Genomic DNA, 72,089 nt, shown 5'->3' with positions numbered 1-72,089 from the left:
GTGCTACAAGCTGCATTACTTTTCATATTGAGAAGCTAAGATGAAAGTGACAGGGTTCGTGTTTTTTCATTTACAGCATGAATGGATTCTCGGCATGATCGGGAAATTTGTGCCATATCAGTGCGTCATCTCCACGAAGCCAGACAGAAACCAAATAGCGTCGAAAGTTTTACACAGCAACTATCGAGTTTTCATGGCATTGGGAATTACGCAAGTTGACAGAGTGTCACCATTTTCCTATTGTTGCTGAGCGCTACACCGCGACAGTATTATATCTAATTTGCAGGGACTTGGCATGTGAATTATTTGTGTTCAAGAGCGAGTTTCGATCGTCAAAATTAGTAACAGGTTTGACACGCCTACTGAAAGCGATTAATGCTATTGCAATAGGTTCGACAAAAGACAGGTCAAAGCCATCTCTGATTTCAACGCCGACTAAAAATCGCATTTTGAATACGCGACTGGTCAAAGGCCGCTTCGCTGCGGTAGGAGCCTTTCTTATTGTCAGTCAACAAACACATAACATAACAGCCATTCACACAAAGGTGGTGTCGTGAATTACATCTTTTATACCGAAAATGCAGGCGATTTTTGAATAACTGTGCTCCTGAACATGAATTTATAAATACCCAAGAAATGGCAGTATCACGTCGACACCGAAATATTGACAGCAGAAAGAGGCCGACAGTATTTTCGTAAATGTACTCATCACCTTGTTTTACTTACACTTATTTATCATTTTGCATGAAGCGGTCATCTAACAAAAATAAAAATGAAAAATCCAGTTTCCTTACAAAGCGTTTCAGGTAAATACATTACTGGGGTTTTTTGAATATGCCGACAGAAATATTTCGTGGCATTCAAATTACTATTTCAGCGAATAGTATCATACATCTTTTAAACAGTTTCGTCAGTAGCTACCGACGCTCACTGAGAATATGGCTAGATCTGACTATCAGATTTTCATGCAGTAGGCCGTTTGACTTACGTCCGCCATTTCAATTAACGCCGACATAGTCAATATAGTTTGGTCGGGTTTATTATTTGTTCGAGTTCGTACCCTAGCTTTAGGCAAGACAGCAAGCAATAATGAAGACAGAGCAACACTTATACATATGTTAGCCGACAGCTATATAATAGTAATCAGGTGTTACCATCCATTGATACCATGTTAACATAGGGGGGCAGATGGTGGTGACCAAAAAGTTAGCCTCGCATGAAGAAACTACATGGTATACAATAACTAAAATATTGAGGTCAAAACGCGGTCAATGAAATTGTGAACTTTTAAGATCAAGTGTCTAAAACTGAACTCAGACTTAATATAACTCCAACTGGAGCTGCAAGTATGCAACTAGTCTGGAATTATACTATAATGAAGAATATAGACACATCTCTAAGGTAAAAGATCTCTGTTCAAGAGTGTGAAGGCTGTGTTGAGGGAGCTCACAGGCACCAGACACTGCAAGAATGTGTCCGATAAAACTTTAAAGGCTGGGATTAATCTTTGGCCTCTGAAAATGACTCGAAGGACTCATGAACTGCACCACAAATCATGTGGCATTGAGAACATCAGAGATGCCCAATGGGCAAATATCACAAACATGTAGGAATTTATGGTGGGAGGCGGACAGAACATTTGTACAACACTCATGCTTGAACAGAGAACAGTGCAAACCTCTCTGCTCATACAGATCCGCTCTCGACTACCTTCAGCAGATCTTCACAGAAGTTCAATGCAGGTGTTAAGTGGAATTTCCAACCTGCAGCCAGAAGGAATGATTCACCCAGTAGCCTTTTTGTCTTTTCTGTAGTTTGGCTTAGGAAGCAATGCTTTCATTCATTAGTAACTTTAGTAATACTTTGACACATGTATGAGCAGAGGTTTGCACTGTTCTCTGTCTGCCAGAGTAAAGTTGTGCAAGTATTTCCTGTCCGCCCCACTATAAATTCCTACATGTTTGTGATACAGACAGGCGTTTCCTGATGTTCCTAATGCCAAGTATGATTGTGGTGCAGCTCATGAGTCATGTGTCATTTCAGAGGAGCTGAATTAATCTTGACCTTTAAGAAGTTTCACGGATACATTCTCGTGTCTGGTGCTGTGACTCAGTAACTGGCCCTTCACCCTTGTGAACGGAGATCTTTGTAGAGATGTGTCTGTATTCTTTGATATAGATGTAATCAGACTAGCTGCTTATACTTCTTTGACTCCCCAGCTAAGTATATTAGAAAGTTCCGATTCAGTTTAGACACTTGATCTTAAAAAGTCTACAATTTACTGTTCGTTTGATTTTTGACCTTCAATATTTTAGTTATTATTATACCATGTATATAGTTTCTTCAGTGAAGATCTACACTGGTCTCCCTACATCTGCTTGCTGCAACTTTATGAGTGTATCAATGGATGGTATTCTAACACCTGGTAGGATTATAGCCCTTATAGCTGTCAGCCAATGTTGGATTTGCAGCATGCATGTATAAAATTGTTTGCTCTGTCTTTGCTGCTGTTTTTATGCTGTCTTGGTTTGAAGCTAGAGATTATGCACAGGCTCAGATAGAGATAATAAACCGACAACTATATTAATATGTCAACGTTCTGAATTAGAAACTGTTTGATATGGATAAACAGCCTACTTTTCATGAAAATGTAATGGTCCAAGATCTAGCTATATTCTCTCAAAGTAAACTGGCAGTTTTTAATGACAGGAAATATTTAGTAGATGTATGATGAATTCCTGAAATAAGTTGTTTGGATGCTACAGAGTCTTTCTAAGTCAATACATTCCAAAAAGTCTTGCAGGTGAATGTATAATGACACACAAGAACTTTTACTAAGGAAACTATTTTCCTATGCTGCATTTATTTTGTTGATGACCGCCTATACAAAATGATCGCATAAAATTGTAAGTAGCCAAAGATTCGATGGAGCACATTTTACAAGAAAACATTTCAGCCTTTCTACGCACAATTTCAGTTTTTAAATCAACGTACATATTTGCCATTTCTTTGGAATTATTTATAAAATTATGTTCAAGTTTTTTGAGTTATTTGAAACGTACACCATGTTTTTTTCAGTATAAAAAGGAGTCTCTGAGATTACACCCTGACACCTGCTGGTGTGACAGAAGCATTATGGAACCTAGGGCAGCCATGGGATGATTTATTTATGTGTTTATGACTGACAATAAGAGGTCCTACCTATAATGAAGCAGAGCATTGGTCATGTGGATTATTCAAAATGATTTTTATTAGTCTGTTGCCTACATGCCAAGTCAGGATGAAAGCTGACTGAATTTCTTGTCAGACCTATTTATAATGCATTAATCAGCCCTATGGGAGCCAGTCTGGGCCTGATTACTAGTTTTGATTGGGTCAGGGCTCATCTTAGTTTCCAAATAGTCTACATGCCAAGTCCTGCAAATTAGATGTCGAAGCAACATTAAGCACTTAATCACAGCCATAAGCGCTGTAAACATGTGGGAAATGAACTGACACTCTGGTCAACACTGCACTCCCAAATGCCATATGCCAATTTGGTGATTGCTGTGTAAAACTCGACTATATTTAGTTTCTATCTGTATTTGTGTGGTTTATGATATGGTACAAGAGATTTCCCAGTCATGCTAAGGAATCCTGTCCATAGTATAAATGAAAAAAAACACTTGTTCCTGCTCACTCATGCGCTCCAAGCATGAAAAGTAGTACACTTTACTGTAGCATACTTTTAAAGAAGTATTTATTAAGGAAATACATTATTTTTAAGAATATACTTAAATGCAGATAAATGTATATTTTTAAATGTATATAAAAAAATGCAATTATTAAATAATAACTTATGAGCAGACCTTAAATATTTGTACATATATCTCTGATATATGCTAAAAAGTAATACTACAAATGCTAAAACTTTAAATTATATAGAATAACCCTTTAGTTAAAATAATACCTCAAGTGTTTTATATGTTAGTCAAACATCACACAAGATTTTTATATGATTAATCATTCAGTTATTTAAAAGCTTTTTATTTACATGTACTTGAAAAGTTACTATTTAATAAGGTGTTGTTATCAGCTATACCTTTTTCGCTATGTTTTTAAGATTTGTACTCTTTTCTACAAGGGTACGCTCTAATTACACTCTCTATCTTATTTTGCCATTCTGCCAATCATTCCTCACAAATGCTAAATGAAACTGCCAGTCTTAGGTCATATTTACCAAACAGGGCAAATTAGCAAGGAGCGCAGTTCCAGAACAGGACTATATATTACCTGCAGGAAATACACAAAGTTACATACCACACTTCCTACCACACACTCTCATTCAACAGTAAAAGCTTAAAAACGTTTAAGAATTACAGTATAAGCTCTTAGGCAATATGCACCATTGATAAGTAAACGTCTTTAGTAAATCCTGGTCAGCAATTATTTTAATGCCAAAAGATGGCCTGCGCCTGGCATTGCTTGCAAACCTGGGCCCCAGTGATCAAAGCAAACGCTGAGGGAGAGCCGAGAGACTGTGATGCAATATCACAGAATAACTCCATCATCATCCAGGAACAAACTGATCTCTGTCTCAAAGAGGCCAGCAAGTGGTTTCACTTGGTTTCATCTGTGCCAGTGAGCTGATATTTATATCCAAGCAGTGGAGCCCGTTCTCCCTTCCTCGCCCTGTGTCCTGTCTCGACCCTCAGCCTCCGCCTTCCACTAATTGCAGCACACCGGGGGCAGCTCTGACATATTCAAACAGCAGGCAAGGCCAGTCAAAAATAAGAAGGGCACTGTGGCCACTCAAACAAACCCAGACTTCTTTCTTCTCGATTATGCCTCACTCTTCTCTCGCCTTTGCTGTTCCTCAACTTCATGAAGATCATATACTGTGGTGGTCAAAGAGTCAAGAGTTTTATTGACTTTTAATATATGTTTGCTTGTTGGTGGAGGCATGGAGGGAAAGCTCTCAGTGCTACATACAAAATGCTATTGCGCAATAGACTTCTGGTTATCTGCAGAGTCGCAGTTTTAGCTTGCTATTTTTGTGGATGTGGCTTCATCACCTGAGTGAGGCATGTCCGCAGAACGCGTGGGCGGGTAGAAAACGTACAGAGTTGGGATTAAGGAAATTTTCAAATTAAAATGCGGAATGTGAGGTGTCCCACGGCGCTATTTTGAGGGCTGTAAAAACGCCCACCTGGAGCCTAGCTCGGCAGGCTTCTCTGCGCCATTAATAGGAGCTGCACTAAAATTCATAAAGTTGCTTTGGTTTCAAAACACGTTGAATCTCATTGTGTATTCAAATTCCATTAAGAAATTGATTATTCAGTCATATGTTTGGTCTTGTCAGTATGGCTGACTTCTTTGTAAAGACAAGGCAGAAATGTGTGAACTTACTGCAGCTGTCAAACACATTTTATTATTATTTTTTAATTAAGTGCAAGTCAAAATTTCTTGGTCTGTACAATCAACAGCATGTGTAATTTTATTAGTATTAAATAGTTAATTTAGCATTTACTAACATTTTAATTCGTTTTTATTTGATGTATTTTCTACCTTTTAATTTTAGTTTTATTTTCTATTTTATGTAGCTCTATATTTTTGATTCCGCTTAAATTCAGTTTTTCTGTACTTAAAATATGAACACTGTTTTAAGTTTAGTTGTTTTACTTTCCATTTATAGTTGAATATTTTTATCTAAATGGAATTTATTTTTATTTCACTTTAGTGCTTATAATATTTTTATCTGCCAAGTCAACCTTTTTTATTTTAAATTAAGTATTTTAGTTTTCGCCTGATATTTATTTAAAATGTATTTTACTTCAGCCGCGTTTGCGCCAGCATGTTTTTGATCGTTTTAGTTTTAATAATATACGTAGAACAGATGCTATCACAGAACTGGTGTCAACATCATTTACAAACTCAGCGGGTACTACAGCATCGCGATCCTGCTTCGTGCGCTTGAGGGCTGAAAATAATAACTACGAGTGATACCACCACGCTGCAGAGACAAAGTAAATTAAATTAACACGCTTGATGTTAAGCATTTCATTCTGATAGTCCATGAGCTGCAAGTACTTGTTGAACATATCAACCAATTTCCATTGGCAGTCCTTGTCCCAGTGACTAGCAATACCTAAGTTAGGGTTAGGTAGAATTAGTTTGACACACCTGCAAAGTGCATACACTTACTTTTGCCTTTAGGTGCAACATTACTTTCTTAGATTAATGAAATGCTTTAACTAGTTTGTCTCAAAAGAGACTAGGTGTTCCTCTGTTCTGGTGACTCAACGGTTCCTGCAACCCTGGAGCATGCTGAAATGTTCAAACACGCTTTGTCTAACTATATTGAAAACCTGATCGAGATTATAGTGGAGGAAGCAGAGCGTGACTGAAAGCACAATCGATGATAGTGTACTGATAGGATCTCTGCTGGCCCTATGCTCGCTGTTTTCGCCGCCCGGCCCACCTGCTCCTCCTCTTCGTTGCTAAAGATGTTGTCACGCCCGATCTCGTCTGGGTGTTTTGAGGAAACAATTATAATGGAAGGTCAGGAGGCTCTACTGGGCAGCAGCGAGTTGTTCTTTATGTTCGTTTCTGCTCCTGAGGAGGCTAGTCTCCCTTCTCTCGCACCCTGGTGTGACTTTGTGGGCAGGAGACAACCCTTTGTTTGTACAGAGCGAGATAGAAAGGGGGAGGCTGGCGGGAGGGTTCATTCTGCTTTTGCCAAGTTGCACAAGTTTATCATATGGATAGTATCTGTCTAAGACTAGAAGCATCACCAAATACCTTCAACATTCAGCCTATTCGGTATAGTAAATATGACAAGAACTCAGAGCAACGCCAGAAACTTTCATCCTTCGATAATGTTTGATAACTTGAACTTAAAAGAAGTAAAATGATCTTGTAAAAGCTGTTAAAAGTAAATGTATTCGGCAAAGTTCTGTTGTTTTGCTTACTACAAATGCATCTTAAGTTAAGGATCTTCTGATGCTGGTCAGCTGACCGAGATGTGGAGATCTTCTCAGCAGGGTTTTTCATGAGGCCTGTCTCGATCACAGATGCCCTTCAGTCCTCCTCCGCCATTGTTTGTTTGACTCTCAAACCTCCATTACAGGACGCGAGATCTTATTACAGATGATTGCCAGGTTAAATAGACGGCAGATGCACCCTCTTCCTGTGGGCTGTGGGTTTTGTAAGAGGAGTATCGATGGTGCCATGACTCTCTGTCTATCTTACATGCAAGAGTATGGACCCAAATCTTCTTCCACCCTTTAAACTGGAACTCAAAGAACGCATCATAGGTGTACCCAACCCTTAACCCTTTAATAACGTATGTAGACCAGATCTGTTATGCAAGGGCTGACAAATGTCTATAATAATAATAAAATGGAATAAATGAAAATGATACACATGCTAATAATCTGGCATTTATTCATGTTTTTTAAATGATTTACTGTGCCATTGGCTTATATTAGCGTTAGTATTAGTAATTAGTAAGATTACTAACATTAGTAATACTTGCTAATTTCACACTGATTATGGTAGCCATAATTTATTTATTCATGGAATAACCCTATTAAGACACGTAATTATACACAAATGTGTGAAACTTATTCATTCATTCTGTATAATATATTATTACCATTCCATTTGGTACTAATAATGTAAGTTAATGGTACAAAAATAAACGTGTTGCATAAAAATAACAATAAATATACATTTATTAATTGGATTTTAAACTCAATAAGAGTGACATCTACATTACTAAGTATATTAAGTTTCAGGACAAATATTATTGTATATAGTATATAATAAGTTTGCAGGATAAATTATGAATAATTATTAGCTTATCAGCGCTGTTTGATTAGGTTTTGACTCTGACTATAGTATTAAAGTGTATCTGTAGTCTACCTATCAGATAATAACAATTAAAGCCTCGTATTGTTCTGATGTGAACATCAGAATTAGACTTTGAATGGCAAATATATGAAATTGAATAATAAAATGGACGTCCAGAGGTTTGAGTTTTTCCACGTGTGCATTGGGACAAAAGCACTTGGAGCTGAAGTACACTAGAATGTGTTCCTGCTATGGTGATCCTTCCCACAGTATGCTACATAGCCCTTGATCTCCTTACACTACTTGCAATGTGAAACTAGAGGTAGTTCTCTGCCTCCGGGATCCTGTATGATGCTGGATGTGTGTTTTCTTCAGGAGCAGAAGGGCATGGTAAGATGTGTGTTGGATCAGCCTCTGAGTTAGTAAAGAGCTGCCGCTGCCTTGAGCATGCTGGTGTGCTTTATGACCAAAGGGATGTTTTCTGGGGCTTGAGCTCTCTCGGCTGTTATTTAACCATCCGCTCGTAATGAGTGTTTATTATATACTGTGTACATCTTTAGTTCTGGTCTCTAAACAATTACTTCTACTTGTTTCTTATTAAAATGCATTCTCTATAAGGAATGCCAGTGAAATCACTGCTTCTGCAGGAATAAAAAGTTTGTGAATTTATTATAAATATGGAACTTAGAATTAAAAGATGGAAGTTTAGAGTTTTTTTCAATCTGCACTTATAATTTATTTATATGTTGGAATTGAGTTGTGAGATCTAATCCTAACATTGCATTCTTGAGAATTGCTAAATTTGAATTGTAAAGTTGTAATTTCCTTTTATTTTTATACCTCATCAAGGAATTATGGAAAGTTCAGGCCCTCTAGTGTCTTTATTAGGTTGGTGGATTTATTCATTACTAAACTACTAGTGATTGTAATAATAAACTTTGGTATTGGGCAAGAAATGTATTATAAACAATGGTCTGTGTGCCATGAAGCCATGTCCAGGTTATTATTAACAAAAAAAAAAAAAAAAAAAAAAAAATATATATAATCAGCTGGCATGTCTCAGATGTTTTGCGCTGTAACAGTCAGATGGAAATATTTCTAGACACAGCAGAGAAAGACTGGAGCTGCACAGTCAGATGTGTTGTGTCGGTGAGCTGATACAGACAGCTTTTCTAAGAATACTGGATCCGCCACTCACCAAGAGACTATCTACATCATCGCCTGTTATGTGGCAATGTCTGGGCTGCTCAATTGGTCCTAACTTGATGCTGAAAACTATAAATCACTTAGAAATCACTTTACTTTGGCAGTCTGGTGCCAGTGTGTTAAGTAAATAGGCATTCTGAATAACATGCAATTTATACTTATTTCAGTTCTTGCGTAGTTATCCTACATGTTCATGGCCTGATTCATACAATACATTTGAAAGTATTATGCCAGGCTTTTAATTATTATAATAATTTTATTTCATTAGGGGCAACTGCACTTTACTGAATGAATGCTGGCGTCTCACTTACTTCACTATGCAAAACTAACTGCAAAATGAATTTATGTTGAGTCATGACACAGTGCAGCATGCTACTGTTTTAATCCCCACCCACCCAATTCAATCAGAGGATTCATAACCTCAGCTTTCAAAGACTATGACAATCTGATGTCAGCAAGATGATTGATCCACACACAGTTTCTAGTCGGCCATTCCTTAATCTTTCTTCATAGTTAGGTGGATACACGGCATTTCAAAAGAGTTATTTATAGCAAATACATAATGCAATGTGACATTTCTCTCTAGCGTTGTAAGGTTTTACGCATCTGTTAAATGTCCACTTATAACTTCTACTAAGATGGAGCAGCATGGAAATACATAAACGAATGCATTCCTTCACTTACTGGAAGTTAATGTAGAAATGGATCACTCCGCATTATTCTCATCCCCTCTTTTACAGTTGCGCCATCGCTATTTAATAACATATGCAACTGAAAGCCGTGATCTACGCTGAAAGGCCTACGCTTATATGTTTATCTATTACTTCATGAGTAGTTTTTGATTGCTGATGTGATCGGGAGGCCTCAGGATTTATGGGGCTACTTCAGCTCAGCCCCTTCCTTTGAATGGACTTGTGTTCAGGGGATCTATATATACAGAGATGAGTAAGAGGTGTTCTTCCCATCGCTGCCATGGCTACTGTGTTTGGACAACTCAGATGTCCACACCTGCGCCAGTCTCAGATGGAGGCACTTTGTATTATGTCACTAAGGCAATGCAGTCGAGCAGAAGCGCTACCGCGTTCTCTGCTGATCTCATCAAGCAACGCGCACCGTGCTCCATCTTTAGATGATGCCTCAGCTGTTCAGACACCTCAGCTATTGCGAAATTACCACACTTTATGATTATGTCCTACCCATTAGCTGTGAGGAGATAAATTGTTCATCAACAACTAACACCTAGCACTTTATTGTATTAATAATGCACAAATATAGTTTAAAGATGGAAGTTTAGTTAATCCATGGAACTAAGCAATTGATCAATAATATATATAGAACAGATGATATTTTTAAAGCTGAGGCTGCAAGCAAACTCTAATGGAGATATTTAATCATTTTGCATGCACCAATCTAGCAAGTGTAGAAATATTTAATGTGGACACTAAAATATTTTGAGTATGTACTACATTTTTTAGATTATCTAATGCTTGCTTAATGATTACATGCACGTTTTGCAGGTCATTAACAGTTAGTTTGCAGACTTATCTGAAGAAATGATGATTCACTGAAACATGTTTGACTTTTACAATCAGATTGGTTTCTAGTGGAAGAATGAAGTGTTTTAGAGCAAGCTTTTTATGATTAAAGATGACTGTAATGGAGAGACTTAGAGGCTGTTAGAATCTGCAAAAGTAGCTTTGGCTAGGTTGAGACAATGATCGTACTGGCTGTGAATAAAGATAGCAACCCAAGGTATCTCCGAGACACCGCCGTTGCTGTTAGGAATCTCCTGGACTGAAGTCCGGCCCTGACTGCCCAGAAGCGCAACATATAGATGAGTTACAGATCACTGTATTAATCCTCCTAGCTTCCTGAAAGCCATAGCACCGCGGTTTCCAGGTGGCCAAGTACGCGGCGGGAGAGGTGCTGGTAGGACAGTGCCAGGTGGATCAAAGCAGACGCAACCTCCACGCCTCTCCTACACGCAGAGGGAAAGTCGGGATCGAGGCGCTTTCAAGCAGCAGTCGGTTACGCTAACCCGGGAATGTGAGGAGTTATTGTTCTTCAAACAATTGGGTCTCATTATCTTTGAAGACAAGCTTCAGTCTGATCTGTCACACCCTTTTCCTCATCTTTGCCTGTGCTGCGGTGAGAATGTCTCTGTAATTGGATAGTTTCAGAGCACTCTCAGCTCCTGCACTGGGCGTCTCTCTCCTCTCTGTTGCCGATTTTTACTTGACTTTGATATCGCCACAGATTCTGACAACACTTAATGACCAAAGCAGCTGGGCCTGTACTTGTCTATCTAGGAAAACCCAGTGAGCCATTATATGAGCTTCATCCCCAATCATCATTGGATTGTACCTGCATGAGTAGGTTTTGATCAATCTGGCATTTAAATATCATCCTCCAAGTCCTATTAGTGAGATAAAGTCATAAAGAGTCATAAAAGCCTGATGCATTTTTTGTGTTTTTTGCATTTTATCTAAAGATTCCATATTGTTCTATTTCAAAGGATTTTATGTATTTGCTGTTTGCTCTGGCCAGGCTTACAGTGGTTCATCATCACCCATGCCAATAGTTCATTCATCCATTTCTCATCTGACTCAGATCAAGAGCATTTTTTGCATGTGGTCTAGAGAGATCAGTGTACCCATGGGAGGTTAATCAAGATAAATAATTTGATATTGATTCAAGTGCCGCCCATCACGCGCTTCACTCTGCGCGTGTGGAGGATCGCGTCGACGGTCTTGTGCATGACTCTGACTGACTGCCGGAACCGGCCTGGTCCATATCGCGAATATTCTGCCGAGAACCGGCGCATTCTTTGTTAAATGTCACTTACGGCAAGTTCATCTAAATATATGTGTGCTGCATGATATCATGTTTTGATATCACGTGTCTCAAACAAAGCCTTGGAATATCTTCAAAGGCTGTATTTACAATGCTGTGTGTCTTGTGAGCTCATGTTCATTATTGATCCAGCCAATCAAGTTACAAAGTGCATCAGCTGGTCTGTGAATGATGTTATGTCGTATGGAAACATCTGATGACTTCTGTGAGCAAAACACATTAAAAGAGCATCACATCAATGTATTTTTGCAATCAGCAGAAAACTCCAAACGTTTATCACATATATGATTCACAATTTTAATAAATTTTTAAGTGATAATTATATGTGAATGAGAAAACTGCGCTTCAAGCAATAATGATCTAATTATTAGAAGTTAATTATTTGAAGTTAATGAGCACTATAACAAACAAGGATGACTAAAGATATGAGGTTGTTATAAAAAGTAGCTGTCAGTATTATAAGGTAATGGGGAAATGTTATTACAATTTAAAATAGCTGTATATCTTGTAAAAATGTCATTTATTCTGCGATCGCTTGAGTTTCTACCATTACTCCATTCTTTCAGTGTCACGATCCTTCAGAAATTTCCAGCTCGTGAGAAACATCTCTATTATCATCATGTTAAAAAGAAAGGTAAGGTTTAACATGTCTGAGGAACAGGAGTATTTTGTTTTTCAGGAATCTTTTGATGAATAGAAGATCTAAAGGAACAGCATTTAACTGAAAAGAAGGTTTTTACTGTCCTTTGATTCATTTAAAACCATAAAATATAACATACACAAATCATTCTTCAAATTTCTGTATGATTACTTAAAATTATATAGGTAGGCAGGGATTTGAACAGAAAAATAAATGCTGTAAATGCCATTACAGGTGCTGCAGTTTTAGTGTGCCATCTTCTGATGCACTCCAAAATTAACAGACATTTAGACGCCTATAAAATAAAGGGTGTCAGCTCTACATCTGTTGGTGAGCATCGTAAAGCATTGCAAACACTGTCAAGTTCAGGCTGTTATAGTTCCTCAAGCAGGCCTGAACAGGTTACCAAAAGAGCATTTAGCGCGGGTCTGTTCAGATGAGGAGCCCATGGCGAAGGCCTCATCCTCATCTTCTGCTCTAGGTTAACGCCTGCATGACATGAGCAACATTTGTCTGGTCTCTGATTGGATTTGGATGAATAAATCCAACACCTTGCAGAATGATTCCTTTAAATTCTCTTAACTTATTACTTCCAGTGTATCTACTAGTTTGACCCATACCTGGATTTTGTATCGATGCTTCTTGCTAATATCTATACTTTGGTATGTCGAAAGCAATTATTAATGAATTGTGAACTTTGTTTCTGTTTGCCATGCTGGTGTTGAAGGGGTTGAAATGTTGAGGAAAAAGATTGTAGACATATTCATCAGCAAAGGCGATGGAGTTTGTTGAGCATGACCACACATTAGACTCATAATGCTAATATGATGAGTCTCATGAAGAATATTCTCGGTGTTTGTGGCTGTTGATTCTGCAGCCTCTGTTGTATTTCTGGGGTTGGTCTGACTGCAGCAGACCTGGAGCGGCCCATCCCAGGGAGTTCCACTCCCTGCCTCACTGGCAGAGCATTCTCAGTTAGTCATACTTCTGCCCCAACCGCCAGGTAAAAGGCTACTGCACTGGCAGAGCATGCATATGTGTGTGTTTATGGGCATGAGCGACAGTAACCATCTTCCCCTGTGAATGGTTCTGCACTCGTTGTACAAACTCTCAGCCGCTGTTTAACGCTCTTCCTGCTGGGAGCCCGCGATGGTTTAGGTGTGGCGTGTGTGTTTGGAGAGGGTGACTAGACAAGTACGCTGGTGACACCTTCCCACCCACTCTCTCTGATTCCACCCCTCTCTCTTTCTTCCTGGGTCTTGGCCCACCAACATGCTGACAATTTGAGGCCAGGCGGAGCCCAGCGCCCCTGCATGCCTCCAACCTCCATGTCTCTGCAGCAGCCAGAGCAAGAGCAGGCCCACAACCTAGGTTCTCGTGGCACGCCTAGAGGAGCTAGGACATGGATTTGAGCTGAGCAGAAAGAAAAGATAACAGGAAATATCGCCGTAATTTCCATCTGACAAGCTAAGATAAGGGAGCTGAGGTTTGTGGGACTCTGTGTTAAAGTGACTTAGAGGAGATGAGCACTGCAGAGACGGAGGGAATACCCACCGACAGCCTGGGAGAGGAAGCAGGATCCTCTAGATGACTTCTAATTATCAGGCTGAAAGCCTTGAAGGTGTGGCGCGTACTTAGAGAGCTGTCTGATGCACCTGCTCGATGCAAAGAGAAAAAGTCTTCACAGAAGCCAGATCGCGAAATAATGCCGATGAACTCTACAAATGCACATTGAAACTTCATCTTAATTTTGCCAGTGCTTTTGCTTTGTTACTTGCTTTAACGCTTATTTAGATGTCTATTCTACTTCAAGAACTATGAATAACACTAAAATGTAACTTAATGGGAGTTCACTGGACATGTAGTCGAAAGGAGCAGAATTTAAAGTGAACCATCAGTAAAGTGTAACACTGCTCATAAAATAAGATTTAATTGAGTCGTGAAACTGTAAGAGATTGAAGATTTCACAAAAATACAGAAACTTTCATTCAAGAGTTTTCATTATGGCCTCTGAGAAACAGAAAATGCCATGGCGTAGATTTGCTCAACGATCTATTTTACTGGAAAAAACATTGTTTATTATTATTTTGTGTAGTAGTATGAGTATTAGTATTATTGTTTATATGTATATGGCTTAGGTTTCTTCTTTAACGTTAGTCCAGATCTAGGATTTTACTGTTATGATATTACATGCACATAATCATAGTTCCTGCATTAATGAGAAAACTATGAGAATAATATTTGCTGTATTCTAATGCAATCTTGTAAGAAAACAGGATTATTTTAGAAGATTATACTGACATCGAGCATTCCATGCATAAGAACCGCATGTAAGCTGTGGTTTTGGTAGGAGTTTATTTTATGGTCTCTTAAATAGTTATTGCATTTATATTACTAGAATATTATCCATTTGTTACATAGTAATTAACAAACACATTAGAATGCATTATTCTACATCCCTAATCCCACCCAACACCTAAATTTAATAACTGCCACACTAACTAATAATAAGCAGCAAATTGTGTTCTATTGTATTAAAGAGCCAGTGTTACAGTGAATAAGTGTTCCAGTTCTAAAGTGCTACTTACTTTAAATTAAGTTTTTAGCAAAGTTAAACAACCACCCAGGTGCTTTAAACTGCCGCCTTAAAAAGGTCTCACACAAAGTTGCCCACCTGACCACCATTTAAATAGATGACATATATTTACCAGTGTATGTCGTGAGTTATGGGCGCTCATCACGCCCACTTGATTGGCTCATTCATTAGCAAAAAAGTGTGTTGATACTCTAAAGTGTACAGTAACAAGATAAAATAATTTAGATAAAAATGAATGTTTTAGGCGCCCACCTACCTCAGAGAGCAGAGCAGCTCTGAATCATACATGGTTGAAACATTAGCGTCAGACTCTATACATGTGAGAGGATAGAGAGCATAGGTAAAATGGTGTCAGTTGACGCACTTCTGCAAAGCTCTCGCAGGACTTTTCAAACACTAAAGCAAGTTCACAATGACAGGTCAAGGTTTACTGGCTCACTCAAGATAGTCACCATAGCGCACATTTCGCAATCATCTCGCTCACACTCACCCATGCAGCTTGGGTAAGCTGGCCTTCCACACCATAATCACAAGGCCCTGTACTTTCAGCTGTATATTCTGTTATGCATTTGATCCTCAGAAGCAGGAATGAAGTGATTGAGGTGCTGGGATCGATTGGACGAGCCACCTGGTTGGGCTTTTGCTCTGTTTTGCCTCTTTTGCAGTTCTTTGAGATTGGATTGCATGGTGGTTTTAAATGCCAGCCATTAAGGCAAAATGTGGCATCGTTGATTGTCTCCTGATGCAAAACAAATTTGTCTGAGATATCATCTGCTTTTAGCAGTTTACTTCTGTACTGGCTGCCAGAAAGTGGTGTATTGAAATCTCTATCATTGATTATTTCATGTTGCCAGATATTGGTTTTGTGTATTTTATACACAAATGATCTATTTTCTACACTTCACAATATATTAGGTGGCTCCAACTACTATAAATAGCATTCGATAAACTGCAAGATAAATGAGTTTCATGTAAATCTGCATGTTGTTCTTGAAAATTGACGATTTTCTGCTAATGAGCTTAGCTACAAGCAGTTTGGGAGCAAAGTTTTAAGTAAGGTTGAGCAGAAAGGGATAAAGATCAGTGGTAATGACACGCTACTAAGCACAAGTATCAGATGTAAATTGCAATGCACCATGCACGTATTTATGGTTCAAAACAGTTCATAATACCATCCCACGAAACCAGCGCCGTTGATGGAAAGTTGATTCATTCAGGTTTCAGATGACGATAACTTAATTTGAGAAAATCGTGGTCATTTAACCCCGTCGTGGCTAATGCGATTACTTCCGTGCTTTAAAAGTTCAGTTGATGAGAGATGGCGGTAATTTTAGGTTTGTCGCCGCTGCAACATGATTCTGCAGGCTGTGGGTGGGTTCGTGGAAGAAGATCATATACAGACGCAGCTCACTGAATTTTCCAGCCGAGGCCTCCCACACTGCGCGGCGTTTTCTTCTTCCGAACTTGCCTGCCTTACTTGACGGGCGGAGCTGTCTAGACACCCTGCACACATTTCCGCACTCTGGTGTCCCACTCAAGTTTGGGTAATGGAGTGTGCAAAAAGAGCTGATTTAAGAAATCCTTCCGGGAGCCACGTGTTGTACTTCAAAATGCATTTTGTGTTTCTTTATTAAAACAGTCTAAGTCAAATTACACACATGGCACACAATAGTGCTGCACTGGTTCCCATGGGAGCACTATTAAATCAACAGACAATGATTCAGTAAAACACAGAGATATCACGTATGTTTTTTAATTGAAAATGAATAAACCTTGAATTGTTTATTAACATTACTATTTAGCATTTAAATATCAAAGCAATTATTTTAATAATCAGTTATATTTAATACCCAGGCATTTACTCTGAAACATATAAAGAATTTTCTTTTTTTTTTTCTTTGTTTTCGCAGATGAACGGAGCAGAGTGCAAAGAAGAAGACTTCAAAATGGGTGAAATAAACACTTAATAAAGTGGTACTTGGCACTTCATACTTACTATGTAATCTTTTCAGCACTGTATCATAGGTTATATGTTGTTGTCATGAATAGCCTAATAAACGGTTAAATCTAAGACCATCAAAAGAACTGTGTGCTTACATTCAAAAGTGTGTATTTAGTATCATACTATTTTTTTAAAACCACTATTTCAAAAGTTTATTTCTACTTAATTTCTACAATGTGTGCTGGGTACACATGATTTTTTAACAGTTTTTAAATATGTCTATTTGTCTGTGTGCATTGTAGCTCTTACTACATCAATATGAGAGGACAAAAGCTAAAAACACCATTTCAGGCTACTTTTTTCCATTTAGTTTTAGTTTCAGTCAGCTTATAATAACTAGAGTCAGGAACGGTGTGTGTGCGTGATCACCAGCCCTCGTGCCTCACCCTTCGAGTGACAAACTGGCTTACAGCACAACGCATGACTTTTAGTTACAGTGAGTACTGCAATGTCACACAGATAAACTTTCCAGTTTACTGCATTCCCAGTGAGTTGTCACACATACCGGGCTACTAATAAAGAAAAATGTTTTTAATTTTCTCTGTCACACACACCCGGTTTAGGAAACTAGTACTCATCTTAAAGCCTTTCCATTTGGGGAGACAACAGCTGTTGGGGTGAAGATTTATTTCTGTTTGTATCCATCTTGGGATTCTTAGTTAAGGATAGATATTTCAGAGAGTTGGATCATATCCTGTCCACATGTTATACATGTGCACAGCCTGTTTATCATCATCCAAAGGAAGGGTCCAGTATTTAGCAGAAAAGGTGTGCTAGAAGATGCAAAACAAAAGATAATGACTGGACACTCAAGGCTTAGCATTCGTACAATCCACCAAGCCTGTCTATTCACGGAGAGGAGGAAACAGACCTTGAACAAAAGAGTTGATATAAGACAAACTCGCATGCCAGAATATCTGGATTCATTTTACATTTTATGCCAAGTTCAGGTATAAACACTTCGGTTCAAAGCCACAGTAGCACATGTGCCGTAGATGCTCTGATGGTTATCTGCTCGCCTTAACCCTTCCAGCAGTACTAGATAATATAGAGATCTGGTCTGATTTAAAGCCTTATCTGTCATTAAACAAAAATACACTTTTTCCAAGCAGCTTTAATAAAAATTACAGAACTAATGAATATTGTTTTAAATGTAATCTTTTGAATGTTTTGGCTCTTTTTCACATTAGGGTCCATGTATACTTAGGAAGTAGAGCATTATTATTATTTTATATATTGTACGATAAATTAATTAAAATGCACTTAATACATATATACCTCTTTTTTGCTAAAGTAATTTTAATATGTGTATCCAGAGCATATATACTTATAATTGTACTTGGCAGCGACACAAATACTGAGTAGTATTTTCACTTTATACTATCAAATGCCCTTATTTTATAATAATCACACCTATACAACTATGTTTGGCTGGGATCAATGTTTGAGTATGACCTTGACGCAATAATTTAGAGATCATATAAAACAGTTTGCGCCATGGTTTAACCTTGTTACCGATGTTATCTAGGGCTTTATTAGATGCTGCTGCTATTGCTTTGTGCCATAATGGAGCGGAGAAGGGAAACATGGCTCATGGTCTAATAGGGATGAAGATAGACTGCACAGATTGCTTGGGTCTGATGGGTGTTTCTACAGTGTGTGACTGGAACACATGTTCATTACATTCTCACAAAGAGTCATTGGTTGGGGACAGTTCATTACAATCATAAAATTAATGCATCGCCAACAGATAATCTTCTAGCGGCCTCAACATGAGCTCTGTGGTTTTCACTTCACTCTGACTTTCAGTTAGATGAATAGATGTTCCTGTGAAAGAGAAGAGGCTGGAGGTTTCATTCGTTTGATTTTATTGTGCAGAGCTTCAGAAGTAATGCCAGTTTGGCTCATCTTTAGACTTCAGTAGCTTCTGTCTATTATTCTTTCATTGTCTTCTGCTACAGCAGGCGTTTATGCAACTTACAAATGCTTTGTATTAAGACTTTTAAAAGGCATGAATATAATTGCATTTATATTACACTTTATTCCCAGAGAAAGGGCCATTCTGAATATTTGCTATGTGATATTTGTAACAAAAAATCTGAAAATGATTTTCAGTGATGTATAAAAACATTTAACCAAATAAGATATCACGTTTACAGGATGGGACTTGCTCTCATATCATTACAAAACCGCTTTGATTTTCTCTTTCCATGAAAGTCAAAATTAGTTATTTGGTAGAACATCCAGGCTGCTTTTTCCATACAAATCAAGTGCAAGCCATAACCAAAAATTATCATCACTTCGTTGCATATGAAGTGCTTTTTTAATCTGAAGCCTTCATGTATTCATTTCCGACTGTGGGAAAACGTAAATGGCAGTGAGGTTTGAACATAGCAATACAACTGATTTCATTAAATCTCATTTCACTTCTTCCTTCCATTTCTGACCGATGTAACTCCATTCATCTCTGTGCTCTCGTCTCGTCTCGTCCAGCACCAGAGAGCTGAGGTAGGTCCATCTGTCAGCGTGTCCCAACAGGCTCTGCTCTCTCACCACGCATGCTCAGGAGGAATGCAGAAACACGCTCGCAGCTTGAGCTTTAAAACGACCCATTGGCAGCGTTAGCTCATTCACTGCAGCACAAAGAGGAAAAGAAATGCAGCAAAAGCACTGCCTCAGCACACTCACATGCTGTATGTACAGTGACAGCTTTGTCGTTATCACGTGGATTATTATGGGAAGCGATGCCAGTAAATGTATAAATTGTGAAAAGGTGTGTTGCACTATTAGTTAAAAGTAATTGATCATATCCTGTCATCATACTCACCTGTCATGTTCTTCCAAACCCATATGCTGTTTTATTTATTCATTTATGCATTTATTTTATACGTCCTGAAACTTGACAGAATTGATTGTCATTATAGTAGAAAAATAAAGATTTGTTCGGAAACAGGGTTATATAGTTAAACTTAAAAAAGAGTACAAAACAAGCAAAAAATATATATTTCAGCTACATTTCTCAACAGTTCTCATTTCAGTTTGGTACTAAAAATAGCTGATAACTAAACAAATAAACATTAAACTTAATAAAAAAATAAAACCACAAAATGACTAAAAATCTAATAGATAACTCAAAATAATTAACAAATTACGAATCCTGCAATATTGATCAATGATGATGAAATATCACAGGCTGGAATGTGTTTGCAACAACATGAGGATGAATAAATGATCACAGAACTATCGCTGTACTTTAAGGATTTTAACGCTTTGCATGTTGATCAGTGTGTCAATGATAAATACTGTACCTGAGGAAGTAGAAAATCTGTGTAGCTGCTGAGATCTGACTCAAAAGGAACAGCTGTTCAGTGACTGAGTGGCTGATTTCCAAATGACAGTAAATCAATCGGGAGCATTCTGCCTGCAAATGTCCTTTCGCCGAGCAGAAACACACAAATAAATACTTCAGTTTTTCATTTCTGCACAGGTCTTTGTAGAGTTCAGTTTTTCTAACTGTTTCAGTGGTGATAAGTTGTTCTGAATTTAACACAAAATTAGACTTTTAGGCAACAGTGTCTTGTATAAGGCTAAAGGCATTTTGACAGGTCAATCAGCATTTGGAAATGTCTTTCTGTATATAGCATGTCTTTTATAGCTTTCTATCTGAGTAAAGTGGCTTGAGGCTGGCATTTAGCGCATGTGTGGAGAGTATTCACTCAGTATCTCATTTTTTACCAAGATGGCTTTTAGAGTTGTAACTTCTTAAATGTAAAAACTCTTTTTGCCCAATATCTGGTGTTTCATGCGAGGGGAAAAACATACACGAGGAGGGATAAATTATGACAAAATGACCAAAAGTGATTTTGTCCTCCAAACTAATTGATGTTTTTTTTTATGTGTTACTCTCATAAACTCATCTTTGCTTTTTTTCCTCCCTCAGACTCAGCGCCATGTGAATGACCTGTATGAAGACCTCCGAGATGGGCATAACCTGATCTCTCTTCTGGAGGTCCTCTCTGAGAGACACTGGTGAGTGTAACCGAGCTTCTTCCTCCACTAAAGCAGCTCCTCAGCCGGCAAGAGAAGACTCATCTCTAACCCCAGTCTACCTCTCCCACCTCCAAACTTACCCTCAGCCTTCACACAAATGCAAAGTCCTCATCCGGCGTCTCTAAATTAAAATACGTTTTGTTGAATCGCACCCAAAACACTGGGTTCAGATATTCCAGGCAAATTCTTGACATCTTCCCATCAAACGGCTTGGTTTCTTGGCTGTAGCTCGGACATTAACGTCACTCTTTGGCTTTTCTTTTGAATCTGTGTGGCTCCTCTTTGACTCTTTCTCTGCCTTTCATCCCACCTTCCTTTGACCCTGACCCATCTCTTTGCTGACTTCTGTCTGCTCTCTTTGCACTTCTCCTGCTGGTCAAGCCGAGGAAGCGGGGCGTTGTGCGGAGCGTGCGGTTGGTGAGTGATGCAGATGCTTCATTGGCATGGGTCACTCACTGTGGCTGGCCTGCGCATGATGTCACGTCCGCCAGACTTGCTGTAGTCTTGCTTTCATTTGTTATTTGAGTTACTTCAATGCTACTGTGTGTCTCACGGTTAAAACAGGCTAGGTATTTCAGCTGATTAAAGTGCCTCTATTATGGGTTCCCCAGCAACAGGTTGTCATTCATGTAAGGTCAAAAAAAAATGCATTTATTTGTACCTTATTTGCTCAACAGCTCCCAAACGACTCATTTTCATCTCATCACGCCTGTAAGTGTTGCTTTGTGTACAGCGCTACCGGAGAAATTGCTACTCCAAAAGCGAAGAATGAATCTGCATTTTCATTCAGACCAACGCGGAAAGACCAAAGAGTAGGCAGCAATATGCTAGGTTTCATGTTGACATTAAAAAATGTCTAAAAAAAGACTAATTCCAATGATTCTGAGTCAAACCTCTCTTTTGAGAGACAATAATTTTATACATGGTGCATTTTCAGATTTTAAACTTGCAGGATGTTTTCATTCACTTCACACTACGTGAAAGTTCATTTAAAAACAATCCCTACTAGGGGCACTTTAAAATAAAGATTACAAGATAATTGTTAAGTAGGTTGGTGTCTAAATGTTGAAAGGCTTATGAAGAATTCTAAATGTAAAAAATAAAAATTTTAAGATAAGCAAAAAACATTGCTTTTCTAATTTTATTTTGGAGGTTCACTATTAGGAAGCAGTACAGTAGCAGTTTCATTCACTCTTCATACAGTAATACAACAATATTGGAAGATGTTTTTTAAAGTTTTAAGATAATAAAACAACATATCTGTCTTAATAAAGCATGTTTTTGCTTCTAATTTGGGACTTTTATTCTGGAATTTGACTATTATGAATAATATTGTAGTAGCCTGGGGTTTAGCTACGCGCATGACTGATGCTGTTTCTCTTTATGACGTCATCTATCTGAACCTCGTCACAGTTTGGGTGTGTGACCGATATATACTTGAATTAGTGATATCTTTCATTTGAAGCAAAATATTACTGATTCTAAGTTTGTGCAAGACATGCTTTTTTAAGTTAAAATTGTTTGGGTCACAAAATGATATCTGCGAACTCTTGAAGTGTGTTTGGGAGTCCCAAATGTTTTGGGTTGTTTCAATAATACAGAATGGTTTTTGTGTGTGTTTTTAGCATTCAGTCGTTATTTAGCATTCATTCCCAATATTATACCACGTTACATCCCTAAAGCCACAAGACCATCACTTCTGCCAAATAAGCTTAAAGACCCCATGAAGTGAATCGATATGCATTTTATTTGTTTGTTTGTTTGTTCTTTGCATTTTTTGTGTTAATGCATTGAAACAGGAAGCTGGGGCATGGCCTGTCATGCAGGTTTTATTTACGTAGAGAACATACTCATTCTTGCGTATAGATTATTGGGCAAAAATCTGTATGCGCTCCTGATCACAACGTGAATCAGATTATTAAAATGTATATTTTAAATTGACATTTAGCTTTTCTGTCACCTAGCATACAGATATAGACTAAACATTTTGATTTCGTGGGGTCTTTAATGTCTTTTCTTTGCATTATTAGTGTTCATAAAAATTGCACTGTAGCCTCACTACAAGGTCCCAATTGTTCTTCATTCTTCCAAAGAAGTTTCTCTGGACTCTCAAGGACACGTCTCAGTCTGGTCTCTTCTTTAAACAGTCTTGTGTGTCTTGTCTGTCTCCACAGCCTCGTGAGAGAGGACGCATGCGATTCCACAAACTGCAGAATGTGCAGATAGCGCTGGATTTCCTCAGACACCGGCAGGTACGAGAACAGCTCAGCTTACAAACTAGAGTTTGTCCAACAATTATAGTTGTCCTTACGGTCCTCATTCAACCTTGTTGTTTTACAAACCTGTGTATTTTCATTCATCTGTGGATTATCAAAGGAGACATTTAGCAGAATGTCCAAGCTGCTCCCTTACATGAAGCTTTAGTTAATTGAAAGCGCTGTCTGGCCACGGCAAAACTGACCATCAGAGCATTACAAAAAGTCATCTAGACAATTTGCACATCTTCAGTCATCGTAGTGAGGAAAAGAGCAGCATAGACGTTTTGCTTTAAGTGCCTCCTTGAGTATTTTCATTGAAAAAGTAATTGTTCTTCTCTGTAAATCACAGGTCAAGCTGGTGAATATCAGGAACGATGACATTGCAGACGGAAACCCAAAGCTGACGCTGGGTCTAATATGGACCATTATCCTGCACTTCCAGGTCTCCTATTCTGTCAGTGTTGAGTTCCCATACCATTTACCTCCTCCTCCTCCTGGGCTCAAGATCGGTCTGATCAATCACTTCGGTCTGGGTCAATCACTGGTTAATTTAATTCTTTGGGTGTCTTGGGTCGATTTTACGCTTTCCAATCAAACATCAACGAGGTCAATCGTTTTTGCTTCAAACCAGTATCTGCCTCATGCTAAATCATGCATTTTAAAAAATGATCAGTAATATTCATTAAGTTGCAGAATGTAAAAATGAAGCAGTCTGTTTGATTCTCTACACAAATCTATTCAGTGCCTCGCCATGAGGCATCTAATCTAATTTCATAATCTAATATCCAGGCTGTTTGGTAGATCTAAATTATGTGAATCTGTTCTTCAAGGTGTTTAATTACAACCACTCACTGATTTAGTCCACCTCAAACAATTAAACTCAGTCACATTACAGCAGCCAGGAGACTGGCACACGTTGTAATGCTTGAATATGTCCTTCCAGTGTTTGAGGAATTTGATTTCCTTGGATTGATCGAATACATTGGCAGGACTTTTTGTTCATCCAACAGTGACATAGAGATTTATGCAGAGATGTGGCGTATGGGCTTCTACCCACCTCCACGAGAAATAAAAGAGCTTTTTCTTTCTAGAGGTAGCCTGACCGAAAATAGAGTCTCATGACCAGGTTTTAGAAAGTGCCAAACTTCTGCTTGATATGTACTGAGGTTTCAGAAAAGCTTTATTAAATAACTTTGTAGGTAGAAAAGGTGGACTGTTTTCAATGGCATGTGGTATTGTACATGAACAATTACAATACTGAAAAGCAATATTCAAACACACTCTATGACTTTATTGCCTGGAAGCCTGACTTTCATTTAGGTAAGCTGTTTGTTTGTTTTATAATAGATTTATTAAAGCCAGATGTTTCTCAGATGTGAGTCTGATTCAGTTTTACCAAAAGTATAGCTTTTTTTTGGCAGATGCTGTAATTTAGCAGCTTAGAGCTTGGCAAGCTACAGTTTAAGTATACAACTTACCCAACCAATTCAGAGGGGTTTTAGGAGGTCAATGGTATTCAGTGGGGCTGAGTTTGTTTGTAGTGCATGACTGAAATTTGTGTGCGAAATCAACCACTTTGATTGATTTGCATATGATAAACATGTGGCTACTGCTGCCACATGTCATTAATTCCATGAAACTCATTTTTGTGGGTCGGTAGATTTCAGATATACAGGTGAGCGGGTCAGTCAGATGATATGTCAGCGAAGGAGAAGCTGCTCCTCTGGTCTCAGCGTATGGTGGAGGGTTATCCTGGGATCGCTGCGATAACTTCACCACTAGCTGGAGGGACGGAAAGCTCTTCAACGCTGTTATACACAAACACGAGTAAGTGCCTCTGTACTACATCTCAAGATTGCGGGTTGGCTTGTGAAAGTAGTAGTCACCATATTTTGTTTGGCGTTTAATGAAATGTTTAGTCTGATAGTTAGCCTAGCAATAGCAATGTTGAAAAATCTATAAATGTGTAACCTGACTCAAGTTTGAGCTTTACTCTTGAACAGACTTGTCCTTGATGTCTTGAAGTGAAATGTTCTGATCTGAATTCAGCACATATTTTTGTGAAGACAAATGCCCTGAGCAGAGATGCGTCAAATCAGCGCTGTACACTCTGAGAAGTCTTACACTTTAATTACCTTTTGACGTTTCAATATTTTAAAGGTCTTTTTGGGAGCAGTTTACCTTTTATATATATGTATAATTAGTTCTTAATTATACAGTGGTGTATAGTTATAATGGGTTTCATGAAACAGTCATTGAAATGTCATTTTAGTTTTTGGAGTTTGGTGTCCAAAATTATTGCATAAGAAAGAGTGACATATAAGAGCAGCAGAATCTTCTTTTGTGTCACACATAAGTTTGGAACGATATGAGCATCAACTATTAAATGAACGATACAGTGGGAAGCTATCGTCTACACATGCCACACAGATCCAGACCAACTGAAAGCAGTTTTTCTGTAATGAGGGTGTGTTCTGTATGAAGAAGCACAAAAGGAGAATGAAAAAAATGTTTTATAAGAAATGTACAATGAAGGCTGAAAAGATAAATACAGCGAGGTGTGGTGCCTGTCGGAACGGAGACAGTCCTTCCCGCGGGGCAGCTTTTCTCAAACATTAACATGTATCTGCAAAACTTGGCAACGCCCAACTGACCCTGACATGAAGAGAGAGGATTTGATGCTTTTGTCAGCCAGGAACACCCATAGGATTTGTCAGAGCTGCCTCCTTTCAGAAATGAGGAAGAGGCTTTTACAGGCACCAGCTGCATGACAGAAATCCGCAGTTTGCTCTCTGTTTTGGAGCTCTCTGTGACAAATTTTGAGAAACTGAAAAGTAATGCAAAGGAGAAATTGGTCCTTGGAATTTCAAGAACTATATAATTGGAGTTGCATCGGGTGGAAGCACATTTTGGGCCACGATGATGCTCAACATGAAGAGGCGCCTGTCCTTCAAGAAGCGTCGGACCAGCTCCAGCAGCACCATGGCTTTCTGCGAGTGACTTGGAGGATCGTGTGGTGATGTTGTGCGAGGATATTCCCTCCGAGAGCTCCTGGACTCCGGCCGGGGCTCCCAGAGTCAGGGCCCGCTCCAGTGGAGACTCTCAGATGGGATATGGGCCGGACTGGAGCTCTGTGGGCTATTTACCCAGAGAGGCGTGATGCAGATCCATGGAGGCTTCAGGATGGATGATCTGAGCACGGTGGTAGATGCTCAATACCATGCTGGAGAATTTTTACACCATGCCTTCCGGCATACATTTCACAGAGATGACTGGGTGCTTGCTTCATTTATAACACTTTTTCTATGGTGCAGAATTTTGATGTTTTGAATCTATCGGTGTGAATGCATGTAGTTTGCTCGCTCTTTGTTGTTTGGAGCCGCTCCCATTTCTGGGTATTCATGGTATGTGAGTTATGGCTCCATCCCTCAGGAGACAGATGTTATTTGGATTTATGGAGCAGGTGGTCACTTTTAACGCGTCTCTGACATTTATACTTATTATATATTGTGCAGTATTCAAATCCACTTACTCCAATTAACCAAAATGTTTTTCATCTCATTTCATTATACATTGTGTTTTGGTAACACTTCGCACTAAGGTTCAATTTCTTAACATTGACATTCATTGGTTAATAACATTGGCATTTTTTGGGTTAATTGATCCAGTGATTTAAACTTTGTAAGCTGCATTTATTACCGATTTTCTGAGGCTGATGGTTTTGTTTCTCTTCACATTTCACCAGGCCCAGGCTTATTGACATGGGGAAAGTGTACCGCCAATCCAACCTGGAGAACCTGGAACAGGCCTTTTCAGTGGCAGAGCGGGACCTTGGTGTCTACGACTGCTTGACCCAGAGGGTAATGTTAAAGTTTTTAGATATTAACACCAAGTACTGGAGCTAAATCCTGATTAAATGTATTAATTCAGTCCCACAACACTTTAGGTTGATCTTTCATTTGAGTTTAGGATTGAAATTGAAAGTGTCAAAAGTATGTGACCCTCTCTGAATTTACATGCATACTGCAGTGTTTATTATAATTCATGCTCATCATTATCCTTAATTAAAAACATTAACAACCGGTGCAAGTTTGCAGAAATTAGCAAACAAAATGGAACTAAACCACTAAACCATCCACTATTTCCTGATGGACAAAATCTTTTTTTACACATTCAAGAAGATATTTCACTTGGATATACATCACGGTGGAGAAGAAAAGTTTCCATTTCATGCTGACTAAAAATCAAAGTTGTTTGGTTGATTTGATCTGCTCTTTCATAAAGCTGCAGTAGACAATTAAAGCTGCCTAAACAAATGACACAGAAACAATCATACGTTTTCATGTCTTTATTGAACATACTGAATGAAACAATGAAGATTAATCTACAATTCTATCCTTTGCAGATGTAGATGTGTCTCATCCTGATGAGAAGTCCATCATCACCTATGTGTCCTCCCTTTACGATGCTATGCCCCGCATCCCAGATGTCAGGATGGCGTCAAAGCCAATGTGAGTATTTGTCTCATCATTTTAAAATGGCGTAAGTGCCACTTAACGACCCAGGTCCAGATTTAGGCAGTCAGCACATAGTCCAGTTAATATGCCAACGAACCAAATCTAATAAAGCTAATGAAGTATTTTTATGAATGAGGTTTCTTAAGGTTTCCTGTAAAAACTCCCACACTACTGCTGAATAGCATCTGTGTCCAGCCTCGCTGACAACGATAAGATGATCGTCATCAGAAACGCATTCCAAACATCATGAGTTTATTTCATTCGTGCAACACAAAAAGAGAGGTTTAGGAGAATGTTCATGCTGCTCTTTGCAATACAGCTACAGTGAATGGGGACTAAAGGTGTGCTCACATTTACTTCATGAGCAAAATCCAGTTACTTTAATAGGAATCCAAACAGTCTTGAGTTCTGTGTGAAGATGAAAAGTCTTCCACTCAGGTTGTGCTGACATTTAAGACACCTCAATGCTTCAACGCCTTCATCAACAGAAAGATCCATGGTTTGACTGCGTAACAGTAAACAATTGATCATTTTGCATGCAAGTTTAGCCCAAATTTCACTATTGTTATTGCTATTGAGCTCCTAAATTTGTTAATATTTATATTCCAAGAACTATATATTTTTTTCAGTGATAAAGAATCAGTTTTGGCTTCCTAAAGAATTATCCAGTGGACAGCTCTTAAAAAACACAATTTTTTTCTCAGTGTGGAAAATATTTTTAATAATCTGAAGAACCTTTTTCGCTACAAGGAGCCTTTTGTGCAATAAAAGTGTTCCATGGATGTTAATCTGAAAAAGCTTTATTAAGAAAGGGCTCAAAATTAAATGATTAACAATTGTTAAATTTGCTTACATTCAAATATAGTGAATCGTGACCCTTTTGACCCTCAATGGCTTTACAAAATGACAGAAGGCTCCTCTTTCAGTCCTTGTTTACACCTTTAATGAGGCTAAAAGGATTAAGAATATAAACTTGAAGAGGTAATAGATGTTGTGTGATCTGGATCTCTGCCATCTGCCCTTATATAACAGCCTCCAGCTGCTGTCAGAGGCAGTTTATTTCATTCCTCCTTCACGCCGTCAGCATCTGTTATGAGAAGAGAATTAGATGATCTGTGAGATGTGTCACAAACCATCAATAAACCTGGATCAGCTATTTCTGTGCTTTGATTGGTCCCTCCCTTCATATGCTGTTATCAGACAAGGCTGCTACTGTTGACACCTAATTGAGTGAATGTGGTAAGTGACTTAGAGTTCCTGTTCCATTTTTGTTTAGGTCTTGCAGGAGCTGGAGCTGCGCTGGCAGGAGTATTACGAGCTGGTCAGCGTTCTTCTCCAGTGGATCAGACATCACGTTCTCATCTTCGAGGAGAGGAAGTTTCCCAGCAGCTATGAGGAGGTCGAGGTGAGTCTGGGTTGCTGCTAGTTCGGTTATTGAATGAATTGCAGACTGTCTGTCGTGCTGTCCTGTCTGAGAGCTGGGTGTTGGTTTTGTGTTGAATTATATCTGGGTCAATGTCCTTTAAAGGACCAGAATTGGAGAGTGCATCGAATGCTTGAGTTCTAACTAGTTTAGCCAGCAAAATCCATGCTGGTCGACCAGTTTTAACCTATAGATTTCGCTGGTCAGATGCATGGTAATGCTGATTTAACAATTAGACCAAATGATAGTAACTATTATAACTCAAATAGAATTGTGTTATTGCATTTAGTATTATTACAAATGTATTGTTTATTATTTATTTTTGTATTTCATTATTTAATAGTCTTATATTTGATGTGACATTTCATATTTCAAACAAAAATATAAGCATTTATTTAATTTCATTAAATGTTTTGACACGTTTATTCAATATTAACATAACAGTATGCTTTCCAAGTTAACAGCATGTTTTTAATATATCGTCACATGAATCGTCTTCAAATAAAAAAACACAAGCAGCACATAAGCAATAATAAATAAACATAAATAAATAAGGAAAAAAGTAAATGAATAAAACATAACACCATCTGTAAGTGTTGATGCTGGTGTTGTCACACCCTGTAAAAGCATGCGAAAGAAAAAAAAAACTAAAATATTTCCCTCGATATCTCTAGAAATAATGATAATATGTCATTTACAACAAAAAAGAACGGTAAAAGAGCCAAAACCATTCTTTATGCATGTTTGAACCCACCTCCAAAAGGAGTTTAAATATATTTGTTTAAATATAGTTTTTTATACTTAAAATATACTTTTTTTTAAATACAGGCTAGCTTTGAGGAACCTGTAGCTTGGCGAACAACCTAAAAGTTGATCCCAGCTCTGCTAATAACAGAGAGAGATCTATTCCTCCTCATCCGAGGGCATGTTATCGGAGGAAACCCTTCTCTGCGGAGCATGAGTCATGTCACATGACACCGCATCACGGCTCTGCTTTGTCTGAGTTTGTATGGCTGTGTCTCTGGGTGTGGCGGCTGTGTGATGCGTATCATCTTGATCTGAAAACAGCTACTTATATTACCAGCTTCGTGAAGCTTGTCCTCAGTCATGTCACTCCATGCTGGAGGAATAACAAAGCTGACCCTTGACAAATACTCACTGAACTATCCAGATCTATCTTCCTGGGGTCATTGAGGGTCACGCTGCTCTTTACATGCTTTATATTTCAGTCATATACCACCCTGCTCCCTATAGTGTTATTTTACTGTCATTGGTGTACTCTTGTAGTTTTTCTGATTTTTTTGATATATTCAGGTTTCATTTAAATTTCAGTTAAAGGTTTAGTAATTTTGTTGTGTTTTTGTCACTTTTAACACTTTTTACAATGACCCTCCTTAGTTAACTAGCATTAACTGACAACGAACAATACATTTGTTGCAGCACTTCTGAATCTTTGTTAATGTTAGTTAATAAAAATACGCCTGTTCATTGTTTGTTCCTGTTAGCTCCGGTTCATTAAATATGCACCACACTTCTGTTTGGCGACCAATTCTCACTATTAAGACTTTTGCCTCAGTTAACTTACGTAGTTAGCTAAGGTTAACTGAGGATGTTAGGTTATAAAGCGTTACAACAGATCTTTAAATGGCCTAATAGTTTTTAAGTTTTAGTTTGGTTTGTTATTTAGTACTTCAGCTACAATAAAATGGTTTCTTTTTTATAATTTTACATTTTATTACAGTTACAGTTTATTTTATTGAAATGATTGAAGATGTGGTTTTAGTATGGTTTTTGTTTTAGTCTTAGTTTAGTCTTAGTCTAATCCAGGATTAGACTGTACTTCAATTTAGACATTTAAGTCATTTTTTTAAAATCACGCCTTAGCAGGAAATCATTACTGGTGTTCATCTCGAGACAAAACAAAGCGCACTGATATACTTCAAGATCAAGTTCCTTTTCGGTTAAAACAGCTCAGACTTCTATTGTAGTCAGGACTAGTCTCTTGCACCATGTTAGATATCTGTGTGTTTTTATTCATTTGCTCGTGTGGCTATTTTTCAGATTCTGTGGCGTCAATTTCTGAAATTCAAAGAAACCGAGCTTCCCACAAAAAGAACTGGACAAGAGCACGCTCCAAACACCTCTACCAGACCTTGAGGGTTCGTACACAAGAACAGAATGTATTACGCTACAGTCATGGAGGTTGAATCATGAAATGTGAAGTAGTTTAAGTGTTTATCACCATTCGCCACCATCTCCTCACAGAGCGCGGTCCACGCTGGTCAGGTCAAGGTTCCTCCTGGTTATCATCCCATTGACGTTGAGAAGGAATGGGGCCGTCTACATGTGGCTATCCTGGAGAGGAGAGACTTCTCCGGATAGAGTTTGAGAGGTGAGCAAGCCGTCAGACCTATCCTGGTTTGGTCATGGTTTTGTTTCTGTGGTCATTGAGAATATGGGAATGTAACGGGTGTGTGACGAAATGACAACCTGACTGGAATAGAGCCGCCTGCCAGTCCAAAATCTGACATCACATCAGCCGTTATAACACAATGAGGGCCATTCTAGACTAATGAGAGCTGCGTGAGAACCAGACGTATCACTTCAGCGCTAAAAATGCATGCGTTTTATTGCATTTGATACAAGATATCTATTATCAAAAACTGGTATCCACAAACAGAGCTTCTTTCTTCGCTCTTCTTCTTCGATTTTGCTTAGTGACTTGTAATCAGCTGCTGTTTTGGTGATTTTTAGTTGGTCCCAGTACATATAAACAAGTCGAAACCCTGTTTGTGTGTTTTCCCATCACTTTTTGTTTAATCTTTCAAAACTGCCATAATCATGAACTATATTTACATATTTATTACTCTAATGAATGAACTGCAAAGTGTTTTTATACAGTCATAACTGAGATAATTTACAGTACAGTATAGATATCTTAAACTTGCTGTAGTAAAAAAACTGAGAAGTAAATTGTAGCTGTTTTGATGCAAGAAATAAAGGAGAATGGAGAAAAGCGTTTTAGTTTTTCAGTTTAGATTTTGCTTTTGTGTGATTATTATAGTCCTAAGGACACTCCAGACTTCACAGCTTATGAATTCTGCCTTTTAATCTTTTAATCGCGTGAGTGATTTCCAAGTAAAAGTACTGATTCTTTTCTTCAGTTTCTGGGAAGCAGTTTAGCGATTTCGTTGAGACCCGAAAAAGAATGCTGCGATTCAATTCTGACGTGAATAAAAAAAAAGGGATGGTCGTCGATGTCCACGTCTTGAAGGAGAGGGAGTATCGTCCGCACCAGGACACGTCCCCTGTCACAAGACAATGCTGCTTCTTGAGTAATACGCAGCACGCTGTTTCTTTATGGACTGTGAGCCACAACAACTGCATCCTGGCTGTGGTTTGGTCTGTCCGAGTCCCATGACAGAATTATAACAAGAAAAACATGTTTTTTATTCATTTTGGGGAGTCTTGCGTGCTGTCGGACTGTAAAAAATGGCCTTTGTGACAGACCCGTATCGTTTAGAGTATTTGCTTCGTCGTGGAAAACTGTGAGTTACCTGCTTGTTTTTGGTTTTTCCAATTATTTGTAAGCGGCTCACGTCCGGAGATTTGTCGCACTCGTCGTATTGTTCGTATTATTTTAGTCCTGTCGCCCGTTTTATTGAAAAATCTTCCAGTCGTTGCGTAATAGTCTCAGACCTTTGACTAATCGGCGTGAGCGCTGCCAATTTCGAAAATAAAAATGAATTAGAATTTTGAATTGTCTGTGATTGTTTGCAGGTTGGAGCGTCTCCAGCAGATCGTCAGTAAAGTGCAGATGGAGTCAGGCATGTGCGAGGAACAGCTCAACCAGACCGAGTCCCTCCTGCAGGCGGTGAGATTATACATCCTCAATAATCACAATAATCAATATATGTACATGACCTCAATCGTATGCAATATATCGCCCGTTATATTTACATAAAAAACATTATAAAAAAATGTTGCATTCCACTTGTTCCTATGCCTTTCGCAGCTTCTCTTACATAATGTGCTTTAGCCATGAGGCGCTCGTTCAGTTTTTGTGCATACAGAGATCTTTTGATACTTCATTTCCATGAGCTAAATATTTAGATTTTTTTTGTAATTTGAAAGTGTGTAGGAGTTCTTGCATTATTATGCTGTTATATAATAATTATGCATTCAGTGGCATAAACTGGTGGCGTAACAGACTGCTGTGAGTCTGGAGCACAAAACCTGTCCAGGGTATGGTTGAAATGATATATTTTTATATTTATGCCAAAAAACATTAGGATATTAATTAAAGATCATGTTTCTTGAAGATATTTTGTATATTTCCAACGCAAATACATCAAAACTTAAAAGCAGTCGATTTTTCAATATATTTTTTAGAGATTTGATTCCAGATTTTTAAATATTACCCAATTATTGTCCTGTCCTTACAAGCGTACATCAATTCATTCAGAAAAAAAAGTAACAATAAAAAGTGTAAAAGGTGTAAACTGTGAGCTGTAGTGACCTTCGCTTCCGTGCAGGATCTCCGTCTCCTGAGTGCCGGGAAACCAGCGCAGCACACGGTCGAGGTGGAGAGGGATCTGGACAAAGCCGACGGCATGATCCGGCTCCTCTTCAACGACGTTCAGCTGCTCAAAGACGGGCGCCACCTGCAGGCCGAGCAGATGTATCGCAGGTCAGTCCGTACTACTACAGTACCACTACTGTAGACTTCAGTGCATTAACTCTTTCTCCTCCAATCTTCTTTTTTTCCTCCAATCTTCTGGCTTCCTGTTGTACTCTAAGGGGTGTTATTATGCGTCTCATGAATAAGTCTAGAAAGGGCCGATCAAGAACACGGACGAGGAAGACGCAGAAACAAGCAGTGTGCATATGTACATCACAAATAATGCAATCATCAATAATAAGCAGCATATAAATGAAAACTGCCTAATGTTATAGAGTGAAATGTGGATCCAGAAATTAATAAAGGACTGTGCAAGCATTAGTGGTGATGATGGAAACCATCTACTGCATCTTTGCTCCGAAAACGATCCAGATGTTGCTCAAAATGTTTCTTTTTTTATGAACCTTACCATCATTTAAGTATTCATGATTCGTTGGGCTAATCCTATTAAAAGAGATGAATTGGTATGAGACATAATGTTCATTGCGGCATAATCTTGTGCCAAGTTTGCTCGTTGGTTACGTGATATCAATTGATGTTAATCTGATTCATGGTTTAAATATTTTCAACATAAGCAGTTATGTCTATTAATTTCCATAGTAAACAGTTACCCGTATCGTATTCAATTAAACTGAACCGTGAGTTTTGTGAACCATTAAACTCCTCATGTTCAGATGTTTCAGATGTTGTGGGGGTCAAAATATTTTACTGGAGGGGAAAGAGTTAAAAGGGATATTTCTATTCTAGTAAGTAATTCTTCTGGATGAAACGACACTGGAAATCAACAAATAATTTAAGCGCACCGGTTTTCTTTTCTCAGGGTCTACCGCTTACACGAGCGCTTGGTGAACTTGCGCAGCGACTATAATCTGAGGCTTAAGCCCAGCGTCAGCACGGCCTCTCACGTCTCCATCACACACATTTCCCAGAAGCCCGTGCAGCGTGCGCGGCCCGAGCTGGATGAGGTCACGCTGCGTTACGCGCAGGACCTGCTGGCGTGGGTGGAGGAGAACCAGCGCAGGATCGACTCGGCCGAGTGGGGCATCGATCTGCCCTCGGTGGAGTCTCAGCTGGGCAGCCACAGAGGACTTCACCAAACCATCGAGGACTTCAAGGCTAAGATCGAGCGCGCACGAACAGACGAGGTACTTCAGATTCTTCACTTTTTATCTCACAGGTTGACTTACGTTTTCGTGCTACTTTGGACTACTTTTCGTATGAAATATCTCCTGTATGCTAAAGCCCATTATCTTTGAAGCATATTTTAATAGACTCCTCTTGGACTTTCTATTAGACTTTTATGAAAATTTTTTGGTAGTTTTTTTTTTATCTTTTTTATTTTTTTATTTTTTTATATATATATATATATATATATATATATATATATATATATATATATATATATATTTTTTTTTATTTACCCTTCATTTCATTTTTATTTCTGTTTCATGGAATATAGCCATATATATATACCATATATGAGAAATTATCGAGTTTGTTTAAAATTCTAGTAAAAAAATAGTATGAATAATTAAAAGTAATTTACAAATGAATTTTATTTTAAATAATTACTCCTACTAAACTACTATAAATCTATTCAACTTTTGCGTTTATACTGTATACTGATGTAAATATGTACAATTATTATGCAAATCTCAACTGCTTATTGTTTATACTGTCACAAAATATAAACTTTTTTTTTGCATAGCTCTATATTTAAAGTTGAAGATATAAACGTTCATTTTACCAACAAATATACCGTTTATTAATCATCTGTTTATTATAAGCTGTAGTTTTGTTGCCTGCCGCTTTAAATAGTGAAGCTCTTTAAAGCAGGATGGTGATATCTGATATCTCTGATATCTCGCTCTTTCTCGCAATCGTTTTAAATGTTGTGGAGACTATGATGTTCTCATCAAATTACAACAATACTAAAAACTTGATAGTTGGTGTGAGCAGCCCATAAGGCATGAAATCTCAATACAAATAAATTAGATGCTTTAGATGACATCTCTTCCTCTGTGTGTGTTTCAGAGCCAGCTCTCTCCTGCTAGTAAAGGCACATACAGAGAATATCTGGGCAAACTGGATCTGCAGTACACCAAACTACTGGTGAGTCTTTTAACTGGCAGCTAGTAAAAATCACTAGGGCTTGCGGAGTGTCAGCATACTCCTCTTCTCTCCAGAACTCCTCCAAGTCCCGTCTGAGAAACCTTGACCAGCTGTACAACTTCGTCAGCGCCGCCACCAAAGAACTGATGTGGCTCAATGACAAAGAGGAGGAGGAGACCAACTACGAGCTGGCGAGCGCAACACCAACATGGCTGCGAAGAAAGAGAACTACTCAGTAAGAGCCAAAACCAGCATTTCATGAGGCTTTGCCTGTCGCTCGTTAGAGTTGAACCTGGCGTAAAGCTTGTTTTTCATGGTCTAATTAATTCCTCAGGGACTCATGCGAGAACTGGAACTTAGAGAGAAGAAGATCAACGACATCCAGGCAACTGGAGACCGACTCATTAAAGACGGACATCCGGGCAAGAAGACTGTTGAGGTACAGAGTCAACATTCATGTCATTAAAAGAAGAAATGCTAACACTTCATAATACTTCATAATGTGCATTGTGGCGCATTCTATCTTGTTGAAAATAATTATTAACTATTTTAAAATGCACAGTGCAATTACTACACTTCCTGTGATTAATATAATTAATCAAAAGATCTGCAAGGCATGATGAATGCATTAAACTACTTTTATAATGCATTGAAGTAAAGCGTTACCAAAGACGCTTCTGCTTATCGAGGCTGCATTTATTTGATTAAAAGTAATATTATTACAATTTAAAACAGCTATTTTCTGTATGAATGTCTGTTAAACATTCATTTATTTTTGGGACGCAGAGCTGATTTTTCAGCTTCGTTACTCCAGTCTTCAGTGTCACATGATCTTCAGAAATCAGCTCGGGCATCTGTGGTGATTCTGAAGCGGTTCTGAGCGCTAGTGAGTGTGAGATGTGTGTTGTGTCCATGTGCAGGCGTTTCACCGCAGCTCTGCAGGCGCAGTGGAGCTGGATCCTGCAGGTGTGCTGTTGCATCGAAACTCATCTGAAAGAAAACACTGCATACTTCCAGGTACAGCGTCGGTATCTCTGCAACCGTGTGCAGTTCTGTGTCGGTCAGTCGTGTATAAGCAGCGTGCTTCTCTGTCTCCTCCTGTTCTGCCCGTAGTTCTTTGCTGATGTGAGAGATGCTGAGGAGAGGATGAAGAAGATGCAGGAGACCATGAAGAAGAAGTACATGTGTGACCGAGCACCACTGCCACTCGCCTGGAGGACCTGCTGCAGGACGGCTGTCGTGAGTTATAAACCAAACTGTAAAGATGGCCATGTTTTTAACTGTAAAAAATACTGATACTGTGGGCCTTCTATATATGTTCGTATTTAAAAGCTGCTTGTGCTTGTGACTTTTTCATCACCACCTGCTTTTTGGTGGTTATCAGTACATTTCAAAGGTACAAAACAGATTTCAGTACTTTAATAGTTTGGTATATTAACGTTATATCAGTTAATTCAATTCACGGTAATTAAATGTAAATTTAACTTAAAACCGTAAAACCTAAAATGTTGTTACCGTATTTTTAAAATCAAATTCGGCAACAATAGCAGCCGTTTTTGCTGGAAATTCTACAGATTTTTTTTTTTACCAGTTTTCAGTTTTGCTAACATGCTGTTATTAAAAATAAAATAGACTAAAATTAATATATTTAATATAAATAAAATAAAATAATTAAAATGAAAGGGCAAAGTTTAATCATAACATATATAAACATTGCAGTTAATTACATGTAATTTGTAAAGAACAGCATGATTTCTACTGTACATTTCTGCCATAATCACCTCTAATAACCCACTCCTAAATATAGTATAAACATAACATTTTCTGTAAAGCTGATTTGCAACGATTTGTATCGTGAAAAGCAATGTACAAAAAACAGCCAGATACAATTTAAAATAAATAATAATTCACTAAAAGGACATTACATAATAATAAATAGTAATAATAATAATAAGTGGTAGTAGTAATATTAAATAAAAAATGACTAAATTGAAACATTAAGAAATAAAAGTATTGCAATAGTTTAGTAAAATAAAAAAATAGATATTATTATTTTTATTCATTTAATATTACATCTACAAAATTATATCACTATTAATTATGGCTGTCTTTTTAAAGATTTCATTTCAAAGCAAAAGCATTTCTTATAACAGTATTAAAATGAAGAAGTAAGATTTTTAAGGTTAGGCTGACTGAGTGAGTTTGAACGCAGGAGGAAAGAGAGCAGCTGAACGAGTTCAAGTCGGACATCTCCGGCCTGAACAAGAGAGCCAAGTCCATCGTCCAGCTGAAGCCACGCAACCCTACAACCCCCTTCAGAGGGAAGCTGCCCATCCAGGCCGTGTGTGACTTCAAACAGATGGAGGTAGAGACTCGCCGGCACACACATCACACCGCGCTGGCGCTCACGCTTAAGCCCTGTTTCTCGTCACAGATCACCATGCACAAGGGCGACGAGTGCGCGCTCATCAACAACTCACAGCCCTTCAAGTGGAAGGTCCTGAACCGCTCGGGAAACGAGGCCGTGGTGCCGTCCATCTGCTTCCTCGTGCCGCCCCTCAACAAGGAGGCTGTCGAGAACGTGTCCAGGTGCGTTACACACAGAAACACAGTTCAATACTGCACCAACAACAAGGGCGACATCGGGGCTGTTGTATCAAACAATGCACGGGAACCAATTAATGAGAACACAGGAACAAAAACAAAACAATCAAAACGTAACACACAGACAGAGAAATCTGTGGTCGAACTACAAAAAAAAGACATGAAAACAATGAGCGTTAGAAAGAGCGTTTCCTGGAGCACCAACCTGTATAGCAGTGTTATCTTACCATACGAGTGAATCCCATTTTAATTTTTAGTTTTCAAGTTTGTTCTGTATTCGTTTCATTTTATTAGTGTTAAACATGTATGTGGGTCAAAGATGTTAAGATGTCACTAAAAAAAGTGATTTTAGGCCCATAGAAAGCACTTCAAATATAAGTAAAGTGTTTACTTTTAAAGTTTTCCATAAATCTTTGGAGAATAAAATGTCAAATTTGGTTGAAATAATGTTACATTTTCATTCAGTGTAACATAATATTTATGCAGAAAATGCAAACATGCTCATTCTGATTTGGACATAAAATACTGATGAATAGAGTTAAACGTAGGATAGTGGCAAATAAAAAAATTACAAATAGTAATTAATTTATCTTTTAGTGTGTCACAAATGAATTTTTGTTGTAAATGTGCATGTTGAGATTGATAGACCGAATGACGGTAAATTTAGTAAATCGGGGGAAAATGTGTGATTTATTTATTTTTGGCTCAGAAAAACAAAAATAAAATTGCAGTTAATTTTTTCGTCTTTGACCCATATATATTTTAGAAATGTTCCCTAGGCAACTAGCTGAAATAAAAAAGGAAGCTAGCTGAAAAAGTACTGTATTTATTTTTATGTTTACTTATTATTTTCTGTATCAGTGGTAGTTTTTGAAATAATTGAAGTTAAACTAAAACGAGGGAAATGTTGCCTTGGCAACCGGCTGAAATAAATAAACGTAAGATAAGAGATTTGTCTTCCCTTGGCACGCAGTATGACCTGAACCGTGTTGTAAGGTTTTGACGTGGTGTTTTCTTCTTGTTTCTGTCAGTCTGGAGGCCGGTCACCAGCAGACTCTGTCTCTGTGGCAGAAGCTTCACGTGGACCTCAGGAGTCTGCTCTCCTGGCAATACCTGATGAAAGACATCCACCTCATCCGCTCGTGGAACATCACCATGGTGCGAAAAGTTGATTCTGCTGCTCAAAGAGATCAGTGCATATATGCTGTGAAACTTAATTTGACTCTGAAAGAAAAAACAAACACGGTAAACAACATGGGCTTTTACCAGTAACCTGATTGTTAGGATGCAGACGGAGCGGGTTATATTTAGAAACTAGCAAAATTGCTTCATTGAATAACAAGACCTTCAAGAGCTCTTCTAAAGCGAATTAAAGAGCAGGCGTGACTCTGCTGTTTTAACATCTGAAAACAGGTTTAAGAAGAGGCTGGATCACGATTATTAAGCGCTATTGTAAAAGATCCATTTCGATTGTAAAAGTAGCCACCGTGTGTCTCGTACGTTTCAGTTCAAGACGATGAAGCCAGACGAGTACCAGCTGATGCTGAGGAACCTCCAGCTGCATTACCAGGACTTCCTGAAAGACAGCCAGGACTCCGAGCTCTTCGATGCCAACGACAGCATGCAGATCGAGAGGGACTACAAGGAGACCGTGCAGCATTACGACAGCCTGCTCCGCACCCTGGAGAAAGGTACGGACACATTACTGACGACGCCAGAGACTCACACATGAGGGTGGCCTTTCTGTTGATGTCGGGTAACTGTTGAATTCACGTTTCAGGAGCAGCTGTCAGAGCGCAGGGTGAGTTCGTTATCGTGGATGAGCCGCTCTAGGATGGAAAAACATGTAGTGTCGGCTTGTGTCGCCGTTTGTTTCCTGTGCTCATCTCTACAGAGTGTGCATGTGCCGAAACATTCAACACAGTCGTATCATAGTCGTATAGCTGGGCAAACTGTAGTTTTCACTTAGATGACAAAACATATTTTTTAAATTGCGCTAATGTCACTTTTTTGTATGTATGTGAGCCAGGAGCACAGAAACAATCTTAATTTTATGAGTCAGAATTATAGATTTTTCTTTTATGCAAAAAATCGTTAGGATAATAAGAAAAAAATATATTCCATGAAGATATTTTGTACTTTTCCTATTTTTAATATATCACAACTTAGTTTTTGAGTAGCAATATGCATTGCTGAGGACATCTGGACAACATCTGGACAACTTTAAAGTTATTTTCTCAATATTTCCTAATATTGTCCTATCCTAACAAACCATACATCAATGGAAACATTTTTACAAAATTGACCCATATGAGCTATTTTATTGAAGTTGTCTATATTCTGTGTAGTATTTTGCATCATGGTAGTGCTTGTTGTATATTTTACTGGTATAAGCTGTAAGGGTTCCTTGAAATATGCCTCATTTTCTTCTTGCACATTAAATGTTTGTCGTTTTTTTTTCTTTTGATTTTGGGATGAAATGTGAGCCACTAACACAGACGGAATGTGTGTGAAGTGTCATGAATGCTGGCTGCAGCAGACAGATAAATGGAGAAATAAACCCCCTTTGGTGTTGTTAGAAAAGTGTAATAACAAATCTTTTCTCGTTTAAAGGGGAGCAGGATGAATCCATATGCAAGTCATACATCACCCAAATCAAAAACCTGCGGCTGCAGATCGAAGACTGCGAGTCTCGTACAGTGGCCCGTATCCGGCAGCCAGTGGATAAAGATGCTCTCAGAGACTGCCTGCAGAAGACCGCTGATCAGAGAGTATGCCACAAAACCCTCCTTATTTACAATCACAATTTATGAACATTAACATTTTTTGCTTTGCGATATCATTTTTGTGCCATTTAAGCACATTTGACTGAGATGATACATGTTTTTCATTGCGATTTATTGTGATTATTGTAATGCTTATTGCTGTAACACAATCTAAAGACAACAATATTAGATATCAATAAATTAGAGTGATTAGATTTTACCCCGTTACAGTATTGAAATTTGTGCTTAAATGTCTCCACGATATAATCAGTGTTATTTTAGTGTTTTTTACTATTACAGTTTTTATTAATATTTTTATTAATATTTCGAATCATATTTCCATTTTCATTTTGTTAAAATTATAGTAATTTTGTTGGGTTTTTGCCACTGTCTATAGAGATTTTAGATGTTTTTATTTGAGTTTTAGTCATTTTTGTACCTTAAATTAAACTAAAAAATGAAAGATTGCTTAAAATATATATATATATATATAAATATATATATATTTATTTTTTTTTTTTTTTTTTTTGATCAGTTTATATTTATTTTATTCCAAGCAACAATTTTAGTTTTAACAGTATGAGTTTTAGTTGTAATTAACCGTACCCTGAATATAATTCTATATTTTGATTATGATATGAATTATGACCATGTTCTTTGTGGTGTTTAACCAAATGAATCCTTGTGTTTTTGGTTTCTGTCTCAAACAGAAAGTGCAGATAGAGCTGGACGGAATTAAGAAGAACCTGGACCGAGTGTCTCAGAAAGCTGAGGAGGTGCTGTCCTCTCCAGAGCAGTCCAGCTCTCCAGTCCTGCGCTCGGAGCTGGACATCGCCCTGCAGAAGATGGACCAAACCTACAACCTGTCCTCCATCTACCTGGAGAAGTACGGAGCGCTCTCACCTGTGCACAGCAAATCTACTGCCGCTTGTCCTTCATGCTCTTATTCATTTTATGTGCTAAAAATCCTAATCATTTGATTCTTTTTTTTTGTAGACTGAAGACAATAGAGGTTGTGATCCGGAACACGCAGGGGACAGAAGATGTGGTGAAGAAATATGAGAACCGCCTGCGTGAGGTTCACACGGTTCCCACAAACGTCCAGGAGGTGGAGAACTACTGCTCCGAGCTCAAGGTAATGCTTGAAGCTTTGTTTTCTATAATGCTAGCATTATGTACAAAGATGTAGGTCAGTGGTTCTCATCCTTTAGGCCCTCCGTTGTCCACAAAAATGTTCCTGACATTTCTAGTTAAATTAAATTTGAGCATTTCCGAGGTTTTAAGAGCTGAATGTTCTTTGAGGATCCTGATCTTTTTAACCAATTAATTTATGTGATGTTTCCAGTTGTTTGTGGTTTACTGGACAAGCATAAAGGGTAGGGATTAAAAAAAAAAGTGTACTCACAATTTACCTTAAATGACATTTAGTGCTTGGCATAAATACAAAATGTATATTCTTTATAAAAATGTCTATGGAGCCAGCTTTAGAAATCCTTTAACACTTTTAAAATGAGGCTTCCTCATATAGCCTAATTTTAGCTGCTATTTTAGTAATTAAAATAATCTCAGTTTTGTTTTATCGTATTTTAATGCTTGTTTTGTAGTATTTTATAATAAAGAAAGCATTCAAGTCTCTTTAGAACCACTGATGTAGATGTATGAGTAAGACAAATTAGTGTAAAACTGTGTTTAAAAAGGCTGAGCTTAGAAGATATTAATGGTTAAATGTACTATATCTCCGACACTGAATGCAAGTGCAAAAATAATGACTGTTGTTCAACAGGTTTCCCACTCTGCCATTGGTTTGGTGAACAGTCATTTTATTTTATTACACATAGCTTAATTTCTGAACTTATTTGTCTTGGATTACTTGAGTTGTTACTGATATGGAAATCAAGTCGACAGTTCCATTAGAAATATATTTACTGACGTGTTTAGTACTTATTTTACCTGCTGTACCTGCTAGTCTACTGTATGCATAATGCCGTTACAACAAATTTGGGATTAAGGCAACTTGTTCTCTTGTGTTCAGCGTATGCGTTCAGACGCAGAAACCCAGCGGCCCGTGTTTGATGACATGGAGAGCGAGCTGTCCAAGGCCACGGCGGTCAGCCAGCGCATGGCTCAGGTTCACAGCGAGCGGGACGCAGAGCTAGATCACTACCGGCAGCTCCTGGGCAGCCTGCAGGACCGCTGGCGCGCCGTCTTCGCTCAGATCGACCTCCGGCAGCGTGAGCTGGAGCAGCTGGGCCGGCAGCTGGGCTACTACAGAGAGAGCTACGACTGGCTCATCCGCTGGATCGCAGACGCCAAGCAGCGGCAGGAGAAGATCCAGGCCGTGCCCATCATCGACAGCAAGACGCTCAAAGAGCAGCTGGCTCAGGAGAAGGTACTGAACTTAACCCTGGGTTAACAGATAGTGAATTCTTCGTGCTTTTTTAGCGATCATCTAAGTTGCCTATCCAATAGGGATGGGACAATACATCGGTGCATCGCAAATCGTGAAATTTTTCAGCATCGATTAAGACATTTTACGAATGCATTGCGATTCAGCGCCGTACTCGGCTTGGTTCCAAATCGTTACACCTAAAATCGATCCACAATCGATGTATTGTCCCAGCCCTACTATCCAAAGGTAGACAGCATTAATGCTATGACAAGTTATACCCAACACCAACTTATTAAATGCCTCACTTTATGTCATCAGATATTTATCATTAAGCTCGTTTCAGTTTCAATTACAAATTTCAAAGAACCAGTGACATCAAATATAGTAAATAAAGTATTATTTTGTGTAGTATGTGACAGAGGTTGATTTAAGTGACTGAATTTATACAGAAAGAGAACAAGTTATAGAAATGGAAAAATATTCAGAATAATATTAATTTAAGTGCATTAGTTGTCTGACATACATTGCGATGAGATTATTTTTGTTAACCTGCTGCAAAGGTATAATATGCAGGGTTTTTTTTTCAAAGAAACTGCTTGAAGAGATTGAGAAAAACAAAAGAAAGTTGATGAATGCCAGAAATGCGCCAAAGCTTACATCGATACCATTAAGGTAAGACAGTTCAATAAGAGAGAGTGTACACACTTATTTATTATCTATCTACAGTTTGCGGTTGGAGTGCTACAGTCTTCATTTTTTTTTCCAGGACTATGAACTTCAGTTGGTTGCCTACAAAGCTCAGGTCGAACCTCTGACTTCTCCTTTGAAGAAAACCAAGATGGAGTCTGCCTCTGATAACATCATTCAAGAGGTTAGCAAGAGCTCAGATCACTTCTTACACATTTGCATTATTTGTAGGGATGTTCATGTATGGTCATTTTCCAAATCAAAGCGATCATATATACTTGAGTGAGCAGAGCACATGAGTGTCATTATTTAGTAGTTTAAAAAGCACTTAGGGAGCGAGGTAATTTCCTCATCGTCTTCAGATAATGACAACTGTTGCAAATAAACATGAATTTTATATTTTAAATTATGCTAATATAATAAGACGCTTTTTTTATATATATATAAAAATGTAAATAAATGAACACACATCATGCTGCATTCGTTGTCACGGGAACAACCCAGCCGTAGATCTGTGTTCCTAACAACTTTGATTTAAATGTTTTGTAATTTTCCAATATTCTGTGTGTTTTCTGTAGTATGTCACTCTGAGAACCGCTTATAGTGAACTGATGACGCTGACCAGTCAGTACATCAAGTTCATCACAGACACGCAGCGCGCATCGAGGACGCAGGAGGTGCGTGACATCAGGGGACCCTGTTCATACCAAACTAATCCAACACCTAACATTAACCAACCCAACCAACCACTCATCAGAAAAAAACATCTAGATATAATTCATGTATGGTTGACTCGACATGTCATTTTGGGCACAAATAAAATTATTTCCAATAGTATCCTAGCTATAGGAATCAGAAATAGATATATGTGACAGGTAGAACACATTTGAATACATCCTCTGCTAATCATGCAATATAAAGGATTAATAATCACTTTATCTGTTAAGGGCTATTTATTTTATTTTTTATTTTTTTTTGCAAAAATATAAGAAAGAATAGCTTATGATGATTAATTTGCAAATACATATTTTAACAGAACAGTAAATGTTATAAAAATCAGACAGTATCTCATACACAAGAGCATGTCATATGAGGCCCAACTTTCCTATATACTTTTCTCTTTTCTCACTACTGTATGTCTTTCAAACCCTAACCTTTGATTTCTTTGCTTCTCTTAACTGCTTGCCAGTGCTTTGTCTTGATGATTGCTTGAACTTTTTTGGGCTCTAAAGAGGTAAAACTTTTTTATTATGCTATAGTAGTTTCATACCAATATTCCAGTATCCTTCTTCATGAATATTCAGCATTTTCTTTCATCAAGCTTTTTTGATTTACCCTTTCTAGTAAACGTTATGATACTTTTGTTCATTGTAGTTTTCTGATTCTCATTGCTCATATGGTAGATTAAAAATTATTTATTTTAATGACCTTAAACGGTCTCCACAATACCTCAATAACTTAATAACTTCATATACATAGCTTAAATGTAATAAGTAGTAAGTAGCTGCAATTAACACAATTACGTTTATATTTAATATATTTGTGTATTTTAATTATTTTTGTTGTAATACTGTATATGTGTAAATAATCTTATTTGAGAATCAGATTCCTACTTTCCTTTTTTATATTTTAATGTTTTTAGATAATTTTCTTTTCTGTGGATAAGGACCTGCTTGTCTGCCTGAATCATTTCTTTTAACACTTGTAGTTCATTTTGCATTGCTAACTACAGTACTTGCTTGCACTGTGAGTATTTAGTTGTTCTGTTTTTCTCACCATTTTTTCAGGCCACCAAATCAAGTTCTTATACTTAACAATGATAAATCTTTAGGAAGGCAGAATTGTTTTGACACACTAGAAGTTTGTATTAATTGAGTACTCAGTTTTCATCCAGACATTTAGTTTATAGCAACAGCATATTGAATAGACTATACATTCTATTCCAGAGATTTTGCTTTTAAATCACTTTGTTTAACTGGAATGCAGTAAAATGTTTTCATAATGCAATTGTTTTTGCATGTTGTGAGAGTGTAGTGTTATAAACCAATGTCTTGTGTCTCCATACATTAATTATATCATCTTGCCATGATCCAAATGATTGCATATGATTTTTCACTGTTAATTTATCTAAACCCGTTTGTCATGATTGCATCAAGCCTGTCTTTCTTTGAGCCAAATAATCACTTTAACACTTAAAGAATTAGTTCACTGAAAAATGCAAACTTCTTTCATCATTTGCTCATCCTCATGTTATTCCAAACCCTAAATGTCTTGCTTCCATGGAACATAAAAGGAACATTCAATAATGAATTGGATCTGACGCTATCAAACTTCAAAAGTGATCAAACAGTCCTCCACAAATTTTTTTTTTAAGATATTCAATTAGGTTAAAATGTATTCTGTAAAACATATTCTAGTGAATAGCAACTTGCTGATTGATGATCTGCACCTCAAACAAAGCTAGCATCATCATCTTTATTACATTTGACAGTTCTGCTGTTATCATTTACTTATTATTTTTAAAAAGTGGCAGAGATACATCATATGCATGTATATATGTGTGTGTGTTCGTATCCCACACATCACCTTTTGTGTTCCATAGAAGAAAGTAAAAAAATTGTCAGTACAGTTTTGGAATGACAGGGTGAGTAAATAATAACAGAATTTTCATTTTTGGGTAAACTTCTCCTTTAACACCCGTCATGCTTTATCTTAATCATGATTTTCTTTACGATTTACTTCCACTAATACAGAAAGCTGCTGAGAAACTTAAAGCAGAAGAGAGGAAAAAAATGGCTGAGATGCAGGCAGAGTTAGAGAAACAGAAGCAGCTAGCTGAAGCTCATGCCAAGGCCATTGCCAAAGCTGAAAAAGAGGCACAAGAGCTCAAGCTCATGATGCAAGAGGAGGTTAGCAAACGAGAGATTGTTGCTGTGGATGCTGAAAGACAAAAACAGTACATCCAGTTAGAGCTGCATGAGCTCAAAAACCTCTCAGAACAACAGATCAAATCAAAGAGTCAACAAGTGGAGGATGCTCTGCTAAGCCGGTCCAAAATAGAGGAAGAGATCCGCATCATAAGACTTCAGCTGGAAACTACAGTGAAGCAAAAGTCAACTGCAGAGGATGAGCTCAGACAGCTTAGAGACAAGGCTGCAGAGGCGGAGAGACTTCGCAAAGCTGCTCAGGAAGAGGCTGAGAAACTTCGCAAGCAGGTTAACGAGGAGACCCAGAAGAAGCGGGTGGCAGAGGAAGAGTTGAAGCTGAAGTTTGAAGCAGAGAAAGAGGCTGCCAGACAGAAGCAGAAAGCCCTGGATGACCTTGGGAAACTCAAGATGCAGGCCGAGGAGGCAGAAAGACACATGAAGCAGGCTGAGATCGAAAAAGACAGACAAATCAAGCTCGCTCAAGACGCAGCTCAGAAAAGTGCCGCTGCTGAGCTGCAAAGTAAGCGTATGTCCTTTGTTGAGAAGACCTCTAAACTTGAGGAATCGCTCAGAGAAAAGCATGGAACTGTCATGCAACTGCAGGAGGAGGCAGAACGCCTCAAGAAGCAACAGGAAGAGGCAGACAAAGCAAGAGAGGAGGCTGAGAAGGAGCTTGAAAAGTGGAGGCAAAAAGCCAATGAGGCCCTTCGCCTAAGGCTCCAGGCAGAGGAAGAAGCCCACAAAAGAGTCTTGCACAGGAAGATGCTGAAAAACAAAAAGACGAAGCTGAGCGTGAGGCCAAAAAACGAGCCAAAGCTGAAGAGTCTGCCCTCAAACAGAAAGACATGGCTGAGCAAGAGCTGGAGAGGCAGAGGAAGCTTGCAGAAAGCACAGCGCAACAGAAGCTTTCTGCAGAGCAAGAGCTGATCCGCTTGAGAGCTGATTTTGATCATGCCGAGCAACAGAGATCACTGCTCGGCGATGAACTGTACCGTCTTAAGAATGAGGTTAGTGCTGCAGAGCAGCAGAGAAAGCAGCTTGAAGATGAGCTTTCTAAAGTTAGAAGTGAAATGGACATACTTTTGCAGCTGAAGTCTAAAGCTGAAAAGGACAGCATGTCCACCACCGAAAAGAGTAAACAACTCCTGGAAGCAGAAGCTGCTAAACTGAGGGATCTTGCAGATGAAGCAGCCAAACTCCGTGCCATTGCTGAAGAGGCAAAAGGCAGAGGCAGGTAGCTGAGGAAGAAGCAGCGAGACAGAGAGCGGAAGCTGAGAGAATACTCAAAGAGAAACTTGCTGCCATTAATGAGGCCACTCGCTTGAAAACAGAAGCAGAGATAGCTCTAAAAGAAAAAGAGGCCGAAAATGAACGCCTGAGAAGGAAAGCTGAGGATGAGGCTTACCAGAGAAAAGCTCTTGAAGATCAGGCAAGCCAGCACAAGCAAGACATTGATCAGAAGATTGAACAGCTCAAGAAGTCCTCTGAAATGGAACTAGACAGACAGAAATCAATTGTGGATGAAACTCTTAAACAGAAACGAATAGTTGAGGAGGAGATTCGTATCTTGAAAGTGAACTTTGAGAAGGCTTCATCCGGCAAGCTTGATTTGGAGCTTGAACTGAATAAGCTGAAGAACATTGCAGAGGAAACACAACAAAGCAAACTGCGAGCTGAGGAGGAAGCTGAGAAACTGCGCAAGCTTGCCCTTGAGGAAGAAAACAGAAGAAGGGAGGCTGAAGAAAAACTGAAAAAGATTACTGCTGCAGAGCAGGAGGCAGCTCGACAGCGCCAGGCTGCTCAAGATGAAGTTGAGCGTCTCAAAAAGAAAGCAGATGAGGCCAGAAAGCAAAAAGAAGATGCTGACAAAGAAGCTGAAAGGCAAATACATGCTGCCCAAGAAGCTGCTGAGAAAGCAATTACAGCTGAACAGCAAGTTCAAAGTGTTCTTGTTCAGCAGAAAGAGGACAGCTTGGTACAGAAAAGGCTCAAGGAAGAGTTTGAAAAAGCCAAAAAGCTTGCGCAAGAAGCAGGAAAGGCCAAAGATAAGGCAGAAAAAGAGGCTGCCCTGCTCCGCCAACAAGCAGAAGATGCAGAGCGTCAGCGTCAGGCCGCTGAGGTTGAGGCAGCCAATCAGGCCAAAGCCCAAGAGGCTGCTGAGAGGCTCAGAAAAGAGGCAGAGCTAGAGGCAGAAAAGCGTGCCCAGGCAGAGGCAGCAGCGCTGAAACAGAAACAGCTGGCTGATGAGGAGATGGCTAGGCACAAGACACTTGCAGAGCAAACACTTAAGCAGAAATCTCAGGTTGAGCAAGAGCTTGCTAAAGTGAAACTGCGGTTGGATGACACTGACAAACAGAAGACTCTCCTGGATGATGAGCTTCATCGCCTGAAGGATGAGGTTGGTGACGCCGTTAAACAGAAAGCCCAGGTAGAGGAGGAACTGTTCAAAGTCAAGATTCAAATGGAGGAGCTCATTAAACTCAAGCTTAGAATTGAAGAGGAGAACCAACGTCTCATCCAGAAGGACAAAGATAATACTCAAAAGTTCTTGGCTGAGGAGGCTGAGAACATGAAAAAGCTTGCAGAAGATGCAGCTAGGCTTAGTATAGAGGCCCAGGAGACTGCTCGCATGAGACACATTGCAGAGACTGACCTTGCTGAACAAAGAGCACTTGCTGAAAAGATGCTTAAAGAAAAGATGCAAGCCATTCAGGAAGCCTCTAGACTTAAAGCAGAGGCAGAAATGCTACAGAGGCAGAAAGACCTTGCCCAAGAGCAAGCTCAAAAGCTACTTGAAGACAACCAACTGATGCAGCAACGACTGGAGGAGGAAACCGAGGGCTTCCAAAAATCATTGGAGGCTGAGCGCAGAAGACAGTTGGAGATAACAGCAGAGGCAGAGAAACTTAGACTTCAGGTGTCGGCTCAGTGATGCCCAGTCAAGAGCTGAGGAGGAAGCCAAGAAATTCAGGAAGCAGGCAGATGAGATAAGTGCCCGACTTCATGACACAGAGCTTGCTACCAAAGAGAAAATGACAATTGTTGAAACACTGGAAATACAGAGATTAAGCAGTAACAAAGAAGCCGATGACTTGCGCAAATCCATTACTGATCTTGAGAAAGAGAAGGCAAAATTGAAAAAAGAGGCTGAAGAGTTACAGAAAAAGTCCAAAGAGGTATTGTGTGAAAGATGGCATAAATTGCTGCTCATGTCATTGTTAACCCTCTCTCCGAAAACTAACATTGCTTTAAAACAGCTTTTTGTTACAATTGTTCCAATCTTTGATTATATTCCCTATTGATTTCTCATTAATCTTAAAATTGTATATTTCCATCATTGAAAATTATTTGTCTTTCGTTGTTAGTGTTATTAGTGTTTTGGCGTTTTTACATTGTTTTAACTTTGTTTATTGTTTCTTCTTTTATAGATGGCGAATGCTCAGCAAGAACAAATTAAACAGGAGAAAACAATTCTCCAACAGACATTTTTGTCAGAAAAGGAGATGCTGTTGAAGAAGGAAAAACAAATTGAGGATGAAAAGAAGAAGTTAGAGAGCCAATTTGAAGAAGAGGTCAAAAAGTCAAAAGCCCTTAAGGATGAGCAGGAACGACAAAGAAAACAAATGGAGGATGAAAAGATGAAACTGAAGGCAACTATGAATGCTGCTCTGATCAAACAGAAAGAGGCCGAACAAGAGATGCTCATTAAGCAGAAAGAGATGCAAGAAATTGAGAGGAAAAGGCTTGAACAAGAGAGGGTTCTTGCTGAAGAAAACCAGAAACTACGTGAGAAACTTCAGCAGATGGAGGTTGCTCAAAAAATCACCCAGGAGATTCACATCCAGACAGAATGCAAAAAAGTCCTTAATGGTCAAAGTATTACTGATGAGGTTGACAGCACACATGGTTTCTCTCCATTATCCTTCGATGGCATTCGTGAGAAGGTCCCTGCAAGTAGACTTTTTGAAGTAGGACTTTTAAGCAAATCGGATTATGATAAGCTTCAGAACGGTGAAACCACAGTCGAAGAACTTAGCAAGACAGACAAACTTAAAACAGTTCTTCAGGGCAAAAACTGCATTGGTGGCCTGCTTGTGCATCCAAATCAAAAAATGCCCATCTATCAAGCTGTCAAGGAGAAGAAGATTGCTCCTGGGACAGGGCTAGTGCTGCTGGAGGCACAGGCTGCTTCTGGATACATAATAGACCCAGTTCAAAGCAAGAAACTCTCTGTCAATGAAGCAGTTAAAGAAGGTTTAATTGACCTGAACTTCACAACAAGATGTTGTCTGCAGAGAGAGCTGTCACTGGCTACAAGGATCCATACACAGAGGCAAAGATCTCCCTCTTTGAAGCTATGAAGAAGGGTCTCATTGGGGAGGATCATGCCATCAGGTTGCTTGAGGCTCAGATAGCAACAGGTGGCATTATTGATCCAGTCAATAGTCACCGTGTGCCAAATGAAATAGCTTATAAGCAGGGTCAGTTTGATGCAGCCACCAATAAAGTCCTACAAAATCCAACCGATGATGTCAAAGGATTTTATGATCCAAACACCCAAGAAAATCTGATGTACCAACAACTACTAGAAAGGTGTGTCAGTGATCCAGGGACAGGAATTCTTCTTTTGCCAATTTCTGAGGAGGCTGCTCAAAATGCCAGGATATTCACAGACGAGGAAACAAGAGATGTTTTTGACAAGACAACTGTGTCTGTGCCATTTGGCCGTTTTAAAGGAAAGACTGTGACCATATGGGAGATTATAAACTCAGAGTACTTCACTGAAGACCAGAAAAAAGATCTTATCCGCCAGTACAAAACGGGAAAAATTACAGTTGAAAAGATCATCAAAATTGTCCTAACGGTGGCAGAGGAAAAAGAGAAAAAGAATGAGCTTGCATTTGATGGTCTGAGAGCACCTGTACCTGCTTCAAAACTTCTTGAAACAAAAGTTATTGACAAAGACCTCTATAACAAATTGCAGAAAGGACAACTTCTGGTAAAAGACGTGTCTGAGATGGAGCATGTGCGCAATGCCTTAAAGGGCACTAACTGCATTGCTGGAGTAATTATTGACTCAACCAAACAAACAATGTCATTTTATGATGCCATGAAAAGAGACATGATGAGACCTGGGCCTGCTCTAAATCTCTTGGAAGCGCAAGCTGCCACTGGATATGTCGTAGATCCTGTTAAAAACCAAAACTTACTGTAGATGAAGCTGTCAAGGCAGGTGTTGTAGGTCCAGAACTTCATGAAAAACTACTGTCTGCAGAGAGAGCTGTCACAGGCTATAAAGATCCTTACACTGGAAAAACTATTTCTCTGTTTGAGGCTATGAAGAAAGATCTGATCATGAAGGAACAAGGAATCCGACTGCTTGACGACAACTCGCAACCGAGGCATCATTGATCCCGTTCAAAGTCACCGTATTCCACATGACATTTCCTGCGCAAAGGGCTGCTTTGATGATGCAACCCAAAAGTTTTTGAGCAGCCAAAGTGATGAAGTTAAGGGATACTTTGACCCAAACACTCAGGAATATCTGACATATCCACAGCTATATAAACGTTGTGTCACTGACAAAAAGACTGGTTTTCAGCTTCTGCCTTTGTCTGAACAAGCGATCAATGCCAAAGAGGAGATGAAGTACACTGATGCCCAGACCAAGGATGCAATGACTCAGGCAACTGTTGAACTTCAAAGTGGACCGTTCAAAGGGAGAAAAATTACCTTATGGGAGCTCATTAACTTTGACTATATCACTGAAGAGCAAAGGCTTGACCTAATAAGACAATACAGATCTGGGAAAATGACAATTGAGAAGATTATAAAGATTTTAATTGAAATTGTTACCAAGACAGAGGCCAAGAAGCAAGAAGAGGGCTGCTTTAAGGGACTTAGGGCACCAGTTCCAGCCAAGTCATTATTTGACTCCAAAATCATTGATAAGTCTACCTTTGATTTGCTCGAACAAGGTAAAAAGTCTCCAAAGGAGGTCAGCAAAAATGCATCAGTCAACAAGTATCTTCAAGGCTCTGAGAGCATTGCTGGAGTTTACCTTGAGCCTACAAAAGAGAAAATTAGCATCTATCAAGCAATGAAAAGGAAATTCCTCAGACAGAACACAGGTATTTCCTTGCTTGAAGCTCAAGCTGCCACAGGATTTATTGTGGATCCATCAAGAAATGAATGTCTCACTGTGGATGATGCTGTTAAAGCAGGTCTTGTTGGCCCAGAGCTTCATGAGAAACTTCTCTCTGCTGAAAAAAGCCGTCACTGGATATAAAGACCCATTCACGGGCAATAAGATCTCCCTATATCAAGCTATGGACAAAGACCTCATCCCCAAAGAACATGCTATGCCTCTCTTGGAGGCGCAACTGGCATCTGGTGGAATTATTGATCCAGTAAACAGTCATCGCATTCCTGTTGAAAACGCAATCCAGCGTGGGTATGTTACCAAACAGCTGGCCAGCAGCATCGCTGAAAGCAAGTACTTCTCTGACCCTGCATCTGATGAGAGTGTATCATACAAACAGTTGAAAGACAAGTGCATGACAGATTCCAATACAGGCTTACATCTACTGAAGCTCTCCAAACCACAGGCCCCAACAGTTGTGGAGAAGACATACCTTTACAGTGAAGAACAAACCCAGAGTGATCTATCCAATACCCAGATTGACCTACCTATCGAAGGTCAGGGCTCTATGTCTCTCTGGGATGTCATGAATTCAAATCTAATACCTGAGGATCAGAGGGCTCGGCTTCTAGAAGAATATCGTTCTGGCAATTTAACAAAGGAACGAATGATTATCATTATAATTGAGATTCTGGAGCAGAGAGAAATAATTACAGGGGGGGGCACCCAGACTGGGAGCACAAGAAGACGTCAAATCACTATTGAAGATCTTTACAATGCTCGTATCATCGACCTTGAGACTTACAACCTGCTAAAGAAAGAGAATAAGACTATGCGTGATGTAATGGAGTTGCAAAGTGTTAAGCAGTATTTGTATGGAACTGGCAGTGTTGCTGGTGTGGTGACTGATTCAAATGCCAAGATGAGCATTTATCAAGCAATGAAGAGAGAGCTGATGAAGCCAGACATTGCAATGGCCTCTCTGGAGGCTCAAGCAGCCACTGGATTTATAATTGATCCTGTCAGAAATGAAATGCTCACTGTAGATGAAGCAGTGCGTAAAGGCGTAGTGGGCCCAGAACTTCATGATAAGCTCCTGTCTGCAGAGAGAGCAGTCACTGGCTATAAGGACCCATATAGTGGAAAGGTTATCTCCCTCTTCCAAGCAATGAAAAAGGACCTTGTCCCAGAGGACTATGCCCTAAAACTTCTTGAAGCTCAAACAGCAACAGGTGGCATCATTGATCCAGAATATAACTTCCACTTGCCAACAGAGATTGCCACACAACGTGGATATATTAACAAAGAGATAAATGAAAAGCTCTCCGATGAGGTTAAAGGATACGTCGACCCATTGACTGATGAAAAAGTTTCATATTCTCAGCTTCTGAAAAGATGCAAGGTAGACAAAGATGGGCAATATTTGTTGTCTCTAGGAGACAAAAGACTGCTCTTCAAAGGTCTCAGAAAAGAAATAACAATAGAAGAGTTATTCCGCTCAAAAATCATAGACGAACAAACAGTCAGCAAGCTTAATGAGGGACTACTAACGGTGGAGGAGGTGAGCGATAGCTTGCGAAAATATCTTGAAGGCTCAAGCTGTATTGCTGGTGTGTTTGTGGAGTCTACTAAAGACAGACTATCTATCTACCAAGCCATGAAAAAGAATATGATTAGGCCAGGCACTGCTTTTGAGTTGCTGGAAGCCCAAGCAGCCACAGGTTATATCATTGACCCTATTAAGAACCTCAAGTTAACTGTAAATGAAGCAGTCAAGATGGGAATCGTCGGTCCAGAGTTCAAAGACAAGCTCCTGTCTGCTGAGAGGGCTGTGACTGGCTATAGAGATCCATATACAGGCAAAATGATTTCACTGTTTCAGGCCATGAAAAAGGGCCTGATTTTGAGAGACCATGGAATTCGTCTTCTTGAGGCCCAGATTGCTACTGGAGGAATCATTGACCCTGAGCAGAGTCACCGACTGCCAGTTGAAGTGGCTTACAACCGAGGCTTTTTCGATGAGGAGATGAATGAGATCCTCAGTGACCCATCGGATGACACAAAGGGCTTCTTTGACCCAAACACAGAGGAGAATCTTACCTACCTGCAACTGATGGACAGGTGCATTGTTGACCCAGACACAGGTCTTGTGCTCTTGCTCCTTAAAGAAAAGAAACGTGAGAGAAAGACTTCTTCTAAATCCTCTGTTCGCAAACGCAGAGTAGTCATTGTTGATCCCGACTCAGGCAAAGAGATGTCTGTGTATGAAGCCTACCGCAAAGGACTAATTGACCATCAGACTTACATTGAACTTTCAGAGCAGGAATGTGAGTGGGAAGAAATCACAATGACATCTTCAGAAGGGGTTGAAAAGTCTATACTCATTGACCGAAGATCAGGTCGCCAGTATGACATTGATGATGCTATCTCAAGAGGTCTTATTGACCAGAGTGCAATTGAGCAGTACCGTGCTGGCACCCTCTCTATCACAGAATTTGCTGATATGTTATCTGGAAACATGAGTGGCTTCCGTTCCCGCTCCTCCTCTTTTGGATCCACCTCCTCTTTTCCAATGAGCCCCATACCTTCCATCAAAACTCCTGCAACTGTATGGAATGATCCAACTGAGGAGACTGGTCCTGTGGCTGGAATCCTTGATACAGATAGTCTAGAAAAAGTTTCTGTCACTGAAGCCATGCGTAGGAACTTAGTGGATTCTATAACTGGCCAGAGACTGTTGGAGGCACAGGCTTGCACTGGTGGCATAATAGACCCATCTACTGGAGAGAAATTCTCAGTTGCCGAAGCCACAGAGAAGGGTCTTATTGACAAGATAATGGTTGACAGACTCAACTTGGCCCAGAAAGCTTTCCATGGGTTTGAGGATCCTCGTACAAAAGTCAGAATGTCTGCTGCTCAGGCTCTCAAGAAAGGCTGGCTTTACTATGAGGCAGGGCAACGTTTCCTGGAAGTGCAGTATCTTACTGGTGGTCTAATTGAGCCAGAGGTTGAGGGACGAATCTCCCTTGAGGAGGCGATCAGAAAAGCTGCTATTGATGGCCGTACAGCACAAAAGCTCAGAGATGTGAGTGCTTACACAAAATACCTTACGTGCCCTAAAACCAAACTGAAGATCTCCTACAAAGATGCCATGGACAGAAGCATGGTTGAGGAGGGATCTGGTCTTAGGCTTCTGGAAGCTTCCTCAGTATCCAGTAAAGGTCTTTACAGCCCTTACAATGTCAGTGGTGCTGCATCTGCTTCTGGTTCTCGGTCTGGATCCAGGACAGGCTCTAGGTCAGGTTCAAGAAGAGGCAGCTTTGATGCTACTGGCTCTGGATTCAGCATGAACATCTCCTCATCCTCGTATACTTCCTCTAGTTACAGCCGCAGATTTTAAAGCCGGACCTTACAACAAACCTACCACATGGTCCTGCAGCTTTCATATTCAATGCTGACTTTATACACTACAGTTACATAAGACACAGAAATAATTCAAGAAAAAAAAAAGAATCACTTTATTCTGCTTTGCATGTGTTTGGTATAGGAAAATGCATTCCAAAAACTACCAGTATCTGTCTGGCGATGGTTAAGTTCCCATTTTATGTATTTTGGATGCCTGAGAACCATTACCTGGTTATCTTTAATCATACAGTAGTTGTCTAGTTTTGATTTATTTCAGTTCATAAAGATACTGCATATTTTGAAATTGATATTTTTTTCTTTCTTTTTTTATACTTAATTACATCATCTAAAATCTGAAACGTAAAAAATTCAGCAAATTACATTTTGGAGATTTTTATTTTTTTTTGTCAAACTCTAATTAGACTGTATTTACTTACTATTACATTTCTACATGTTATTTTAGGAAATTCTTTTTGTACTTAAGTTTATTTAAGCATAATGTACCAGAAAAATATACCAAGTTTTACAAAAAAAAAGTCAGTAGACAAAGTGTGGTTGTTTTTACATACTTGTATAGATTTGATAGATGGATATATTAGAGGATGCTAGCCATCATATCAAATAAAAGATGCCGCTGGTTTCGCAGAATGTAAAAAAACACTACACCTATGCATTTAACATACATACACACTAAAGGAGGAGCAAGCACTTTGTACAACAGGCCAATTTTAAAGTCCCCTAAAACAAAATGTTATTTTTGTTATGAAAGTCCATTTTACATTTACTGGATCCAGTCCATCTCCAAAGTCCTTTTTAATGCTCCTGACTACCCTATAAAGGAGTCCTCAAGGCCCAGATTTACTCTCAGTCCTCCACTGATGTGATATCCAGTGAAGATTTCAGATGTCTCAGGTGTCTGATCCATACCTCACTCATAACATCTGGGCAGAGCTGGATGAAATGTAGTACTTGTAAGTTGAACTAAATTTACGTATATTGTCGCTGATTCCTAATGAGCACATTGATTTTACTTTTATATATTATTTTTCATTGTCTCAACACCTATCAGTCTTTTTTTGTATAAAAATTGAATGCAATACCGTATGTATGCTTCTAAAATGCTAGTGTCTGTTTTGTTGTGTTTTTTTCTCTCGCAGAGATCATCGGTTACTAGTTATGGACAACTTCTGGAGGTGAATGATGCTCATCAGCAGCCCACATTCTTACACATTCAGGTATTCATTCAAAATTCACCATCTCTCTATTATTTTGCCTTGTATGTACCTACGTTTGATATTTTAGTTTCCCTTCATTCACTGTTTTGTTGCCCTTTTGTCATTTTGTTGCTTCACAGTATATTTTCAATGTTGTTTTTAGAGTCTCACTGAGGGTTTCCTCCTTCCATTGCATCTGCCATTTGCATGAAGACACTAGACGCTAGGGCTACCTTGAAGTTTGCCTTGGATATCATATCAAGAACTGACACTTTAGTGGACATCAGCTGGGAGCTGGACTTTGGAGTTTACACAAAATCATTCAAACACAAGAATTGGATCCATTAAATTGACCTTAATATGGACTTTTATTTAGTTCTATTGCATATATTGATTTTAGCCCCAATATGAGATTTTAATAAAGCACTCAATGCATTAGATACAGTATGCAAACCATCGTACTGCATTGCACATTTACATAATACAAATAAATACAGATTACATCTTTGACTGAATGTATTTAGGCTCATTAAGTGTATGGCAATTAATTTTGTTATTTTTACATTTCCTGTGCCACAAAAAAACAGCAACAACGTTTTGCTCATTTTTTCCTCCTATGTATTTCTTTGCTTGTTTTTATATTAATTGTACTTGATTTTTTTCTTCTTTTGCTTTTGTTTGTTTTTCTTTTTTGATGTTGTATATGTAAAATATATTTTTTGCATGTTTTACTAACTTGCTATAAAGTGTTCTAAAAAGATGAAGAATAGATTTTTGAATTTACACCAATATATGGAAGATTATATGAGTAAAAGATGTATGAAATACTAACTGGTGGATGAACTTTTTCCTTTAGAAATGCTGGTAATAAAGTGTGAGTTAATAACACTATACTCAAGTGTAAATAAATATATTTTGGAAAAATCAGTTCCAGACTTTGTAGAGTTTGTGTTTATCTTTTATCTTGTTTTTAGTCGAAATCATCATCCATGTCACTATGACATGTAAAAAACAGTACATTACACATATTTCTAGCAATCGTATATCTGAATACTTTTACAAAATAAGTAATCGCCAGACTATATATTACATTATACAGACAGGAAGTATGTTGCTAATCAGAGAAACAGTCAGTGTTCTGTGCATGCTGTCCTCTGGTGGTGGGGAAGTGGAATGACGGGTTCAGATGACATTATGTTAAATCTTTAGGATGAAAGACAGAACCCAGAAGGAGACACACTTATGGATGGCCTTCCTTTGTGCCATTACACATCCGACAGCCTCTCTGCTCCTCCTGCATTAACTGTGCCCGTGCATGATGGTGGCTCTGTGGTACGTCTTCAGATCAGCACAAAAATAGAATTAATCTTCTTAAAGTCGTTTAAAAAGGTTATTTGAAAATGTTTCTTATGCAATCAATAGTTCATTGTGAATGAATCAATAAGCGTGTGTTCGGTTGATGTCCCTGTGTTTCAGGAAGCAGCTGCTCCGAAAGGAAGACGGTACGGTTGAATTAAACATATAGGCCTAATGTTCATTTGCCATTTTATATTTTAATTTAATAATAAACCCCGTATATTTTTCAATTACATTCCACAAAGGCTGTAGGTCATGTCTGGGCTAAAGACTAATAGACTCATATTATATTATATTATGAGATGATCATTATGCTTTTCCATTGAATTCATCTTCACAGTGATTGTGATTTACAGGCTTTAACTCATTGATGGAGATTTCACCTAAACTGATGTTATTTACACATTAATATTACTGACATGTTTTAGATGCAAGCTCTGCCAGCTCTCAAAATCCATGATATAACAGCTATGATACACCTGCTGAAAATCCAGCCTAAAGAAACCTAGATTGATTGTCTGGTCTTACCCGGGCTCTCTGAAACTGAGACCAGCAAGACCAGACAAAACCAGCTAAGATCAGCAAGCCATCTCAGCCTGCTCTTTTCTTCTTCTTCTTCTTCCAGCAGGACTTTTCACATGTCCAAAGAAAGCCCTGTGTTATAATTGTATTAAATTATTAAGGCTGTGCTGAATATATAGTCACTCCACTCTCTGTCACGACTAACAAAATTCACAATACAGTTATTCTAATTCTGTTATGACACATTAAAGGGCCTGTTGTCAAAATATCTATAAAATATGAAAACGATACTTTAATATAGGAACCAATAATCGCTATAAGTTGCTTATTAGCATGCTTAGTGCTGTTTATTAATGCTTAATGCTACACAACCATTTTCTACAACACTAATCCTGCCCAATACCTAAATTTAACAACCACCTATTACTAAATATTAATAAGCAGCGAATTAGGACTTTGAAGCAAAAGTCGTAGTTAATGGATTGTTAAAGCGAGACCTTCACAAAAAGCATGGCCAAAAAGGAACACTATAATGTCGCTCAGATATGTCTTCTCAGCATGCATGAATATTTTCTACATTTAAGAGCAATAGAAACACACATGAAAATATCATTCCGATGTAGTGACTAAAACATAAAATTCTATATGTATTTGATATTTATGATTTGATATACATGTATCGGTCTGTGTTCTTGTACTGTTGTAGGATGGATGCAGAGGAGTGGAGTCAGTGGCAGAGTGAGTTCAGAGGTCAGATCAGGGCTCTGAGACACTGGCTGAAGACCATGGAGAAGAGACTCCCTCCGCTCGACCCTGCTGTGAGTCTCTTACAACCTGTACACCCCCGGAACGAGAGAGAGAGACAGAGAGAGAGAGAGAGAGAGAGAGAGACAGAGAGAGAGAGAGAGAGAGAGAGAGAGAGAGAGAGAGAGAGAGAGAGAGAGAGAGAGAGAGAGAGAGAGAGAGAGAGAGAGAGACAGAGAGAGAGACAGAGAGAGAGAGAGAGAGAGAGAGAGAGAGAGAGAGAGAGAGAGAGAGAGAGAGAGAGAGAGAGAGACAGAGAGAGAGAGAGAGAGACAGAGAGAGAGAGAGAGAGAGAGAGAGAGAGAGAGAGAGAGAGAGACAGAGAGAGAGATGTATTTATTTCAAAATATTGAATTGTTTTTATTAGAGAATGCCCCCAATAAACATCACACGCTCAGAGGAAGACAGCAATAACAAAATGGTAAAGCAACAACATTTCGACAAAAAGCCCCATATTTTGTGAGAAAGTTTGATGCTTGAATAGATACCACAAATTTAGTAAGAAACCATTATTGCATTTTCAATTGCTAAACAAATGTGATGTGAAATTTGATTTGCTGCGGGTGGTGATCCACTGTATCCCTCTTCATACAAAACATACCTTTCACGGTTGTCGCTTTATTATCTTCTGTTACGGCTTCCTATCGGAATATCGAATAACCTCGAGTTTCTTTTGTTCGCTTCTGAGTCTTTAACCGTCTCCACCCAGGCTTTCCATTCTTTTGTCTTGTGATGAAGTACATCTCACTTCTCGTGACATCACACTGTAAGGAGAAGAACATTAAGGTTTGGAGAAAAGTGGAGAGACGTTTATGCAATGTGGTATTCTTCATCGTGACCACCTGGGAAGAAAAAAGCACGAGTCCGGACTACGCCGGCCTCTTTGTTGAGTGGTAATTGTATGGGCAGGGCCTTTTTGATGAGAAAAAGCTGATCAAAGCGGCGCTGTGAGGCTTGTAGCACACACTGTCCCCATGGTGCTGGGATAAGCATCCTTATCAAATATGCTCAAAGAATATGCTTGAGCTATGGCCATAAATCGGCGAGCCCTGCGAGAGGAGAAACTCCTCAGAGGACAGCTCTTTTGTTGGAGGAGAGCGGGCTCCAGGTTTGTGAGGGGCCCCGGGCACACATGAGAGAGCACTCTGAAAGCACATTAGACTCCGATGAGCCGCTGACGGACCGCAGGAAAACACAGCGTCTTACAGTGAACCTTCTCTTATCTGTCCACAATGGAAATGTTGTAACACTCCTCTCTCTGCTTTATCCCTCAGTGTCTCGCTCAGGTCGACGGTAACTGATCTGAAGAAAGATCGTGGCTTAGGATGAGAGTCATTGCAACTTTTAATCTCAAAATTGCGAGAAACTGATCAAATTCCAGAATATATTAAAAAAGTATTAAATTCAAAAGGTAATTGCAATTCATAATTTCACCGTTTTTCACATATACCGGAATGCAGTATATTCGCAATTCTTATAAAAGTGAGAGTTGCAACAAAAAACACCTTGCAAGAAAAAAAAATAACAATTGTAATTTGCAGTTATTAATCTCATAATTCGGATTTTTACGCTTAAATAAGGTACGTTTAAATTTCACAATTCTGAATTGCCAAAAAAAGGCCAAATCGTGATTTTAAATCAGCTTTTTTATCTCGTGGTGAATACGCATGGAGCGTTTCTGTCACTGTGTAAAAACACAAAATAAAAATGAAATAAAAAAGGAAATTGCTGACATGAATTCTAATTAAAAAGGACATTTCTTTTCATCAGAATTGAACTTTAGTGACTCGCAATTAAAAATGTTCATCTCTCAATCTAAGAAAAAAATCTAATTTGAGATATAAATGTGCAACCGTAAGAAAAAACATAATTATGAGAAAAAGGCCCAAACTGAAAGATAAAATGTAGCAATTATTTATTAATTTTTATTATCTGGTAATAAAACAGATATAGAGTATCTGTGATCTGGTCTGGTTCCCAAACATGGCTCGGGCCCCTCCTTCTGTCTCAGTCTGTGGGACTGTTGCAGGTATATTGTTTCGATTTCACCTGGTGTTTGGTTTTACAGGTGAACATCCTTAGGGTTAGTATCAGTATGAGTTATTCACTTGTAGCAAGCTTTATTTTGAGTTTTGGTTTTGTCTTTCAGTGTGGAGTCTGCGGCTCTGACTCTTGCCCAGGGCCTCATCCGCTGCTTCCTACTAACGGTGAAGTCTTTGTGTGTCTGTGTGTCTTTATCCTGAGCCTGTGGCAAACTCTGCATCTCAAATGAGCCTCGCACACATAACCTGTAAACAGAGCCGTGATGGAGCGGGGTGAAGGGTCACGGCACAGCATGGTCTCCTTCTCCCCGACCGGACCCTTCTAATGACAGCCTCCTCCTGCGCAGAGCTCCTCAGACAAACACGCTTTTTTCTTCTCATTTCTTCTCAAGTGTTTTACTCTTTCAGTAAAGAGCCTGTTTATTTTTTTACTCTTAATATGAGAACTCTTAATGAACTTGGCACGGCACACAAGTGATGTTAAGCTTCATACACTGTTAAAAGAAAATTGATTCTCACTGTTGACTTTTGCCTCAGTAAATGCCAACTTTTTCCAAAACACTTTACATCAATAGTCCACTTCAAGTATTCTACTAACAGTAAGTAACTACACGTCAACTAGCAGAGTATTTGTAGACTGTCTGCTTAATATCTCCTAGCACAGCATACTACATACAATCAGAAACTTCACAAGTATAGGTCAACTTATTCTACTAACCCTAAACTACTAACCCTAAACAGTTACTCTGAGAGTTAGTAGTTGCAAATGAAGGAGAATTGGTCTATTAAATTAGCTACTTATAGTATAGCTAGCAGAATGTCTAAATTGGACTAACAAAATAAAGTGTAACCTAAGTAGTTAGTAAGGTAGTTGTTAGGTTTAGTATGGAATTTAAGGATTAAGGGAACTGCATGCTAATGAAGTTAATAGGGACGGTAAAATAAGGTGTACCACTTTACAGTATGGCATTATTTATTGTTTGTTCATTTTTGTTACAATTATTCAATGTAAGTTTAAATTGGCAATAACTAATAAATGGTGTAGAATTATTTTTCATCATTCGTTTACGTGACCTGGTGTTGTTAACTAACACTAACACATGGAACCTTATTTTAAAGTGCTACCACAAATTTTTATCATCATATTATTCATAATGCCGCACATCATACACATCTGTGCATAATCAATCACGTAAAGTCTAAGAATGAAAATCCTGTCATTGGCCAGATATTTTTAAAAATTGGGGAAAGGGGTTTGTGCCGGTTTGTGGCGAGTGAACGATGACAGGTTTTAATTTTGGGGGAATCTAGCATCTTTAAGGTAATCGTGTCCTGGTAATGCACACTAGAAGTGCTTGTGTTCACACTGTCAGTATTCACAGGGGACTCTGTCTGGCACACGGCCATCGACTCAGGTGTGTCTAGTCTCTTTAATTACCATATTCACACATCTGTGTATCAGATCAGCTTCAGATGCGTCACACGATCAGCTTAAAGTACACCGATAACATAAAAAACTGCATTAACAATGAATTGTTTTTAATGTAATTATTTAACATCGTTAAATTCAGGTTACATCAACAAAAATAAATGTAAGGGTAAGATCGGGTATGGCTCTTTAACACTTACTTTAGCACTTACTAACTTAACTACTTTAAGTATCATTGATGTTTCTCAAAATAATTTTCAATACACAACTTTTCCAGTAAGGAGCTATGTGACGAAACACGGTGCAAAATAGTTGCTTTTAGGTCAATGTATTGTGTCATAATTTAATGCTTTTTGCTGAATTATACATTCAGCAATGAACATATAACAACAATATAGCATACCATTGCATTTTATTGTTGTGTGTTGCATAGTACTTCACATATTAAAATGTGTATTCTAATATCAATCAGATAATAATTAAATACTCATCATACCTTTTGTCCTGTGCATTATGCAATAATTCAGTTCTCAGTATTTCTTAGGCTGTCCTGGTCTTTTTTGGTTGTTTTTGACAACTCATATAAATGAAGTCGTTCAAAAGGCGATTCAGTGGCTGGTCATGTTGTAGTTTTTATTAGAAGTCAGGGTGTATTTCGAGGTCAAAAATGAGTTTATTTGAACATTTATCTGTTGAGTTTGAAAACACAGTGTCATAGAAGAACATTTTTGTCTGAATGGTTCCATAAAGAACCTTTAACATCTGAAGAACCTTTTTTGTCTGTTCTCCAGATTATAAAAAGGTAAGAAAGAGATGGTTCTTTTGACCTGGATGATTCTAAAAATGATTCTTCTGTGGAGTTGCTGTGAAGAACCTCTCAAGCACACGTAATCCTCATTGTTTCGTATGAGATAAAGACTTTTCTGATTATTTTAAAAGATTATTGCCCCTTTACTAGCTCGGGTTTATGCAGAGACTGTGATTAGATTGCATAATAACTGCTCCATCAAAAGGTTAACAGGACTGTGGTTTACTCCTGTCAGCTTCTTTTGTGTTTGATCCCCTGTGATGGGTTCATTTCCAGTATCCCAGCAGGGAAGCCTCACAATGAGCGGTCAGCGGGAAGTGACCGTTACTGTGACACACCGTTGCGTTTGATATTTCTGCCCATAGTGGACGAGTGTGTAGTCGTTCGTGAAACACGGACAGAGGTGCTAATTATATACCAGAGGAGCCTTTGTGTGTTATTTGATTTGAAGCAGGAGTGATGGGGGAGGAGAACGTGTCTGTGGGATTAATCCACTTTAGGGCTCTCTGGGTATTTACACACAGGGGACCCGTGATCACATTTGGCCACATCTGCAAGACATTTGGCATTACGCTGATTCATCTGCTGCTCTCTGAACATACAAGCTACATGTGCAGCACACAATAGATCCAGGCTGATATATTACTCGTATCAGAGCTTTCATACAGTCCATTAAGCCCAATATATACATATATGCATGTGAACTGCAGGGCATTTTTAAGGCACAGGGATTTTGAGGAACTCATAAGTATATAAGCTGAATTTGTAAGATTGGCATTGCCATATGAGTAAAAAACTTGCCTTGAATGTTATATGATTTACACACTGGTTAAATGAAACGGGAGGACAATTAGATTTTCCCTGTGAGTAACCAGGCCTTCTGTCATATAATGGCAGTTCAGCACAGCCAAATGTGGACACAACTGATGATTTTGTATCTCTTGTCATATATATATATATATATATATATATATATATATATATATATATATATATATATCATATAGTTTTTCTATGTGAATATACTGTACATTGAAATGTAATGTATTCCTTTGATAAAAACATCCACATGCTCCTTCAGAAATTATTCTAATACGCTGATTTGCTTCCATGATGCAGTTTTTAGGTTTCTTTGATGGATAGAAAGTGAATAGCACTTATTTGGATTAGAAATCTTTTGCAAGTTGATTATGACATGATATTATGCACTTTATGCATGATATATTGTGTATTGATAAACAAGCAAAAAAAAAAAAAAAATATATATATATATATATATATATATATATATATATATATATATATATATATAATATATAAAACTAATAAAAAATAATTTTTATGCTTTTATGTCATGCAATTGCAATTCTGGTGTTATTTTAGCAGTTCTGACTATTTAAAAAAATACTCCTATATATATATATATGATTTGCTACCCAAATTTGTGTTCATATACATCACAAAAACCTTTTCAGAGATTATATTTTCAGATTTCCGGAGGTGGTCTGTTTTAGGAGCATAACTCAGACACTGTTTAAGGACCTGCTCAGGTTAAATATCTTGACCTCCTGGGCTCACAGCACTGAATTCTCTTTCCCAGGACAGTCAGGGTGACAGGCATTGTTGCTCCTCTTTTTTCTTGGTCTCCTCTTATTGTCTGTGTTATTTTGCCGTTTCAGGCGGGGGATGGGCCGGGGTTAATAATTGAAGTGCTGTGGTTAGTGTAGTGGCCGTGTCGTCCCCTCTTCTGCAGGTCCCTACTGAATTTGAGGTACACATTCATCATCATAAAGTGGATGTGTGCCCTCTGCCGCTCTTCTTCATTCTCCTCTGTTTTCACTTCAGTCTGGGGGTGTGTCCCGCTGCTCCTCTCCGTCACCCCGGCTCACTACACGCAAGGTCAAAACACACACTCGCTGTCTTCTGTGATCATTTACAGGAAACAGAGACAGACTATAACAGCGGGAACACCTCACCCTGGACACACAAACACCTGCACGGTCTACAAAAAGTCGTAAAAGGTCACAATTATGTGGTCAAAATGTAATGATATATTACCAGTTGTAACTGGATGAGTATAGAATTGAAAGTATATAATTGTACAGTGTAAAAGAAGTGCCAGGTTTTGTCATCTGTGTAATACTCTGTAATAACCCGTGTGTTAGTGACCTGTTCTATTGTGCAATCGAGCGTTTCTCATGTGAGCTGAAGGTTAAGTAACAGTGCAGGTGCTGCTGGAGTCTTTTGTGTGGTGAAAGAAAGAGGCGATTGTGTGCATCTTACACACCTGAGTCTCCTCACTGCACCTGCTATACACACACCTGTCACTCTCCCTCCCGCCCCACGGGAACCAATCAGAGGGATTATTTGAGACCTGACACCTACAGACATAGTGGCGATAGAAGCTTCCATTCTAACGCAGCGTTCTATTCTCTAAAAGCGGAGACGGAGCATCGCGCAAGTCCCGCGAAACCCCTCCGCTCTGTTGGTTTCTCTACTGTTCTTTGTTTGTTTGGGGATTTTGGGAGCGAAAGTGACTTGAAAGTAATCAGAGATGTCTTACAGTAATTAGTCGTCTTTGTGGCCGTGGCGGGGGCTTTGAATGGTGCTGGGGGCTTTGTGTGCGGGATGGTTGGCTCCTTTTGTAGCCCGCCTCGGCCTGCCCCGGAGAGGGAGGGAAAAACGAGAGCGAGGGGCTGGAGGCAGCTGTCACTTAACATGTGAATGTTCGGGAGCAGCCCGGGGGTCTTTAGAAAGCTTTTTATCCTCCTCGTTTTCATTTGAAGCAGAGTTTGTGAGCCAAAAGAGGAGCTGGGGGAGGGGCTAAGGCTGGGAGGGAAGGCACTGCTCCTCTGTCTAAATGTCTGGCACAAGAGTTCACACAACAGGCTGCCGACTTACAGACCTGCCTTAACTCTAGCAAAACCAGCGACGGGGAACACCTGCCACCCTGGAGCTCAGAGAACACGGCATACGGGACTTTTCCAGCAGATGAACATCCTGTGGGTCGCCCCAGCAAGGAATTCCTCTACGGGACCGTGCACAACAAAGGCAGGAGAGAGAGAATACCGCTGACGGGAGGGGGCAGCCGGAGGGAGAGAGGGACATTGTTTGCTTGTGGCTGTGGGCGACGGAAAAGCATGGGTCATCTTGCATAAACTGTGTGTGTGTGTGTGTGTGTGTGTGTGTGAGTGTGTGTGTGTTTAAACCGGGATTTGTGAGCAAGTGAGGTCCTGTTTGAGCAAGTGAATGTGAAGGTTTCGCATGTTTATACGTCTGGAAAGGAAGGCCTCTGAAAGGATGCTGAGAGAAGACAGGTTTTTTGTTCTCCTGCTTGAATGATGACGGAGGAACTTGTGGAATTGTTCGTTTGGCCGTTTGTCCTCCTCTATGCACGGGGGTAAGTATGCACCCCAACCGCCACAACCGCCAGCTCTTTCTGGACTCATTCAAAGTTTCTCACTGAAACCAGCAGCTGCTTTGGATGCGGCCGGACAGTGATGCTATCAGAACCACTTGAATACCACTGAAAGTGGGGATTTGGATGTAATTAGGTCATTTCACTGTACTGTGAGTATTTATTTATATTGAATTAATACATGCATGTGATATATGTGGCTATGGACCACAAAACCAGTCATTAGAATCCTTTTTTAAATGCATGATCTAAACGCTGAATAAGTTTCCATTGATGGTTTGTTAGGATTGGACAATATTTGGCTGAGATACAACTATTTAACTGTTACTTTAGTTTAGATGTATTTTACATGATTGGAACATTATCTTTACTTAATATCCTAACGATTTTTGGCCTAAATGAAAAAATGTAAATTTTATTTTGACTCAACAATATATATATATATATATGTACTCCACAGGCTCACATATATTCATTGCTACTGCTAAATATATAATATAATTGTATATTTCCCTGCACATCAGTGCAACTAAAATACAGTATAGTAGTTATACAGTTTATTTATGTTATGCATTGTTATGCACTGTTAATTAGAGAAACCATTCTCATGATCAGGGCACAAATTTGCCTACACAGAGAACGTTGATTTATGACTATTCCGAAATCCATAAAAAGACATGAACACACCCCTCTTGCTGCTGCATATACGAGTTACTCCACCAGCAGAGCATGGCATGACACCAGTATACGCCGTCTGTCTGCCATATTGAGGTCAGATTAGGAAAGGGTATTGTCATGGAGCTCTCTGACAGTACCCACACCCATCGAGCATCTCTGCCACTTTCTTTCTTTGACATATCGTTCATTAGAATAAGGCAAGAATCTTTCCCATTTGAGTCAATTGTTTCAACTATATTAATCATCCTTTATGGATTGTTGATGCACAAAGCTGTCCATCACAGAGGTTAATCTAGCTCACCGGGGGTCAGTCTGTGACATGCCTCATAAATCAATATCAAGAGGCTACATGGGGTGGTCTTAAATCAACGAATACTTTAGGCTTTGGTTAAGAGGGCGGCTGCTTCAGATAAACCTTGATAAACAAGCAAAGGAAAATCAATCGGTATCGTTTATCTCAAGCTTTGGACAATTACGTTAATCTGTTCAGTCACCATCGCTCTGTATGTTTCGGTTTTGAGATCTTAGTTTGATGCTAAACCTTCTAGACTGACTGACATCGCTAGCTCATTTTTACACCAGTTACAACAGCACCAAGATAAACCAGCCTGGATATTATACTATACCCTAAACTAGTGTTTTGACGATCAGATGCGGAAAATAACAGCACCTCTATTGAAATGTTCAGCACTGAGGTGTGAAATGTTGTGTCAACTCTAACACCATAGAAACAGCCATTCCAGGTGTGATGATGCTTGCAAACCTTTATATTCAAATGGCAAAGCTTCACTGACTGTTTCAGCTTGTGTAATCCATCAAGCATGTAGGCTGGGAGTGAGATGTAATATAATTAAACTTGATTTGAGGAAGTGCATTTGTCGATGGTGATATTGTTCAGATTGATTACGTATTAGTGCTGTCAAATGATTAATCGCGATTAATCACATCCAAAATCAACGTTTTTGTTTGCATAACATATGTGTTTGTATACGTGTATATTTTTATGTATATATAAATACATGCACATGTATGTATATATTTATGGAAATGTGTACATTTTAAATATATTTATATATAACATATATATAATGATTTTATATTTACTGTATGTGTGTGCATTTGTATAGAATTATAATTATGCACAGTACACATACATATATTGTTTAAACAAAAAAAACCTTTGACAATTTTGAATGTGATTAAACACATAATCGTTTGACAGTACTGTTATATAGATTTTATAAGATGGAAACCAAATGAATGAAAATGTAATATTCACCAGTATATCTGCTGTAGTGTTGTAAAAACATGAACAATGAGTATAAATCAAGCAATTTCATAGAGATTCTTTAGATTAATCAGGGCATCCAACTCATCATTACAGTATTTCCTGTCACGTTTTAGCAATCTCAATTCACACATTATACAAGCTAATCCACTCTGCTAGAATGTGGGCTGATACCAAGTCTTCTGCTCCAGTGGTCTAGAAACACTGAGTCTGTCTGCTGTCTGGAGCCAGATCCCTCAGCACTCGCCATTAGCATGCAGTGAACCACAATGACCTGGACTGACCCAGATCACCTGTGCAATTAACATGCTCGCTTATCTGGATTCAACAGAGCTTTGTATTTCCTGGACAAACAAAACCATCAGCCCAAAGGTTAACATGTCATTTGCATTCTTTAAATATAAGATTTGCAAATTTAAGTTTAAATCATTTAGCTTTTTTTAATCCATAAGGAAAAAATAAATCAGAAATTAGATATGTCTCCTAGACAGGAATGATATTAAAATTGATTTAAAAGAGAATTTTCTTTGATTAGACCCCAGTAAGCTCACGTCTCCTGTAGTTTCAGAAGAAATCTCCACAAAATCACAAACTTTGCACAGATATTAGGAAATTCTGAGATTTCAGACACTATGCATTTCAGGGAAACCAGTCAGAGTACATCTGTCCATTAATTAAATCCAAAATAAAAATTTTTGTATATGTACTGTGTTTATTTAGCATATATTTTGAAAATATTTACAAGCATACAAATGTATATGTTTATATTATTATATTTAATATTATATATAAATATATTCAATATATAAACATATATACATGCATGTGTTTGGATATATAATAAATATACATAGTACATGCTCACATATTACGTAAACAAAAACTTTTATTTTAGATGTGATCAGTGTGTTTGACATCACTAAAGCAATCACTAAAGCTTCACTAAACAGGTGCTTATTCACTAAACACCTGCAATCTTAAGGCAGATTATGTCAGCACTGAAATAGCACTGCTTTTTTACTGCGCTATTGTAATCCACACAAAGCAGCCTGTAATCTTTTATTTTACTAATATACACATTTCCTATTCATCAGGACAGTAATTTAACCAGCAATGACCACTAAATTTCAACCACACACATACACCTTAAGTAAAAATATATATTTACAAAAGTCTTTCTAACATTAAATTCGGTGTGTGTCTACGTGTTCATCGCTGTCCCGCTCCTTAGGCATGCAGTCTGTGTTTCCCAGTAAACCGTGAACACGTGCACTAAAAAAAAACACTGTTCTTTCTTTTGTGGCAAAGAAATGAAGCAGCATTTCCATGCCTGTCATATCTGATCAGTAGCTAAATGGTTTCCCAGGGCCATCCCGCAGATAGTCTTGGCAGAGAACAGTGGCTATGGCTGCCAGGAGGAGCCGTGGGTATCCTGGAGGA

General features: G+C 38.7%; 1 protein-coding gene across 1 annotated transcript; it reads left to right on the top strand.

The window, feature by feature from the left end:
- Positions 1-19,569: 19,569 nt before the first annotated feature.
- Positions 19,570-59,231, top strand: LOC122360353 (plectin-like; the record flags this gene model as incomplete). Its single annotated transcript, XM_043260882.1, is given in 51 exon segments — positions 19,570-19,638; positions 21,071-21,146; positions 21,149-21,159; positions 23,355-23,432; positions 23,788-23,880; positions 25,099-25,119; positions 25,121-25,193; positions 25,196-25,265; positions 27,184-27,275; positions 27,278-27,298; positions 27,844-27,924; positions 27,927-27,949; positions 29,241-29,360; positions 31,440-31,496; positions 31,499-31,537; positions 31,644-31,737; positions 31,740-31,770; positions 33,159-33,252; positions 33,914-34,068; positions 34,880-35,204; positions 36,094-36,171; positions 36,246-36,357; positions 36,360-36,406; positions 36,506-36,610; positions 37,069-37,188; positions 37,285-37,363; positions 37,366-37,407; positions 38,373-38,536; positions 38,606-38,760; positions 39,807-39,933; positions 40,283-40,466; positions 40,556-40,576; positions 41,389-41,546; positions 42,251-42,426; positions 42,537-42,675; positions 43,573-43,929; positions 44,519-44,546; positions 44,549-44,601; positions 44,696-44,800; positions 45,195-45,293; positions 47,370-48,288; positions 48,291-48,758; positions 48,761-50,465; positions 50,467-50,719; positions 50,972-51,803; positions 51,806-52,741; positions 52,744-52,927; positions 52,929-53,811; positions 53,813-58,061; positions 58,248-58,325; positions 58,468-59,231. Coding segments are annotated over 49 exon segments (13,425 nt in total), but the record flags the coding sequence as incomplete, so codon positions are not given.
- Between the last annotated feature and the right edge of the window lie 12,858 nt (positions 59,232-72,089).

This window comes from Puntigrus tetrazona, chromosome 16 (assembly GCF_018831695.1).
Source record: "Puntigrus tetrazona isolate hp1 chromosome 16, ASM1883169v1, whole genome shotgun sequence".
NCBI classification, from domain to species: domain Eukaryota; kingdom Metazoa; phylum Chordata; class Actinopteri; order Cypriniformes; family Cyprinidae; genus Puntigrus; species Puntigrus tetrazona.
Note: the sequence above shows the minus strand (reverse complement) of the source record. Positions and strands in the feature narration are given on the sequence as shown.